This window comes from Saccopteryx bilineata, chromosome 5, assembly GCF_036850765.1.
Source record: "Saccopteryx bilineata isolate mSacBil1 chromosome 5, mSacBil1_pri_phased_curated, whole genome shotgun sequence".
Classification (NCBI taxonomy): domain Eukaryota; kingdom Metazoa; phylum Chordata; class Mammalia; order Chiroptera; family Emballonuridae; genus Saccopteryx; species Saccopteryx bilineata.
Window position 1 is genome coordinate 49139445 of NC_089494.1, and position 72089 is coordinate 49211533.

General features: G+C 38.8%; 2 pseudogenes; both read left to right on the forward strand.

The window, feature by feature from the left end:
• Nucleotides 1–22348: 22348 nt before the first annotated feature.
• Nucleotides 22349–47916, forward strand: LOC136306467 (E3 ubiquitin-protein ligase ZSWIM2-like; annotated as a pseudogene).
• A 171-nt stretch (nucleotides 47917–48087) lies between these two features.
• Nucleotides 48088–53253, forward strand: LOC136306468 (E3 ubiquitin-protein ligase ZSWIM2-like; annotated as a pseudogene).
• Nucleotides 53254–72089: the final 18836 nt, after the last annotated feature.

Sequence of the window (72089 nt, forward strand, 5' to 3'; positions counted from 1 at the left end):
TAGAAAAGGTGAAAAAAAAAAAAAAGGTGAAAGGATTGAGAAGTACAAATTGGTAGTTACGAAACAGTTACGGGGATGTAGAATACGTCAGAGGGAATGCAGTCAATAACATTGCAATAACTATGTATGGTGGAGGTGGGTACTGGAAATACTGGGGTCAGGGTCATTTTGTAAATTATATGAAGGTCTGACCACTATGCTATACACCTGAAACTAGTATAAAATAATATTATATGTCAACTTTAATTCAAAAATTAAATAATAAAATTTTAAAAATCTTGGTACTTTGAAAAAAAAAAAAAAGAAATAGTGAACCAAATAAAATTTTTATTTTGAGTAAATTTTGAGAAATAGGTGACAGGCATTTGAATGAATATTTGTGCTTTTTGCACAAATGGACAATCTACAATATCCAGTTTAAAATTTGAATAGTGATTTGCAACTTTACTCTTAATGTGATTAATCTTGAAGGACATTTAGCAATCAAGTGGATTCTGTTAGTTTAGCTTTAAATGTGCAGCAACTCCCACCAAGTTTCGCAAGATTGACTTCAATGGGATATGTATTTCCTAGTTCAAGATTCAAACATAACACCCGTAAAAACACAGCATTTCTGCTGAGTAACCAAACTTAACCTCTCAAATAAAGCATTTCTTTTCAAATAACTTGTTTGGCACATCATTGGGGTTGTACTATTATTAGTTCCAGGCAAACAGATGTCTTCCTGAATGAAATCCAAACCAGGCATCCTTTTTTCTTTTTTTGACATGTGGGTGATGTGCTAAATTATACTTATTTCAGTTTAGTGAGTTTTTAGCATTAAAAATAGAAAAAAATAGATGTCATCTTGCAATTCCATTTGATGAGTTTTTAATCTACTCTTCTACAGTAAATATTACAACAATTTAATTCTCTATAAAACAAAGAAAAAATTCCATGTTCTCTAAAAATGTGAATATACTAGCCAATGACATAAAAAGTTCAAAATAAAAATATTTGTAATACTTTCTGAGAACATCAATATCCACTCTTTTAAAAATAAAATGTGTTAATATTTTTAAAACGTGCATGGTAATGTCAAAAATTAAAGCTTCCTTCAACAGCACCATTTGTGAAGGACTTTAAAATGGACTAAACACAGATACTGCAATTTTTTCTTTTATTATAGCAGCAGAAATCCTCTTACCCCATATTGCCATAAAAATAAAGACACATTTCACAATGTTTTTATAGTAGAAATATTTTTTGTAATTTATTTGTTAGTACATCTAAAAGTTAAAAGTGTTGCAGTGACCACGATTGTCCCATTATAGATCTTACCTTCTTCCTTATAAATAATATAATCTTCCTGAATTTTAGCACTACACATGGTTGCCCAGCTGGATGCCATATTTCCCAGCCTCCCTTGCCACCAGCAATGGTCATATGACTATGTTCTGGCTAATGGGATATGAACAGGAGTAATGTATGACAATTCTAGATTATCTCCTAAAACAGAAATTGCTTCCCCTTTTTTGTTTGTTTGTTTGTTTGTTTTTGTTTATTTGTTTGTTTGTTTTAAGAGATAGAGAGAGCCAGAGAGAGGGATAGATAGGGATAGACAGACAGGAACGAAAAGAGATGAGAAGCATCAATCATCAGTTTTTCATTGTGGCACTTTAGTCGTTCATTGATTGCTTTCTCATATGTGCCTTGACCGTGGGGCTACAGAAGACCAAATAACCCCTTGCTCAAGCCAGCGACCTTGGATCCAAGCTGATGAGCTTTGCTTAAAACAGATGAGCCTGTGCTCAAACTGGCAACCGCGGGTCTCAAACCTGGGTCTTCCGTATCCCAGTCCAACGCTCTACCCACTGCACCACCACCTGGTCAGGTGCTTTCTCTTTTTTTCCTTCTTCCTCTATATCCTCTTTCTTCTAACCTGTGGACTCTTTCCAAGGAACTAGCTTCAGCACTAGGAAAGAAGACACAACAAAACAGAAGTAACTTCAATTTCTGATTGAATTCAAAAAGATGAGACACCTACATTGCCTGAACTGCTTACCTACCTCTGAAATGTTTTGAGAGTTTTGTCTGAGCCATCATATATATATATATATATATTCTGTTTACCTTATTTGATGCATTAATTTTTATAATGTAGTTAATCAGTACAAATATAACATGTGAAAATGTTTTAAAGGTCATATTATTTTGTCTGCTATAGGGGAATTTGCAATCCATGCAGTTCAGGTAAGGGTGGCTTTTCTACAAGGGTACAAAAACCACAGATCTGGTCACTTGGAGTATTGTATTGGGTTGACCATCATGAATGGGCTGGATTCACGACCCATGTCAAAATCATAAAGCACCCCCAACAGTTTTGTTAAAACTATCAACAAAAGACCCATCTTCTACTTCAGAGCTTAAAAGCACTAAGTACCAAACCAAGCTTGAATTCTTGAAGCTCCTTTGGCTATTAAGTGGGAAAAATCTGCCTAGAAATATACTATTTGTAACACAGAAGAAAACAAACCCAAAAGAAGAGGAAGGAGAAGGGTCTTGATGATATTAAGAAAGTTCCTGCATCCAGATGTGCTAAAGCTGCATGTTGTACCTGGGGTTTCCACTTTTGTGGGCCAATCAATTCCCACTTTGGGGTAAAACTAATTAAAGTTAGATTTTTATAATTTTATAATAATAAAAATTATACAACTATTGACTACAACAACTGTTAATAATAGTCATTTTAATTGACAAATAGCATCAAAACTTTTTATCTAAAACTACTTCTTAACTTTAAAGTCATCCTTATGTTCCCAAGACAGTCAGTTGGAGATTATTACTAGTCTTATTTTACATGATCTTACTGATTTATAATAAGCTAAATCTATGACATTTTTAAATCCATGACTCCAAGTCTGATTAACAGTGTTAGCCTATTACTTCTCTGCAGTAACCCAAACACACAACTGCTCTTTAATGTCAAATATATTGCCATAAACAAATAATTATTGTATGCAGAATGTAATTTAATAACATTATTTGAATTACACTTTTTGGTAATATGGAACTCCTCTATCCATTCTTTTAGCTAATAAAAGAGATGTGAGATTTGTTTAGAAGAGAATTTTAAATTTAAAAAAATTATATATATTTATATATATATAATTGGAACCTATTTCTGTTCCATTCTATATAGAGTGAACAAATAATATATAAATTTAAATAGGCTTTCTTAAAATTTGCAACTTAAATTAGTTCTACTAATTGAGGACTCAAGAGTCTTGGTTACCTTTAATCACTGTTACTTTATTAAAGGGAAAATATTTGAGTACCCTATGCCAGGCAGGGTTCTATGCATTGAAAATACTGCATTGAAGAAAATGTTCAAGCTCTTATTTCATAACAGATGAGTTTTCTTAGATGTGCTCAATGTGTTCTCTATCTGATGGGAGGGGTCTCTTCAGAAGTTACTGTTTCAAATGCCTTTTTCAAAGTCATGAATACTGAGGAAAAACTAGAGTCACAGAAGTTGGCCTCTGTCTGCATCTACTTAGAATCTTCAAACCTGGAGACAGTAATCCTGTTCTGTTGCTGTTTATCCAGTTCAGCAAAAAGTTCAAGGCCCTTAGTGATCTTTCCTTTCCCAGTTTCTCATTCCCATACCACTCATCACTTCTTCACCTCTAACTGCCAATGCTCTTCTCTTTCCCAACCCTTTTCCTTTGTACCACCTGGCATTCTTTTTCATTGTTTTGTTTTGAAATTAGTTTAAATTGATCAATAAATATTACTTATGGTAGAAGACAGTATTAAGCATGGATTTAATTCTGTCTTTGTTGTCCTTTTTATATATACTGAGGAAAATTATTCACATAACAATGAGGGATGAGACAGAAGAACATGAAAGTTTTAAAATTTGCAATGTAACAACTATTTGAACTCCTTTCAAGTTATATGCCAAAAATCACATATTGATCTATTATCAAAAAGTATATCTTAATGATTATCTGCTCCTTCAATTAATTATTGTAGAAATCAAAGAATTTCTAATTCTTAAGTGCTTTATTTTTCAAACGCCTTTAAAAGGATTTGTTTCTGAACCATGAGACATTCACTTTCTTATCATCAATACAAAATTTCCTTTTGTTTGCTGTTACAGTGATTTTCACACTCTGCTGTGATGAACATCCAGAAACCATGATTTTATTTTCTAAACTGGGACAACAATGGTTGCAAAAAGAAAGTGGGAAAAGAAGACAAGCATGGTGTTTTAACCAAAGTTCTCAAGTGAATATTGGAATTGAGGATCTGTACAATGACTCTTTTAAAATTATTCCAATCCCATGTATTTAGGAAAGTCTTTGTGAACTTCAAGAAGTACACATATCTCATTTAAGACTGTTGATCAACTGCCCCATAAAATCCCACCATTAAGTCAACTGACTTTAACAAACACTAAGTGCTGTGTTCTCTTGCTCCCTTTCTTTGAATACCATATTCCATCAAAATATAGTCTAAATTCACTCTTCACTCTCTCACCTTCTACTTACTCTTCAATTGTGCTGTGAATAGTAATTTATTCTCAAAATTCTGCTGAACCAGCTCATGTAAGAATCACTCACTTCCATACATAGGTGGGACATAAAAATGAGACTCAGAGACATGGACAAGAAGGTGGTGGTTACGGGGGAGAGGGAGGGGGGGTGAGGGGAGGGGCACAAAGAAATCCAGATAGAAGGTGACAGAAGACAATTTGACTTTGGGTTATGGGTATGCAACATAATCAAATGTCAAAATAACCTGGAGATGTTTTCTCTGAATATAGGTACCCTTATTTATCAGTCACCCCATTAAAATTAATAATAATAAATTTATTTTTATTGAATTAAAAAAGAATCACCACAACTTCCTAATGTATAAATTCATGAACTTCTTTTATTGCTCAAATGGCTAGCCTTTATACAGCATGTCACCCTTGAGATCATTTCAGTTTTTTTAATTTTATTTTTTAATCATTTTTTTGTTTTCCAATTACAGTTGACATACAATATTATGTTAGTTTCACATATACAACCCAGTGATTAGATATTATATAATTTATTAAGTGATCATCCTGAAAAGTCTTAGACCCATCTGACATCAGTTATTAGAATATCATTGGCTATTTTCTCTATACTGTACTTTACATTTATCCCCATGACTATTCTGTAACAACCAACTTGTACTTCTTAATCCCTTCACCTTTTTTACCCACCTCCAACCCCCTTCCATCCAGCAACTGTCAAAATTTTTTCTGTATCTATGAGTCTCTATCTGTTCTACTTATTCATTTATTTTGTTTTATAGATTCAATTGTTGATAGATATGGATTCATTGCCATTTGATTGTTCATACTTTTATCTTTACTTTTTTTCTTCTACTTAAAGAAGACCCTTTAACATTTCATATAATTCTGATTTGGTGATGACAAACTCCTTTAGTTTTTTCTTGTCTGGGAAGCTCTTTATATGTCCTTCAATTCTAAAGGATAGCTTTGGTGGTAGAACAATCTTGGTTGTAGGTCTTTGCTTTTCATCACTTTAAATATTTCTTGCCACTCCTTTCTGGACTGCAAAGGTTCTACTGAGAAATCAATTGACAATTTTACAGGATCCCCCTGTAGATAACTAACTGCTTTTCTCCTGTTGCTTTTAAGATTCTTTCATTGTCTTTAACCTTTTCCATTTTTATTATGATGTGTCTTAATGTGGGTATCTTTGAGTTCATCTTGTCTGGGACTCTCTTTGCTTCCTGGACTTGTATGTCTATTTCCTTCAGAAGGTTAAGGAATTTTTCTGTCATTATTTTTTCAAATACATTTTCAATTGCTTGCTATCTCTCTTCCTCCAGCACTCCTACGAGGTGAATGTTCGCATGCCTGAAGTGAGCCCAAAGGCTCCTCAGACTATCTTCATTTTTTTGGATTTTTTTTTTCAGAGAGAGAGAGTCAGAGAGAGGGATAGACAGGGACAGACAGACAGGAACAGAGAGATGAGAAGCATCAATCATTAGGTTTTTGTTGCACATTGAGACACTTTAGTAGTTCATTGATTGCTTTCTCATATGTGCCTTGACTGTGGTGCTACAGCAGACCGAGTAACCCCTTGCTCGAGCCAGCGACCTTGGGTCCAAGCTGGTGAGCTTTGCTCAAACCAGATGAGCCTGTGCTCAAGCTGGTGAGCTCGGGGTCTCAAACCTGGGTCCTCGGCATCCCAGTCCAATGTTCTATCCACTGCACCACCGCCTGGTCAGGCTGAATTCTTTTTCTTTTTTGCTATTCTGATGTAGTGTTTCTTTGCTTCCTTATAGTCCATCTCACTGCTTTGATTCTCAGTTTGATGAACTCTACTACTGATTTTCTGTAAGTTATTCTTTATTTCAGTTAATGTGTCCTTCATTTCTAACTGGTTCTTTTTTTGGTTTTTATATCCTTTTTTATGCTTACTACTTCTTTGTTAATGTTCTCACTAATTGAGCATCCTTATAACCATTGTTTTGAACTCTGTATCTAGTAGTTTGCTTGCCTCCATTTTGTTTAGTTCTTTTTCTGGAGATTTCTTCCGTTTTTTTTTATTTGGAACATGTTTGTCTCCACTTTTGAGCTGCTTCCCTGTGTTTGTTTCTATGTATTAGGCAGAGCTGCTACATCTCCCAAACTTGGTAGAGTGGCCTTGTGTGGTAGGTGTATGTAGGGCCAAGTGGCACAGCTTCCCCAGTCACCCGAACAAGGCACTCCAGGTGCGCACCTGTGTGGACTGTGTCCATTGTCCTGTTGTAGTTGAGCTTTGTTTGCTGTTGGTATCACTGAAGGGATTGACCCCACACACATACACCCAGGCTGATCAGATTTGAGGTCTGGCTGCAACTACAGCAGAGAACCTGTGAAGCAGTACCTCCTTCAGTGGGGCTTTGGTGCTCACTGAGTTCACCCCTTGAGTGTGTGGCACTCTTGGAGGTGGTAGGGTTGTACTTTGGCTGATCTGAAGCTGTCCATCAGGTGCACTGGCTCTGGGACCTCCCAGGAAGGACAAGGTCAGCCACTGTCTGTGCCCGGCCTGGTGCCACCTGTCATGAGCTACAGAGAAATATGCAATTACTGCTATTTGTGCTGGACCTGAAGGTGTTGAGGAGAGGGCACGCTGTGAACCAAACCAGGTGCTGCCACTAGTGCCAGGCCTGGAACCACTTAGCAAGAGGTATGGGATATGCAGAGGTCAGATGCTGCTTGTTTGTGAGATTTAAGGAAAGTCTAAATTATGAGTCAAGACTGGCCACTGATATGAAAAAGCCATTGAAAACAGTTTGAGTGAGCCCACAAGTTGGATAGGTGGAATTTCAGGGAATCACCGGGGAAGGGTAAACAATGCGAGCCAGGCTGATGGAAACTCAGTTTTGGCACCTGCCTGGCAGCTTAGTGGGGAGCCAGAGGGCTGTCTCAGAAAAGGAACAATGGCCTCTACCAGCACTTTGCTCTGGCAGAGAGCTTCCCTTCCCCCAGCTCTTGCTCTGATGTCTGACAATCCAGTTCCTCCCCAGATGTCCCTGGTTCTTTTCAAGCATTTTTTATTCACTACTTTCTACGCCTACCAACTTAGTTCTTCCTTTCGAGCCTGCTTTCCTTTCGAGACACTCTTTTACTGTCAATCCTAAAATGTTGGTTTTCTGCCATTGGCCCTTTTCTGTTTTTATTGAACAGCTCTGTTTGGCAATGCCTTCTATATCATGATAACTTTTGTATCTCCAGCTCAAACATTTTCACTTAATGCATGTGCTTTATAACCAACTCCTGGCAGACAGCTTCACTTTGCTGTCTACTTACACTACCTCAAAATGGCAAAATCTGAACCCATCTTTCATGCCAAACCTGTGCCTCTTCCTAAAGTATCAAATGTTAATGAATGCCACCACCAAGCTTTCTAAATTAGAAAATCCCAAGAGTCTTTCTCAATTCTTCAACCTGCTGCATTCGTGAATGACCAAGTCTTATTGATTAATCTCTTATGTACATATCATCTCTATCCTTTTAACAAATATTTATTGCACACCTAATATGTTCCAGATACAATTCTAATAATAATGAAGAGAAGATAAAGCTATACATGTCTCATATTTTTAAATGTGTGTACAGATATAGACACATAAGTACTGTACATATATACATATATATGTATATGTATATGTATATGTATATATATCCTCATCTTAGAGTTATACCTTAAAAACTTCTTCAATCTAAATATTTAAAAGATTGTTTTACAAAAAAAGAAAAAGAAAACAGCCTTTAGAAATATCAGCTTACCTAACATTTTCTATATTCTTTCCCTACAGCATGAATAATTTAATATCCAAATTTTTCTTTAGTTTATATTGTTTGATGTTGTCTTTTTATTACATAATTGATTGATATTGTGAATAAATCAATATGAAGATGTCTTTTACTATGAAAAATAGCATAAAGGAGTGGAATTTCCTGTGAGTTCTGAGAAAAAATTTTAAAGAAAAATTGCAAAATTATAACCATAAATTAACTAATGAGAGATTTATAATACTTAAATAAAATGAGACTACACTGTCACTGAGCATCGCCCTACCCCTATGGCTGAAAACTTATTAAAATGTTAAGCACATTTTTTTAAATACCTAAAATGGCACACTTTAATGAATTTTTATGTATTGTTATATGAAGAACATTCATGTCATTTTTTTCTTCAAAATGTAGTAATGATCATATTAAACAAACTGACTAAACTTTTCTGTACTAAGAAAAACAGAACTCAATATGAAATAACTTGCAAATATTTAGCTATTTCAGGCCTATGAAGATATGACATAAGGCACATTTTCACTATTTAATTTAAGATGAAGCTGATATTTAGATGAACTGGGGCCAAACACAAAGGCAAGGCCAGTGATGCTGTAGTAGGAAGTATGAGGGCAAAAAAATAAGTTAAATATCTAACTTATGAATTACCCAACATGTTCTCTTAACAAGAAAGACTTGTTACTTAGTATGACACTAAGCTTGTCAATTATTGCTCATATCCTAAAGCATATTTATAAATTAGATAACAGAAAGAGGAAATATTATGCTTTTGATCTTCTCTAATGGCCAAATTTCTCTCAAATCTATTGAAAAAAGTCACTGACTGAAAACCCAAAATACAGATGCAGGAAACATTCTCATTACTGTCATTCCTGTGTGACTATTTTTTCTTTCTTTCCCTTGATGTAGATTAGCTTTCCTAATTTAAGCAGCTGACATTAATTTGAATAGGTAAAATAAAAAGAAACATTTGAGTAGACAGTGATTACTATAACACATGAGCTGATTACATTATTAAATCTAAATTTCCCATCATCATCCTTGGAAAGATAAAAACATGTTTATGAACAAGCAGTGACTTAACAATTGTTCACCCAATTATTTATGGTACTATGCTGACCCCTAGTGGAATAAAATAGGTTCCAGTGCTGCCAAGAAATTTACATTTTAAAGCTTTTCACACTTTTTTTCCATTTTTAAATTAAATTTATTGTGGTGACACTGGTTAACAAAATTATACAGGTTTCAGGTACACAGTTCTACAACACATCTTTGGTAGACCGTATTGTGTGTTCACCACCTCAAGTCAAGTTTCCTTACATCACCATTTATTCTCCTGGACCCAGTTCCTTCTGTCCCCCTTTCCAGTAATCAAGGCTTTTCACACTTGACTACATAATACAGGCACACAGACACACAATACATATATCATAAATTATGCCAAAAGACAATACGGCATTAGGGCCAATTTAGTAAGAAATTACTCAAAAACGATTGGAAGCAAGTGCTATTGGATCTCAAATAAAAATACCTCACAAATTCTACAAAAAATAGATTATTTCAAACTAACTGTGGAATTTATTTTTATTTAATCAGTTTTTAAAGAATTTCTAAGTAAACTTAATTTAAAGAATTAATGTTTATTAAGACAGGAAATGGTCTCTGCTCTCTTTACACCCATTTCTCCTCCGCAGAGGCTAATATTCTAGATTATTCTAGTTGATTTTTTCATCTTTGTGTCTATATCTTCAAACAATATCATATTTTTTTATTTACTTCCCACTATGGTAGTTAAGGGTTTAACTTTTTCTAGTCCCCCATCATACACATTCACCTTTCCCATCAGCTCATTCTCACGAAAGAGCCCAATCAAACTTTTAGATAGGTCACTATTCAGTATGTTAAAATATCACAGATATATAAATGTTAATCAGAGGAAAGTCACGTAGTAAAGTAGGATTATGTTTTGTATTTCTGTACAATATTTTTACCCCCAGAACTAATCATTGTAAAGGAAATGTATGTTTGTTTGCCACTAAGCCTGAGTTCCCTAGAAAACAGAAACTAAGGTAAAACTTGTATGTCAATATTTTACTTGAGGTGAAAACCCAAGGATACATGAATAAAGGAAAAGAGGGAGGGGCAGGAAGATACAGTATGTCCGTAAAGTCATGGTGCACTTTTGACCGGTCACAGGAAAGCAACAAAAGACGATAGAAATGTGAAATCTGCACCAAATAAAAGGAAAACCCTCCCAGTTTCTGTAGGATGATGTGGCAGCATGTGTGCATGCGCAGACGATGACATAACACCGTGTATACAGCGGAGCAGCCCACGGCCATGCCAATCGAGATGTGGACGGTACAGAGGAAAGTTCAGTGTGTTCTGTGGCTTGCTAAATTTGAATCCGTGACCAAAGTGCAACGTGAATATCGGCGCGTTTATAATGAAGCACCACCACATAGTAATAACATTACTCGGTGGGATAAGCATTGAAGGAAAACGGCAGTTTGGTGGAGAAACCCCGTTCTGGTAGGCCATCAGTGACAAGTCTGTAGAGGTTAGTCGGGATAGGTACCTAAGAAGCCCTAAAAAATCTGCCCATGAGCCCACATCGAACTGCACTGAATAGGTATGAAACTGGGAGAGTTTTCCTTTTATTTGGTGCAGATTTCACATTTCTATCGTCTTTTCTTGCTTTCCTATGACCAGTCAAAAGTGCACCATGACTTTACAGACATACCGTAATGTTATCAGATATAAAAGAGGAAATTATTGAATTTATCTTCAGTTAGTATCAAGCACAGCTGATTGTTCCATCTTGAAGGACCATCTTCAGAATCTGTTTCAGGACAGTCTGGAGTGGGGGCAGGGAAACTACTTATCCACGAGTACTCATCTCCCACTAACCTCTCCAGGGATGTTTCATTCCCAGCATTTTTGAGCCCATACATATGGATTGCCTATAATTTTACAGGGTTTAGGATTGAAAGTCTCACTTCCTGGGCACCCCTCCCCCAGGCCCTGGAAAACTAAGACAATTGGTCACCAGAAGGATATCTCACACGTAATAGCAACAGGTCAGCATGAGGAATGAGAGGCCAAGACTGAGGCACTGTCAGGTTGGACCCACCTGAGGAAACAAAGACCTAAAATCCACCCAAAGAGTTATGAACAACGTAACCTCAAGTGGCATACGAGGTCTGATACAGTTCTCAATTTTCTGTTTCTATCACTTATTCAACTAAAAACTCTTGAACTCATACCAAAAAATCCTCTCAAAAATTATAGACACATCACATATTCTATCAATTTCACCTTGAAAAAACAAATTTGGAGTTTTCTGAACTGCTCCAGTTAGGGGCATGTTTCTTGTACTCCTTGTGCACAGTTACTATCCAGGGATTCCTTCCATCTGTATCTTCTGTTAGATTTCCTGTGGCTTGTGGCTTGAGTCTTTCTCTTTAATGGTTTATTTCTGTGTTTTGGTGAAGTATATTCTCCAGTAGCTTCCTGAGGGCATTTTACTGTCATGGGCCTTGGTACTATGTACTCAGGGCTACCACATATAGTGAACAGATATGCACTGCACAGCTCCTCTTCTGCAGGGTGTCCCTTGGAGTTGGCCAGTGCCCAGCATATACACATACCTTGTCAGATATGTTACACCTGATGAGGCCTTTTCAAGCAGTCAACTCATGCCTTTCAGTTCCAGCAAATACTTTAAATTATTTCTTTAATATTTTCATTTTTCTTTTCTTTGATCTTTTTCTAGAATTTCATAAATTAGGTATTAGACCTCTTGTACTATCTTACAATATTATTTTCTCACTGAAATTCTCTTTGTTTTTTGTGGGTGGTAAAGTTGGGTTTCATTGTTTTGTTAGGTTTGCTTTATTTGGAGGGAAGATTTCCTCAGCCCTACAAATCCTCTTGAATTTTCTTGTATTATACTTTATGTTACAAAAAACTCTGTGTCCTCTTAATATTTCTTAGACATACCATTCTGATCTTTTTTTTTTATGATTTCAGTAGACTTATCCCTCTGAAAAGATTATGCAAAATTTTTTATGTTTTCTTCTCCCTGCTGAGTCTCTGTTACTTCCTCAAAGTTTTTTGGTTTTAGCTCTTTGATCTCTATCACTTATGTTTAAGGTCTTTTTTAGGTTTCTTATTTTTGTTACTGGATCATATTAAAGAGTAGGTGATAGAAAACCCCAGTTTGAAGAAAAGACTGAGAAATAATGATGACAGAATAAATAATAGATAAGAATGACCAAAAACAAGCTAATAAAATCAGATACAAAATACAAATAATTTATGTTCCTTAAAAGAATCTGAAGCAATGGAACAGAAGCAATAAACATTAACATTATAGACTAAGACACTAGATTGACCCAGTGCCAGAAAACTTTAATGAAAAACAATTTATAAATCGATCCTCATTAAAGTGTTATATGCTAAGAATTTGTAAGCTTTGGGAATAAAAATATTATCATTATGTAAAAGATAAAAAATTAGGCTAACCTCGAACTTATACCTTCTATATCATGGATCACTTGCAGAATATATAGCATTATCTTTAGAATTGGAGGTGAAAGATTTTAATCCAAGTATTTTATAACCATCCAAATTGTCATTTACCTGTAAAAACAATTTTAAGACCAGTTAGGTTATTCGAGACTACAGAAAATAAAGAACTCACGTTCTCTCTCTGCAAGAAGGTATTCAAATCAATCAAGAAATTAATCATCTAAATGAAAAAAATAGGAAAGAAGACAAGTGTTAATCAATAGAAACTATTTAAACATAAACAGCAAAATATAATAATACAAAAACACAAAACAACGCTGGGTTTTCTGGTATATATCCTCTACTGCCTTACTGCATAGGAGATAAGGTTTCTGAATCCTGCATGTCCTTACATTTGCTTGATAACTTATCTACAAAGAAGATTCTAGTGTCCTTGTCATTTTCCCTCAGAAATTCTCCAAGTCTTTTAGCACACTCTAGTACAAAAAAAAATTTGATCTTTATCTAATTTTTGCTCCTATATATCTATTTTTCTATTCTAAAACAGGTTTTTCTCATTCTCTTCAATATTCTGAAATTTATTAACCACACATCTAGCTATGGTACCAATCATCATTCATTCATCTTATTCAATGCCTGATAAAATTTTTCCACTTGAAGGTAAGTTTTCCTTTTGTTGTAGGAATTTTTTTCTATTATATCTTTGATAATTTTCTCACCTTCCATCTGCCCTTTGGTAATATTAATAGTCCGAATTGTCCATTTTAAGTTAATCCTCTTTCTTTTAATATTTTGAATCCTGCTTATTTTTTGCTCTATATTCTGGATCATTGATTTCATCTTTCAAAACTTCTACTGCATATTTTAGTTTGACAATCATTTTTAAAACCAAAAATTTCGTCATTTTTTTATTGTTGCTTTCGACTGGCCAAACTATTTTGATCTTTCCCTTCTTATCCATTTGGTAGTTCTCCAGTGTAATAACACCTTTCTCTCTTTTACAGATTATTTTTTACCTCTATATTGTAAACACATGATTAGCTTTTGCCAAGATTTGAAAGGCAGAAATGAAGCCTTTGAGACTATATGGCCCAACTAGCAATCACAGTTATAAAATCCTTTGATTTTTCACAGCAACAATAATGGAGATAATGATTCTAATCCTTAACTTCTTGACTCCAAGGGCTTTCCACTGGAAAAATCTCATGGTATGAATGAACAGTTTTCCTGAGTACCTCACTGAATGGGATCAAAGCTTGATTCTGTGGCCTTTTAGACATTCTGCAAGCTAATTTATATTTGTAAAGCCAGTAGCCGCGGCCACCATCACAGCCGCCTGGCCCATGCAGGTTTGCATTTGATTCGGACAGACAGTAATGAAACAATGGAGCCAAGAACTGGTGGGCCATTAGCTTTAATCCTAGCTTGCACCCGGCGGGCAAGGAATACACACAGTGGGAAAACACTTCCCTTTCCATTCAAGGCTCCCAAAGCTACTGACTTATCCGAGTTTCCTAGAATCAAAGGTTTGGACCTCACCAGCCTTATTTACCTCTGTTCCCCATCTCCTTCTCTCTGCACAAACTCTGCACAAACTGGCGTCTCCTTCAGCACTCCGCCATCTTGGCTGCTTCTCCTCTCCTCCATGTGGCCTTTCTCTGCTCTCCCCACTAATGCTAATCTCAGGAACCGAGAGAAAGCAAGCTTCCAGTCTGCCCCATTTTACAGTGTAGAAATCAAAATCTTCAATCCAGCCCTGGCTAGTTGGCTTAGTGGTAGAGCATCGGCCTGGTGTGCAGAGGTCCCGGGTTCGATTCCCGGCCAGGGCACACAGGAGAGGCGCCCATCTGCCTCTCCACTCCTCTCCTTCCTCTCTGTCTCTCTCTTCCCCTCCCGCAGTGGAGGCTCTAGAGTGGCTCTGGTCGCAACAGAGCCACGCCCCGGATGGGCAGAGCATCGCCCCCTGGTGGACGTGCCAGGTGGATCCCGGTAGGGCGCATGTGGGAGTCTTTCTGACTGCCTCCCCGTTTCCAGCTTCAGAAAAATACCAAAAAAAAAAAAAAAACCTTCAATCCAATATACAAACAAGGAAGTCTCTTATACAAAGTCACTTAGGGTGGGAAAGGCTTAGTCTTAAAACTAAGCCTTAGGGTATAATGACCCTGCCTGCTTACAGCCTGTCCCCCACACCCAATGCAAGCTATAAGTGAGCAAATATATATATCATATTTACAAACTTATTTGACCAACAACATCCTAGAACAAATTCCTTTATACCTAGAACCAGCCAGAGTGATTCTATTGTCCAACCCAATGCTGACAGATAACAAGGAGTCAACTATTCCATATTCATACCTTTACTTATTTTCCCTTTCATCTGTCAGAATTTTCCATCCATATTTGTTTTGCTAGCAGTTTTTTAAAATTTTCAATGGCCCCATATTTATTTTCTATTATTGTGTAAAATTTCCACAAACAGGCCCTATAGCCAGCTGGCACATATATAAAGCATTGGCCAGGCATGAGGATGTACAGGTTCAATCCCCAGTCAGGGCACACATCTGCTTCTCTTCCCCTCCCTTCCTCTCTTCTCTCTCTCTTCCTCTCCAGCAGGCAGTGGCTAGGATGGTGTGAGTATCAGCGTCAGGTGCTGAGAATAGCCCAGTTGATTAAAGCATTGGCGCCAGACAGGGATGGCCAGGTGGATCCCAGCAGAGGAACATGCGGGAGTCTGTCTCTCTATCTCCCCTCCTCTCAAAAATAATTTTTTTGGGCCTGGCCAGTTGGCTCAGCAGTACAGCGTTGGCCAAGCATGTAAAAGTCCTGGGTTTGATTCCAGGCCAGGGTACACAGAAGAAGCACCCATCTGCTTCTCTACCCTCCCCCCTCTCCTTTTCCTCTGTCTCTCTCTTCCCCTCCTGCAGCCAAGGCTCCATTGGAGCAAAGTTGTCATGGGCGCTGAGGATGGCTCCATGGCCTCCGCCTCAGGTGCTGGAATATTCCTGGTTGCAATGGAGCAACAGCCCAGACAGGTAGAGCATCACCCCCTAGTGGGCATGCCAGGTGGATTCCATTGGGAACATGCGAAAGTCTGTCTGTCTGTCTGCCCCACTTCTCACCAGGAAAATACAAAAAAAAAATTGCTTTCCTGTGACCGGTCAAAAGTGCATCATGATTTTATGGACACACCGTATTATTTTGATAAACTCTTCAAGGGAAAGCAGCACTGACATTATCTACTCAGTCAGGTATCTTAAACTAAAGGTTCTAGTCACATTCATAGTGGCTTGACAGATCACAAGAGAGAAAAAAAACAGTAAATTATAAGTTTAGTCTGATTTAATAATTAAAATATTTTTAGATCTATGGCCAAAGAAATATTTCACTGGACAGTTGTACAGGAAAAACAAACTTGACTCAAGATCGAGATGACTACAATCAGAAAGAGAGCTTCACCTCAGCTTACCAGGACAAAAGGTGGGAGTGTTGAAGCCGGCAGAGCGCTAGTGGCGAAATACTGGAGGACAGTGTGTTTAGACCATCTGTGTTTGCTAACTGGTGATTATCAAAGTTAGACTTCACATAGGATCCACACTGCCGCAAAGACTGGGAGACAGGAGAAATATCTTATTTGATTATTCCATTTCAATGAGATGACTCCCAGGTTCCAGAAAAAGACATTACTAGGTTGCAAAACTGGCAAGAGACTGAGAGAAAATTTACATCTCAGAGAGGCAGAGAAATAATTTACAACTGAAAGGTTTCTAAAGTAAATGCTCTAAGAAAAAGGAGAGCAGGAACATAAAGTCTGGAAGAAACTTGTCTAAGGTATAGTCAAGCTGAAAAGAATGTTAAGGCTTCCTTGGTCACCATTAAGGATTTGCTTCTAGTTGCTTCCAGTTGTAACATCAACTGAGTTCAGCATCCTCTAGCATCATGCCTTTCTTTTGTGCCCATTCTTTAGAGGTAAACACAAACTCCTATATTCATTTGGATGTCATGAATCCTAGGAAGAAGAGCATTACACCCAGTTCATTTACCTGTTTGTCTTCCAATGGCACCTCTGCATATTGCTTACCATGCTACGCAGGGTTGAGGCACTAAGCCAGAAGCTGAAGTTTCCTAATAACATATGCCTCCCTAACACTACTCCAGAAGTAAGCATACTTTCCTCACACACTCGCCCCAGGTGTTCTCAGACTTCTCAAACCTGTTTCAATCCTTCCCTCCATATGCTCCTACCCTCACCCCAACACCCACCCACACCCATTTGAGATTGGCAGCTGATTTGTTCCACTAACTTCTGTTACTCTTCTTTCTACCTCCTCAGGGCAACCTCCTCCACACAATTCCAAGGTCTAATACTCGAGGCCTAGCTTTTTATATCTTAACATGGGCAATGGTAACTCATTAATTCCTGTCTTTTATAACCAAATTGTATTGCTAAATGGGCTAAAACATAATTCATGAAATTCAAAGTTTATCAATGACTTGTTTCTAGCACTAACCACTTTTCCTCTTCCCTAGGGTAATATGCTCCAAGATGTAACTTGGAGGGAAACACTGCAAATTTAAGGGAGAATTAAATTCCCTAACTTAACATTTGCAAAATATTATCCTTGTCACACATTCTTAAGAAATAAAACAAACATATGGGATAGTCACCTGTCTTTAAAAGCATTTCTCAAGTCTTAACCGACATATACAAAAACAAGTATCTTACAGCTAGACTGAAGTTCTGTCTAGCAATCTGTGCTTTCTCTTTTTAATTTTCATGAAAACATGAATATTGCTACTTTTATCATTCCCCAAAAGGGAATATTTTTTTGTCTTTGGATTTTATTATTATTATTATTATTATTATTAATTTTAATGGGGTAACATTGATAAATCAGGGTACATATGTTCAAAGAAAACATCTCTAGGTTATTTTGACATTTGATTATGTTGCATACCCATCACCCAAAGTCAAATTGTCTTCTATCACCTTCTGTCTAGTTTTCTTTGTGCCCCTCCCCCCATAACCACCACCCTCTTGTCCATGTCTCTGAGTCTCATTTTTATGTCCTAACTATGTATGGAATCCTATAGTTCTTTGTTTTTTCTGATTTACTTATTTCATTCAGTATAATGTTATCAAGGTCCATCCATGTTGTTGTTGTAATTGATCCGATGTCATCATTTCTTATGGCTGAGTAGTATTCCATAGTATATACAGTGTGTCCGTAAAGTCATGAGGCACTTTTGACCAGTCACAGGAAAGCAACAAAAGATGATAGAAATGTGAAATCTGCACCAAATAAAAGGAAAACCCTCCCAGTTTCTGTAGGATGATGTGGCAGCATGTGTGCATGCGCAGAACATGATGTAACACCATGTATACAGCGGAGCAGCCCACAGCCATGCCAGTCGAGATGTGGACGGTACAGAGGAAAGTTCAGTGTGTTCTGTGGCTTACTAAATTCGAATCTGTGACCAAAGTGCAATGTGAATATTGGCATGTTTATAACGAAGCGCCACCACATAGGAATAACATTACTTGATGGGATAAGCAGTTGAAGGAAACCAGCAGTTTGGTGGAGAAACCCCATTCTGGTAGGCTATCAGTCAGTGACGAGTCTGTAGAGGCTATACAGGATAGCTACCTAAGGAGCCCTAAAGAATCTGTGTGTGAGCCCACATTGAACTGCACTGAATAGGTATGAAACTAGGAGAGTTTTCCTTTTATTTGGTGAAGATTTCACATTTCTATCATCTTTTGTTGCTTTACTGTGACTGGTCAAAAGTGCATCATGACTTTACGGACACACTGTATGTACCAAAGCTTTTTAATCCACTTGTCCACTGACGGACACTTGGGCCATTTCCAGATCTTCGCTATTGTGAACAATGCTGCCCTAAACAAGAGGGTGCATTTCTCTTTTTGAAACAGTGCTATGGTGTTCTTGGGCCAAAATATAATTTATAAACCTGTATTCAGTTTACAAATGACTATTGCATCTTAAACATGTAACCTTTCTGAAATGGTGTTAATCACACATGGAGTATCATTACCTAATTATAAGTAAAGCAACAGTTTTACCAATTATTTACTAGTTTTTGTTTTTTAAAGCTGTTCTCAAGGTAATTTTAAAATAACTATATATTACATATAATATCTATGGAGATAAAGAATATATATGGAGATATATATGAGACTAGAAAGCCCAGCGGTCATTCAAAATGACCGCTGTTCTAGATATTATAAATTGTAATTAAAATGATTTGTGCAAAGGTGTCTGCTAATTCAAACTGAATTACCCAGGGCAGGCGGCAAGGACACCCCTTTGCTTACTGCCCCACGGGGTTTCCCCCTTCTACTTGCTTAATTGCTTAAAATTGAGTGCAATGAAGGAAACCACTGGCAGTACATTTCTTAAGAGCCACCGCTAGCTCAATAAATAAAGGTGATTTAAATAATAAAATGTTAATTCACATGTTAAAGATCTCTTTGTACACAAGATTTCTTGTGTAGATCTTTACAATGTTTCCGTACTTGCAACATTGAGAAAATCCTTTCTTGCCACGATCAAATTGATTCGTTTCTAACTTGAAGTTTAAGGACTGACAGTGTTCACATTTAATATTCATGTCACCAGAGGAATGCTCAAAAATTAAAGTTTCTTCGTTTGAAACTGTTTTAATCCTTTTTGCGTTTCAGTCAGCATTACTCTGTCGTTTTTTTGCATTTCTCTGCTGCCTTTGTTCAAGGGACTCATTTTGTCGAGACAGACTTTTTTGTCTTGCATCTGAGGCAAGCCTTGTTTCTCTATGCTCATCAGTCTCATTTTGCCGAGAAGGACGCATTTGCTCTGCATCTGAAGCAAGCCTTGTCTTTCTCTGCTCAGTGGTTTCTTTTTGTCGAGAAAGCCGTTTTTGTGCAGCTTTAGCTCCTTTTCTCTCCTCTTCAGTGCTGTATTTTCTAGGAGGCATTCTTAAAGAAATTACGTTAAGACGTAGTTTTTATGTAAAACAGATGATTGCCAATGCAAACAAATGTTCACCTTCCCCCTGACCCACTTAATTTGCGTTCAGCCGTGGCAACTTCACCCCATTGGCTAGTACAGTTACGCAAGCAGCCAATAAGCTATCGGCGACAAACAGACACTTAAGCCACATATAATAAAGATGTATATTCTCCATACATATATATGGAGAGAGAACGGGAGAGGGAGGGAATGGTGGTTGAATAGTGTCTTCGTTCTGAAACCTTACTCTCCCTGTTATATAGAAAGTGTAGATCAGGGGCCCCCAAACTTTTTACACAAGGGAGCCAGTTCATTGTCCCTCAGACTGTTGGAGGGCCGGACTATAAAAAAAAACTATGAACAAATCCCTATGCACATTGCACATATCTTATTTTAAAGTAAAAAAACAAAACAGGAACAAATACAATATTTAAAATAAAGAACAAGTAAATTTATATCAACAAACTGACCAGTATTTCAATGGGAACTATGCTCCTCTCACTGCCCACCAATGAAAGAGGTTCCCCTTCCAGAAGTGCGGCGGGGGCCTGATAAATGGCCTCAGGGGGCCGCATGGAGCCCTCAGGCCGTAGTGTGGGGACCCCTAGTGTAGACTCTCAGTAATTTATTTTGAATTTTTTATAAGTATTAATAAACTAAGTGAATTTAATTTATAATTTCTTTTGGTTTCACCTGACCAGGCGGTGGCGCAGTAGTGCGTCAGACTGGGATGTGGAGGACCCAGATTCGAGACTCCGAGGTCGCCAGTTTGAGCGCAGGTTCATCTGGTTTGAGCAAAGCTCACCAGCTTGGACCCAAGGTCGCTGGCTCAAGCAAGGGGTTACTGGGTCTGCTGTAGCCCCACAGTCAAGGCACATATGAGAAAGCAATCAATGAACAACTAAGGTGTGGCAATGAAAAACTAATGATTGATGCTTCTCATCTCTCTCCGTTCCTGTCTGTCTGTCCCTATCTATCCTTCTCTCTTACTCTCTCTCTGTCTCTGAAAAAAAAAAAAAAAAAAAAAAACCTTAGAACTAGGATTGGGTGGTGTTTATTTGTATATCTCATGTGCAAGCTGTCATTTTCACCATCTTCTTTCATTTCATGGCCTTTGGCCATTTTCTCTTCTCCTAGTCTTGACATAATCTACTATAGTTGTGGCTTTCTCCCATGACAAAATGGGACAAATATCCCCCATCTTTATGTTACCAGCTAGCTATTTCCAGATAATTTCTTAGCAAGATTCCAATAACATAGATTCTTCACTTGACTCATCCTTTATTACCGCTCTCCCCTAGAAAACAGTAACAAAGCTCAAAGAAATTTTGAAGTACTGGGACAAAGTTGTATACCTTGAAAATCTTATTCTTTAAATAGGAATTTGTAAATTCAGACAGCATACAGTCAATGGATTCCGACCTCCCTCCCCAAAACCCATCCTTACCCAAACATTGGCAATTTAGAGACCATCACCACCACCACTCCCTTCGAACACACACGCGCATGCGTGCGCACACACCCCCTGATTTTAAGGATCTTGCTTCCTTGGTTAGTTTCCTATCCTCATCTTCGATCTTCCCCAGGGACTCGCTCAGATTATGCACATAGTGAGCAATCAGGAGATGTTTGTAGAATATTGTTGGATGTCAGCAGTCAGGGCGTGCTGATAAATATAATTTTTTAAAAAAACAGGATAATTTTAGCATCCAGAGCCCAGACTGTAACCCGGTTGAGCTACAGTCCCAACACAATTCAAGAGCCCTGCCTGCGAGGCACCAGCAGAAGGAATGCGAAGGACTTGACAGCTCTGTTCGCAGCCGGCCGTCAGCTTTTAAATCAGCGAGTTTGTTTGCTGGAAACCCGCCTCAGTCAAGAGCGGAGCTTCAGGAAAGGGCGCGGGCGGCTGCGAACTGCCTCGTCCACAGCCACCGGCCCCAGCTCGGCGCAAGGCACGCCGGGACACCGCGCATCTCAGCCACCCTCACGGAGAGGACCGCCCACAGCCCCCGGGCTCGCGGTTGTCAAGGACAGAAGCGGACAGCTGCGAGGGCCTCGCCCCGCCGCCACCCCTCGCACCAGCGGGGACGCTTGGCTCAGTCTCTAAAGCCCTGGAAAGTTGCAGGAGCTTGAGCGACCGTCTCTGCAGACAAGAGCACCTGGCGCTGACCAGCAGCATCCACCTCGTCGGAGAGACTGGCCCCACGGATTCCTGCTGAGGGAGGAGGAGCCAGAAAACAGGGATTTCCTAGTAACTACCGGGGCCCGCCGCCCCCGCAGCCAGGTCCCCCAGGCCCACCCAGCCCACCCCGTGTCCAGCCGCTGTGCAAGCCCTGCGGCTGCTCCCAGCGGCTGGTCCCAGACTCAAAGCATGTGCATACTGCAGAGGGAAGTAGTGTTTGTTAGAAAAGTTTCCTTATTGGAAGTGGGACTACAAATTGTATACAGGTCTTGTAAAATGATGGCCCTTAGCTCTCTCGGTTTGAAAAAGTGCGACATTTCATATACCTACATCGTTGCGTTACATACACTCTGGGATCCAGGAACCACCATGGTGGCCATGCACATGCAGGTTTGCATTGGATTCGGACAGTTCGTAAAGAAACAAGGGAGCCAAAAGCTGATGGGCCATTACCTTTAATCCTAGCTTGCACCTGGCCAGCAAGTAAAAACACACACTGGGCTCCAAAACCCACTCATTCAGTGCTCACAAAGCTACTGACTTATCCAAGTTTCCTAGAATCAAAGGTTTCTAGCTCACCAGCCTTATTCACCTCTGTTCCTGTAAAGCCAGTACCCAGGGCCACCATCACAGCCGCCTGGCCCATGCAGGTTCGCATTGGATTCAGACAGTCCATAAAGAAACAAGGGAGCCAAAAGCTGATGGGCCATTACCTTTAATCCTAGCTTGCACCTGGCCGGCAAGTAAAAACACACACTGGGCTCCAAAACCCACTCACATTCAGTGCTCACAAAGCTACTGACTTATCCGAGTTTCCTAGAATCAAAGGTTTCTAGCTCACCAGCCTTATTCACCTCTGTTCCCCATCTCCTTCCTTCTCCCTGCACAAACTGCACAAACTGGCTTCTCACTCAACACTTGCCATCTTGGCTGCTTCTCCTGGCCTCCTCCACGTGGCCTCTCTCTGCTCTCCTCTCTGCTCTCTCCTCTCTAATGCTAATAATCCCAGGAACCAGGAGAGCAAGCTCCCGTTCTGGCCCCATTTTATAGTGTAGAAATAAAAACCTTTAATCCTATATACAAAATAGGGAAGTCTCTAATACAAAGTCACTTATCTGAGGCATGATGGGATTGCACCACCCCATATCAAAAAGGGTGGGAAAGGCTTAGTACTAAAACCAAGCCCCAGGCTACAAGGATCCTGCCTTCCCACAGCCCACCCCCAACACACATTAATATCACCTGGGCGACAGGCTTCCATTGTGGGCAGCACCATCTTTAACAAAGTGAGCATAATATATTTTATCTGCCCAACAGTTCCCCATCTCCTTCCTTCTTTCTGCACAAACTCTGCACAAACTGGCTTCTCACTTAGCACTCCACCATCTTGGCTGCTGCTCTTGGCTTCCTCTACTTGGCCTTTCTCAGCTCCCTTTTCTAATGCTAATCTCAGGAACCAGAGCAAGCTCCCAGTCTGCCCCACTTCATAGTGCAGAAATCAAAACCTTTAATCCAATATACAAAATAGGGAAGTCTCTAATACAAAGTCACTTATCTGAGGCATGATGGGATTGTACCACCCCACATCAAAAAGGGTGTAAAAGGTTTAGTCCAGGGGTCTCAAACTCGCGGCCCGCAGACTAATCCATGAAGTTCAAAATATTTTGGATAAAATTAAGTAAGCCTAGGGGCCTACTTGTATTTTTCATTTCTCTAGCATCCTAGCTAGATATTAGCTTAGTTAACAGCAGTTGTGATGCGAACTACAGTTTCTGGTCGTTTTGTGACACTGAGTAAACTGCATGTACGATTGTGCTTGTTGTACTGATTTTTTTTTTTGTTTTCAACTGCAGTGAGAAAAGTGTTGCGTAACAGTTGCCTTTTGTAGACCTAGTGCGGCCCGCCAAATGGCTGTGATCTTGCTCTGCAGCCCACATGCTGAGTTGAGTTTGAGACCCCTGGCTTAGTCCTAAAACCAAGCCCCAGGCTACAAGGATCCTGCCTGCCCACAGCCTGCCCCCAACACACATTAATATCACCTGAGTGATGGGCTTCCACGTGGGTAGCGCCATCTTTAACAAAGTGAGCATAATATATTTTATCTGCCCAACACCTGGTCAAGTCACATATGGGAGTTGATGCTTCCTGCTCCTCCCCTCCCCCCTTCTCTCTCTCTCTCTCTCTCTTTCCTCTCTAAAATGAATGAATTTTTTTTAAAAAATAGAAAAGATAATCAGTTTTTCTTTGGTCTCTCTGAAGTTCTATAACTTATTTATTTATTTATTTTAGATTTTTAAAATTTATTTATTTAGAGAGGGGAAAGAGAAAGAAACAGAAGGGGGAGGAACAGGAAGAATCAACTCCCATATGTGTCTTGACCAGACAAGCCCAGGGTTTTGAACCGGTGACCTCAGTATTCCAGGTTGACACTTCATGCACTGTGCCACCACAGGTCAGGCTGATAAGCCCCCCTCTCTTTTTTTTAAAGTGTTTAAATGGTGGTACCTTGGAAGAATCTTTAAAAATAAGTTCTTTTTAATTTTGCTGGAAGACCCAGATTTTTAAAAATATTTGCATATTCTACTCTTACAACTCAAAAATTAGCCACCTCACTGTCTCCTTGTAGTTGACTTGGAAAATTCTAATTCAGTGTTAAGAATTTTAAGTACTGAATACAGAATACTAACCTGTGCTTATTTAAGACATCTTTTTATCACTTTGCTGCTTACAACACTGCATTAAATAAATATTATGAGCCAATATAGACTTGGTGAATAAAATTAGTCTCTTTGAATAAAATTAAATAAGGTAAACTCACCAATTTAAGTACACAAAACAAAAATCCATAATCTAAAAAAGGTCTTTAATTTCACTGGAAGGTAGAAAGAATTCCCTTTATTTATTTATTTTTGATTTCTGCACTATAAAGTGGGGCAGACGGGGAGAGACAGTCAGACAGACTCCCGCATGCGCCCGGCCAGGATCCACCCGGCACGCCCACCAGGGGCGACGCTCTGCCGCGACCAGAGCCACTCTAGCGCCTGGGGCAGAGGCCAAGGAGCCATCCCCAGCGCCCGGGCCATCTTTTGCTCCAATGGAGCCTTGGCTGCGGGAGGGGAAGAGAGAGACAGAGAGGAAGGGGTGGGATGGAGAAGCTAATGGGCGCTTCTCCTATGTGCCCTGGCCGGGAACCGAACCCGGGTCCCCCGCACGCCAGGCCGACGCTCTACCACTAAGCAAACCGGCCAGGGCCAGTATTTAATATACTAAAGCAGGCGTCCCCAAACTGCGGCCCCCTGAGGCCATTTATCCAGCCCCCACTGCACTTCTGGAAGGGGCACCTCTTTCATTGGTGGTCAGTGAGAGAACCACTGTATTTGGCAGCCCTCCAATGGTCTGAGGGACAGTGAACTGGCCCCTGTGTAAAAAGTTTGGAGACCCCTGTTTAAAGAATACTAATGTATTCAATAATAACAATATACATTGCCCACTTTTAAAAGTAGCCATATTGCATTTTAATTGGTGATGCTTGAAAAGATTTTTTCTGTCATACATTATAATAGTATATGTAGGAAAACAGTCATTTAATAATCTATCCAGAAAATTATTTCATTTCTAAGAGTAGGAAATGTCTGGGAAAGTAAAAAGAAGTACAATTAATACCTAAATTCCCTCACTAACCTCTCTCTGTAAAGGACTTTATGTCATGGAAAAGCACTCTGGCAAATCTTTGTACTGTAAATACCTTTTGTTTCCATTTATCATATTTTGTTTTCACATGTTTATTTTAAAACATGGATTTAACTACTATTATAATAGAAAACTGATGAGAGTTTTAAGTTTATTCCTATACAATTAGCAATATAAATTCTATAGTACCATTCATATTCTAAAATTAAAATGAAATAATATTTTTTGACATTATGGCAGAAATAAATGTTTTGTTTTTCTACTTGTGAATATTAGGGTCTTGTTGAAAAAATTCAGGCTTCCGCAGTATCATGAATGTAAGTTGTATGTGTCTTTATTTTACTAATTTTAAGTTAACAAATTTGTTTATTTGTATTTAGACATATTCTAAATGTAAAGTTATTTTTATAGACATTCTGACGACTAACTATACCCCAGTTTGTTACATTTAAAACAGTTGGAACATTTTCCTTCCTATTTAATAAAAATTAAAAATGTAACTTTAAATGTCACTTTTCAAATTCAAAGTCACTTAATGAAAAGAAAATGATAAAATAATGGCCAGTCATTCAGTAGAAAATATTCCTCTCAGGTGTTCTAAGAAAGATTCATAGTACAAGGGGTCATCGGTTTACAACACAGTTCTGTTCCTATGACAGTGACATCACCCAAAATTTTGTCGCAAGTTGAAATATACCCTAACTTAAGTCACTTACCTATCCTAACACCGTTGTAAAATCATCTAGGACATAAAAACACAACTAAGCCACAGAAAAAGGAAAAGGACATAAATATACTGTACTGAACACCGTACTGCATATTTTCTACCACATGCAACCAAACTAGTTCACCCATATAGTCCATAAGTACGACACTAATGGCATAAGCCAAAACACATCTCAATTTTGTAAAGTTTTCATGGGATAGAGTGTCATAAACTCAAACGTTGTATGTTGAGACCATCGTAACCCGAGGACCCCCTGTACTTTATTTATTTAAATTATGAGGGAAATATCATTTAAATTTTTTTTTTTAATTTAGTGAGAGGAAGGGAGGCAGAGACAGACTCCCACATGTACCCTGACTGAGGTCCACCCGGCAAGCTTTCTAGGGGGTGATACTCTGCTCATCTGGGGCATTGCTCTATTGCTCGGCAACTGAGCCTTTCTTAGAGCCTGAGGCAGAGGCCATGGAGCCATCCTCAGCGCCAGGGGACAACTCACTCCAATCAAGCCATGGCAGCAGGAGGAGGAGAGAGAGAGAGAGAGAGAGAAGCAAGAGGAGGAGGGGTACAGAAGCAGATGGTGCTTCTCCTGTGTGCCCTGACTGGAATTGAACCAGGGACATCCACACACTGGGCCAACGCTCTACCACTGAGCCAACCAGCCAGGGGCCATATAATTTTTAAATCCCTGAAGTTGACATTTGATATGACACATAATTTTATTCAGAAATGTTTACTGATAGAAGTTTTTAAACAAAATATATATGTATTTTTAGAGATAAATATAGTTTTTTGGAAAGCTATAACAAACACTTTATTCATTTACTTTTAGCAAATTTCATAAATACCAGAAGAGAAATTGATCAGTTTGTGATGAAATTTAGAAAAAAGTTTTTTTCCATAAAACAACCTTATCAATTTTTCCCTTTGGCTCATTACTCTAAACTTCCTTCACTGTTCTGAAAAGATACTGAGTTCTTCCAGATTTTTGGTTAGATGGGCAGTTTCCAAACTAACTGGATTCTCCAAGTTGGTAGTTTTTGCACAGGGTTTTCTGGTCACTGGATCTATGATTTGTCCAACTTTAGAAATGATACCCGCCAGCTTATGTTTCACATGTTTCGTTTGTGGCGCCTCCAGACTGAAAGTCCTAATGCGTAACCCCTACAATCATGTTTATGTCAGTACTTAAATTGAATCTGCAGTCAGGCATACAGTTGTGAGATTTTAAATTCTAGAGTCCTCAAATTAAAAAAAAATATTTTTAATACAGATCATTTAAATTTATATATTTTATAGTAAAGATGCTGTCATTATAAAAGTGTTCCCTGCAATCAATGAGTTATTTGACCTATACTAAGATCCATCTAAGAATTGTAAAAGCACTTTAAAATTTATTAATATATGTTCATAATATTCAGAAAGCATTAAGTGATAATTAGTTGTTTTTGGGGTTTTTTTTAGTTCAGAGAGTAGCAGTTTTATTTAGGTAAGTTTATCATTGTAGCTATTTAAAAGTTATACTGGATAACAGTATTAGTGTTTTGCAGGGGTTTTATTTTTTTAATTTTTTAATTTTTTTAACTTGAATTTGTATTGAATTTATGGGGGTGATGTGGGTTAGTGAAATATAGGTTTAAGGTGTACCATTCAATAACACCTGTGTGTTGTACTGTGTGTTCACCACCTCAAGGCAAGTCTCCTTTCATCACCACTTACCCTTCTTTTTCCCTCTCCTACCTCCCCCACTTTCTTTTCTTCTTGCACTCACCACACTGTTGTCTGTGTCTATGACTTTGTATTTTTTGCTTAATCCTTTTACCTTTTTCACCCAGTCTATTTCATGTATCCATGCCTCTGTTTTTATTTTGTTAGTTTATTTTGTTCATTATTAGATTATGGAATCTAATGAAATATAAGTGAAATCACATGGTATTTATCTTTCTCTGACTGGTTTATTTAACTTCGCATAACACTCTCCAGGTCCATTTATGCTGTCGCAAATGGTAAGATTTCCTTCTTTTTATGGCTGAGTAATATTTCAAATGTACCACAGCTTTTTTAACCCACTCATCTACTGATGGGCACTTGGGCTGCTTCCAATTCTTGTCTATTGTAAATAATGCTGCAGTGAACATAGGGGTGCATATATGTTTTCAAATTAGTATTTTGGGTTTCTTTTGATATATTACCATATGTGAAATTGCTGGATCATGAAGCAGTTTCATTTTTAATTTTTTGAGGTAACTCCATACTTCTTTTCACAATGGCTATATCAATCTTCACTCCTACCAACAGTATACAAGAGTTCCCTTTTCTCCACATCCTCACTTGTTAATTTACTATCTTTGTTAATTTATTGATGATAGTCATTCTGATAGATGTGAGATGATATCTCATTGGGGTTTTAATTTGCATTTCTCTGATGATTAGTAACATTGAACATCTTTTCTTATATCATTGGCCATATATATATGTCCTTTTTGGAAAAATGTCTATTCACATCCTTTGTCCATTTTTTAAATTGGATTCTTTGTCTTCCTGGTATTGAGATATACCAGTTCTTTATTAATTTTTTATGTTAATTCCTTATCAGATGTATCATTGGTGAATATGTTCTATTCAGTGGATTGTCTTTTCATTTTGTTGATGGTTTCCTTTGCTCTATGAAAACTTTTTAGTTTGATGTAGTCCTATCTGATTATATATATATATATATAGTTTGTTTGTTTGTTTGTTTGTTTCTCTTGCTCAAGGGAATACATCATAAAAAATACTGATGCAAAAGAGGTCCAAGATTTTACTGCCTATGTTTTCTTCTAGGATTTTTATGGTTTCAAGTCTAACATTTAAGTCTTTAATCTATTTTGAATTTATTCTTCTGTACTTTGTAAGAAGGTGGTCTCGTTTCATTATTTGCATGTTTCTGTCTAACTTATTGAACAGAGTATATTTACCCCATTGTATATTCTTGCCTCCTTTGTCAAATATTAATTGACCTTAAAGGCATGAGTTTATTTCTGGGCTGTCCATTCTGATTTATTGATTGATATGTCTGTTTTTATGCAAGTACCATGCTATTTTAATTACTATGGCCTTGTAGTATAGTTAGATATCAGGTTGCATAATTCTTCCAACTTTGTTCTTCTTAAGTTTGCTATGGCTATTTGGAGCACTATGGTTTCATATCAGTTTTTGGATTATTCTAGTTCTGTGAAATATGCTATTCGTATCTTGATATGAACTGCATTGCATGTATAGATTTTTTGGCTGATATGAACATTTTAATGATGTTATTCTTCCTATTCATGCAAATGTACTGTGTTCCTTCCACTTATTTGTATTTTCTACAATTTCTTTTGTACTCTTCTTTCACTCTACATATTTTCTTAGAAATGTCTCCTATTTTTTATGTCTCCAGCTGCTATCCTTTATAACCAGTGATTTCCATATCTTATCAACAGTCTTTTCTGGGCAGCTCGATGTAGAGGTCCCAAAGACATTTTAAATGCCAGAGTTCCCTCAGATGTGCTTCCCTTTTTAATTCCGTATCTTACATATTGGCTTTCAATTTCCTTTAGTCTGCAAAGCTAGAAACCTTGGGGTCCTCCTTAATTTTTCACCTTACATCTTCTTCTCTAATATATTTAGTGCTTCTCTCATGAATAAATCCTGTTTATGTTGACATCCTAGCTACTTCTCAGTAGTGTTTTTATCTCTCCATTCAAAACCTCACCATAGTTCAGCCTTTATCAGCCCTAAGTACTATTCACTGTGGCCTCTTTGTTTCAGCACCTTCACTTTGCTGCTTCCTCCTTCATATTGTAGACAAATGTTCTTTCTGAAATTTCACTTACTCTTTACTTCATCCTCTCTCCCTCATATTTAATGATTAGGTTGTATGATGTCATACATATTTTTTTCTCTGTTTCTCCATTTTATCCACTTGAAGTTGAAGGTTGGTATTTATTTTGAATTAATTAAATTTTATCCAAATTGCTACTCAGTTATCTCAATAAGAGTTATTGAATAGGCTTCTTTTCATAATGCTTGTTTCATATTGGCTATTTAATGAGTTCTGTTATTTATTGTTTTTGTAACATGTGATATCTGATAAGCTAGCTGCCTTGCTCTTCTCCATGAAAGAATATTCTTTCATAGTCTCATACATTAACTTTTTAAAATTAATTTCAGAAGAGCTTGCTTCTCCCTTTTATTCTTCAATTCATGCTACGCCATGAGGAACAGTTTATGTCCAGCTTCTCTTATGAACTTTTCTGTTTCAGTATTTATTCTGACTTAACAGAATCTTTGTTCTCAAAAGCACAAGCTTTTGTTCTTCCCTTTTCTCCCCATATTCATGGAGCAGATATTGCTATGTCTTTGTGACAAATAGCCCTCAATCCCCAAAGTAATAGTTAATTAAAGTATGATATTCTTCTACATTCCACCTGCCACCCCACCTCAGACAAGGAACAGAAATTTCTGTTTGAAATGTGCCTGACCTGTGGTGGTGCAGTGGATCAGCATTGACCTGGAATGCTGAGGTCACCGGTTCGAAACCCTGCACTTGTCTGTTCAAGGCACAGATGGGAGTTGATGCTTCCTGTCCCTCCTCTGTTGTTTCTCTCTCTCTCTCCTCTCTAAAATGAATTTTTAAAATGTATAGAAAAAAGAAATGTAACTGGTATTTTCAGTAGTTTCAGCATTTAATTGAGAGTTTTTAGGAAATGGTGATTTTTCATTATCTTGAAAATAATTTTAATCTATTTATATATTTAGAAAATGTATAATATGAAGATCATAACTCAAGGGGCCCAAAAACAGCTAGCATTTAAATTATGGCATGTTTATTTAGGAGAGGAAAAAGGGAAGAAGCACAGGGATGCGCCAGGGAATAAAGGAACCTATCATATCCCAATCAAAACCATATGCACTTTGAATACAATTTCTTATAACTACAGCAGGATGGAGAAAATTCAGAATTCAAAGAATGCACATCCAAGGGGTATAGGCAATACAGTTTCTATTAGATTGTCCTGAAGAATATTTAACAAACTGTGAAGGTTTGGCTACCAACACATTCTTTTAGGAACATAAAACTGAGACAGGAAAGCAGGCACAATTAATTGTCCTGTTCTCCTATTATTTGGTTATCTAACAAGTGCTAATTACATTAGTATGGCCCAAATATTTCTACTTCTCCTTTGTGTATTCATGCTCCATTTCTTTTACTATTCCTAAATGTTGATAAAATACTTGTTTATAAAGAAGTGATCATAATGTAAGACATAATTATAACAAGGATGAGCACTATCATAAAATTAATCTAAAACCCTTATAATACAATAGTTGCCCTGACTTTTTTTGGTAAGAAGAAACAAGATAATCTATATTCTTTTTATAAATGACTATTTTATGACCATTTGGCTCTGAAAGGAATACAAAAAAGTGGTAAAGGTGAGTGTAATAATTCAACCAAAATTGTCGTTCTGACATTTGAAAGAAAATGCTAACTTTCAGTACAAGTTTTTACATTTTTGTATCTCTAATTTATTTTACTATGGGATTTTTCATTAGATGCTTTGTAGTTAGGTCTCAGAGAAACAGAAATCAGTGAGTTGCTTCAGGGAACACATCAAGTTCAAACTCTCCAAAGAGCAACAAATGACGAAAATATGCCTACTGAAGATGATGGCTACATTAATCAGAAGAAAGTTGATTCAGATTATATCTGCTCTATTTGTCAAGAAGTACGGTTAGGGAAAAGACTTCCTCTCACCTTTTGCAGATGATTTTTTTAATCTAAAAACATGATAAATTCTAATTTAATATGTTTGTAATTGACTCCATTATGAGACACACTGCTAGAGAAACAAGACATATTTAAACAAGTATGTTTAATAGGTTTTCTTTTGTTTCCTAACATATGTGTGACAGGTCCTGTTCTTACTCTAAATATTTCTGGGTTACATTTTAAAGGCTGAAAATTAAAACAGCTCTATTTCTCTTTTCATTTTAAGTTTATTAAAGTAGAATAATTTTTACATTTTTGTTTTAACACATGAATAAATGTCATGGTTTGGCATAGTTAAAAAGAGTTTTCTGAAAGTAAAGATTATTTTACATTAAATAATAAAGAATGCAATAAATGTAATATATATATGTAATCAAGCTATATCTGGAAAATCAGAACCTATTTTTATAAAAAATAAGCATGGTAACAGAGGGGATTCCAAGATGGTGATGGAATAGGCAGATGTTCCAACAGCCACCTGCCAGGACCAAATTGGATTACAACTTAATTTAAGAACCATCATCTTAAAAAACCAACTTTGAACTAAAGTAAAAAATGTCTGTAACCAAGGGTCACAGAAGCAGCCACACTAGAGACTGGTAGGAAGGGCAGAGATGCAGAAAGGGCTGTCCTGCTCTAACGAGGGGTGGCTGGGGTCCAAAGGGACTCTCACTGTGGGAAGGGTCACTGTGAGAAGTGTGGGTGCTCAGCCCCAAGACTAGAAGAGGCACCCAGACAGCATTTGGCAGTGAAAAGAGCAGGGTTTCTGTCCACAAGAAAGAGACTGAGCTTTCAGAGATGCAGACTCTGTCTTAAAAGGCCCGCACAAAAAAATCTCATTTACAGCCACTTACCAAGGGTTTTGGTGGAGGGAGAGCTGAAAGGAATAGAGTAGTGTTAGGAAAGAATAAAGTTGGTGGCCCAGGGAGAGACACTGTGGGGGACAGCCACCAGAACCCCTGTGCTGAGCCTTTCTCCAATACTGTAGTCACCATCTTACTTGGGCGGAGCATCCTCTTTGTGAGGCATCAGCCTAGGGAAAAGCAGCTGTTCCAGTCTCAGGAGTCTACAGTACCCCATTCATGATGATGGGTCATTCTGAGAGGCCAGGAAGTGGGGGGCGTGTCAGTGTCTCAGTTTTCTGATTTTGAAACCAAAGCGTTCCCCTACATGCTCTGGACGCTAAGACTGGTGCTTCCACCTCAGGGCAGCCTCAGTAGAAACTGTCCAGAGTGCAGGCAGACCACACCTCTGGGTCTCAAATGTCACACTCACCAGACTTCTGGGGCCACACCCTACTGAGGTCTGTGAGAAAAGTCTGGAGAGACTGACACCTGGGGCAGAGGGGTGGATCCACACCCAATACCCTTCCTAATCCTTGAACTGCTGCAGGCAGTATACATTAGCGGAGGTTTTCTTTTCAGCGACTGAGCCCAACAAGCAGCCAGCAGACAGAGGCTGCAGGAGGTGGGACGCATGGAAACTTGGCCTTTTAAGCAGAACTTCTCCCAGGCCCAGTGTGGGTAAAAACCAGCCTAGGAGTGCAGCTTGGTATTTCTATATGCACCTGGACCCAGCAGAAGCAGCCACAAACACTGGATTGCTTGTAGCCCCAAGAAGGTTGCTGAGGGCCAGTCACAAACAGTGTCTCCTACTGGCCTTCACCAGGTTCCTGCCAGGAAGGCCCAGGGGCATATCCAGGGGCCAGATGTGAAAACCATCAGTTCAGAACCTAACAACCCATGCTAGAGTGGTATCTTAAGGAAGGGCTCTGCACACCTGGCACAGAATAGGTGAGTTCCAATATCTGTGAACAGCACCTGCACAGTGGCTCATGTGCATTGGATAGGGTGGAGCTTCACAGTCATCTGGCCTGGGCACTGGATATCCTGCCCTGTGGGGCTAGATTCCACAGGGGAAGGGAGAGAGTCTTGGAGCATGGACATTTAATGTGTGGGACACTGTGAGTCTATTGTTGGGTCTAATTGAGGGGCTTAGCCATCTTTGATGGGGCTACAGTCAGCCCCAGGAGAGGTCTCTCTCAGTCTCCCTCCCTGAGACCAGGGTCTCACCAGCTGAAAGAACTTCTGCAGAGGGAACTGTCAGCCTCACTTGGTCTGATCCTGATGCTCACCTTGTTGGAGAGAAACAAAATTTGAGTATCTAGCAGTGGCTGAGAGATTAGGCTATGGTGTAGAGTCCACATTACACATACTAAGCTCCTGACCAAGAGACTTATGACATAGGAGGTAGCACTAATGTCATATTCACAACCTCAGCAGCCCTAACCCACTAAGCATGCAACCTGTAGAGGGGTTGGTTGGGTGAGGCCAGTCTGAGCCCACACTACACTCTTACTACAGAAGACTCTGTGGGAAGATGAGGCAGCTGCAACAGGAGAAGGAACAGCTGAAAGGTAGAAACAAATCTTTTATGGAGCTGCTGTCATCTCTAAGCAGGAGGAAGCTGATCCTTATACAAGAATTGGGCCCTCCCACAGTACCCAGGCACAGAAAACACAAAAACAAACAGAAAAAAGTGCAGTAGCTACAAACATGTATCCCACAGCAGGTTACAAACAACAACTGATGCCAACCCAAGAAAATCTAGAGCCAACACTACTTTTAGTGGGTGGCAGACAGCAACAACACTAGACACAGCTACCTCCACAAGCAGCACACCCAAAGGTGGAGTCTAGCACGCACCAGGTACTGTGGAGAATAAATACACCCAAAAAGACAGACATTGCACAGTGTATAATACACACAGTCAAGGTTGACCATAGGAACCAGCCAGCCTAAAGGGGTAACTGTATTCACAAAAGAACCAACTGCATTTAATACTGACATACAATAAGAGGGAAAATCCTACCATCAAGAAGCATTCCTAAAACAAGGAAAACAGGTGACTTGGAGTTTAGTACCACTAAGCCCATCATCTTCATAAAGACACCAAAAACATTTCAGTCAAATAGGCCTACCTAATACATGTACAAATTTGGCAGACAGAGAAATGTGACATAAATAAATCAACAAGAGAATTCCCAAAAAAAAGAACTGAATGAGATGGAAGTAACCAAACTACCCAATGCAGAGTTTAAAATAATGATTTTTAGGATGCTCAAAAATCTTAGAGCAACAATGCATGGATATAATGAGCACTGAAAAAGATAGCAAGTGTCAAAAAGGACATTTAATTCATAAAAAAGAACCAGTCAGAAATGACAAATACAATATCAGAAATGAAGACTGCACTAGAAGAAATTAACAGCAGGCTGGATGAGGCAGAGGAACAAACTAGTGATTTAGAGGACAAAATAAACAAAAGCTTTGAAGCAGAGCAGTAAAAAGAAAAGAGGCTCAAAAAGACTGAGGAAACTCTAAGACAGCTCTGTGAAAACATGAAGAGAAACAACATCCGCATCATAAGGGATCCTAAAGGAGAAGAGAAAGAACAAGAGATAGAGAACCTGTTTGAAGAAATCTTAGCTGAAAACTTCTCTAAATCAATGCAGGAAAAAGTCACATAAGTTCAAGAAGCACAGAGAACTCCATTAACCCAAGGAGGCCTACCTCAATACACATCATAATTAAAGTGTCAAAGTTGAAACAAAAAAAATACTAAAAGCTTCAAGTGAAACGCAGTTAATTACCTACAGAGGAGATCTTATAAAGATGACATTCGACATCTCAACAGAAACACTTGAGGACAGAAGGGATTGGCAAGAAATATTCAAAGTGATGCAAAACAAGAACCTACAACCAAAACTTCTTTATTCAGCAAGGCTATCATTTAAATTTGAAGGAGAAATAAAAAGACAAAAAAACTCAAGGAATTCATTACAACCAAACAAGTATTGCAAAAAAATGTTAAGAGGCCTGCTGTAAAAAGAGGAAAGGGAAAAAAATTAGAAAATAAGTATTGTTGGCCTTGGCCGGTTGGCTCAGTGGTAGAGCGTCGGCCTGGTGTGCAGAGGTCCCATGTTCGATTCCCGGCCAGAGCACACAGGAGAAGTGCCCATCTGCTTCTCCACCCCTCCCCGTCTCCTTCCTCTCTGTCTCTCTCTTCCCCTCCCACAGCCAAAACTCCATTGGAGCAAAGATGGCCTGGGCACTGGGGATGGCTCCTTGGCCTCTGCCCCAGGTGCTAGAGTGGCTCTGGTCATAGCAGAACGACGCCCCAGAGGGGCAGAGCATTGCCCCCTGGTGGGCAGAGCGTCGCCCCCTGGTGGGCGTGCCGGGTGGATCTCGGTCAGGCACATGCGGGAGTCTGTCTGACTGTCTGTATTTCTCCCCCAGAAAAATACAAAAAAAGAAAAAGAAAATAAGTATTGTTGATTTAAAGAATAAAGTGGCAATAAATAAATATATCTCAATAATAACTGTAAATGTAAATGGATTAAATGCTCCAATCAAAGGACATAGGGTAACTGCATGGATAAGAAAACAGGGCCTATACATACATTGTCTACAAGAGACTCACCTCAGAACAAAAGATACATATAAACTGAAAGTGAATGAACAGAGAAAAGTATTTAATGCAAATAGAAATGTAAAAAACAAACTGGGGTAGCAATACTTATATCTGATAAAATATACTTTAAAATAAAGGCTATAGTAAGAGACAAAGAAGGTCACTACATAATGATAAAGGGAGCAATTCAATAGGAGGATATAATCACTATAAATATTTATGTGCATAATATAGGAGCACATAATGTATAAAGCAGATTTTGATGGACATAAAGGGTGAAATCACAGCAACAATATAATAGTAGATTTTAATATCCCACTAACATCAATGGGTAGATCCTCAAGAAAGAAAATTAACAAAGAAACAGCTCCCTTAAATGACACACTAGATCAACTGTGTTTAATAGATATCTTCAGAACCTTTCACCCTAAAGCAGCAGAATATACATTCTTTTTAAGTGTTCATGGGACATTCTCTAGGATAGACCACATGTTAGGACACAAAGCAAGTCTCAATAAATTTAAGAAGATTGAAATCGTATCAAGCATCTTCTCTGATCACAATGGCATGAAACTGGAAATCAACTACAATAGAAAAATTAAAAATAATTCAAACACTTGGAAACCAAAAAGCATATTATTAAATAACGAGCGAGTTAACAACTCCTTGATATCTCAAGGAAGGTATCAAATATTTCCTTTAACCAAATGAAAATGAACATAAAACAACTCAAAATTTAGGAGACACATTAAAACTAGTGCTGAGAGGGAAGTTCATAGCATTACATGCATACCTTACAAAGAAAGAAAAATCTCAAATAAACAACTTAAACCTGCATCTAAAACAACTAGAAAAAAATTAATAAAGCCCAGAGAAAATAGAATGAAGGAATAATAAAGATCAGAGAGGAAATAAATGATATAAAGGCTGAAAAAAATACAAAAGATCAATAAAACCAAGAGCTGGTTCTTTGAAAAGGTAAACAAGATTGAAAAACCTTTCACCAGTCTTATCAAAAAAAAAGAGAGAGAGAGAGAGAAGACTCAAATAAATAAAATTAGAAATGAAAAAAGAGAAGTAACAACTGCCACTGCAGAAATACCAAGGATTGTAAGAAAATACTATGAAGATCAGTATGCCCAAAAATTGGAAACCTAGGTGAAATGAATAAATTCCTAGAAATATACAACCTTCCAAGACTCAATCTGGAAGAATCAGAAAACCTAAACTGACTGATTACAACAAATGAATGTGAAACAGTTATCAAAAATCTCCCAACAAACAAAAGTCCTGGATCAGATGGCTTCGCAGATGACTTTTACCAAATACTCAAAGAAAAACTAACACCTATCCTTCTCAAGTTATTTCAAACATTCAAGAAGAGGGAAGACTTCTAAGCTCCTTTTATGAGGCAAGCATTATTCTTATTCCAAAACCAGGTAAAGTCACTACAAAGAAAAAAAGCTATAGTCCAATATCCCTGATGAACATAGATGCTAAAATTTTCAACAAAATATTAGCAAACCATATCCAGCAATACATTTTAAAAAGTAATACATCATAATCAAGTGGGATTTATTCTGGGGAGGCAAGGCTGGTACAATATTCACAAATCAGTCAATGTAATTCATCACACAAACAAAAAGAAGGATGAAAATCACATGATATCAATATATGCAGAAAAAGCATTTGATAAAAACAGGCACCCATTTATTATAAAAACTCTCAGCAAAGTGGGAATACAGAGAACATACTTCAACCTAATAAAGGCCATCTATAAAAAACCGACAGCCAATAACATATTCAATGGGTAAAAATTAAAAGCAATCCCCTTGAGATCAGGAATAAGGCAGGAATGCCCCCTTTCACCACTCTTATTCAACATACTTCTGAAAGTTCTACCCCCAGCAATCAGACAAGAAGAAGAAATAAAAGGCATCCAAATTGTAAAAGAAGTAAAACTATCATTATTTGCTGATGACAGGATACTGTACTTAGAAAACCCTAAAGTCCCAACCAAAAAACTACTAGACCTGATAAATGAATTTGGCAAGGTGGCAGGATATAAAAATAATATTCATAAATCAGTGGCATTTTTATACACCAACAATAAACTGTCTGGAAAAAAATTAAGAAAACAATCTCCTTTACTATTGCAACAAAAAAATAAATAAAGTACTTAGGAGTAAATTTAACCAAGAAGGTAAAAGACTTGTACTCAGAAAATTATAAAACATTGAAAAAAGAAATCAAGAAAGATACAAACAAGTGGAAGCATATACCGTGTTCATGGATAGAAAGAATAAACATCATTAAAATGTCTATATTAACTAAAGAAATCTATACTACCAATGGCATACTTCAAAGATACAGAATATTCAAAAATTTATATGGAACCAAAAAAGAACACAAATAGCCTCAGCGATCTTGAAAATAAGAAAGTGGGAGGTATCACACTTCCTGTTATCAAGTTAGACTACAAGGCCATAGTAATCAAAACAGGTTGGTACTGGCATAAGAACAGGCATACAGATCAATGGAACAGACCAGAGAACCCAGAAATAAACCCACGCCTTTATGGTCAATTGATATTTGACAAAGGAGGTAAGAGGATACAGTGGAGTAAAGACAGTCTCTTTAATAAATGGTGTTGGGGAAATTGTACAGGTACATGCAAAAAAAAATGAAACTCAACCATGAGCTTTCACCATTCAAAAAAATAAACTCAAAATGGTAAAAGTCTTAAATGTAAGTCATAAAACTATAAACATCTTGGAAGAAAACATAGGCAGTCAACTCTCCAATATCTCACGTAGCAATATTTTTGCTGATTTATCTACACAAGCAAGTGAAAGAAAGGACAGAACACACAAATAGAACTATATCAAACTGAAAAGCTTTTGCACAGCAAAAGACTCCATGAACAAAATTAAAAGACAACCCACACAATGGAGAACATATTCGCCAATAAGTCTGATAAGGGGTTAATAACCAAAGTTTATAAAGAACTTCTAAAACTCAACACCAGGAAGGTAAACAATCCAATTAAAAAATGGGCAAAAGAACTGAATAGAAACTTCTCCAAGAAGGACACACAGATGGCCAATAGTCATATGAAAAAATGTTCGATGTCATTAATCATCAGAGAAATGCAAATTAAAACCACAATGAGATACCACCTCACATCTGTCAGAATGGCACTCATTAACAAATCAATACACAATAAGTGCTGGTGAGGATGTGAAGAAAAGGGAACCCTCCTGCACTGCTGATGAGAATGCAGGCTTGTGCAGCCACTGTAGAGAACAGTATGGCATTTCCTCAAAAAATTAAAAATGGAACTGCTTTTTGATCCAGCTATCCCACTTTTAGGATTATATCCTAAGAGTACCAAATCACTGATTCAAAAGAAGATATGCATTCCCATTTTTATTGCAACATTGTTTACAATAGCCAGGTTCTGGAAACAGCCCAAGTGTCCATCAGTGGATGAGTGGATTAAAAAGGGTGATCTATATACACAATGGAATACTATGCAGCCATGAAAAAGAAAGAAATTTTGCATTTTGTGATGGCATGGACGGACTTGGAGATTATTATGCTAAGTGAAATAAGCCTGGCAGAGAAGGACAGATATTATATGATCTCATTTATATGTGGAATCTAATGAACAAAGTGAACTGAGGAACAGAATAGAGGCAGGGTTACAAGAAGCAGAAGGACAGCTGTCAGAGGGAAGTGGAATCAGAAGAAGGTGAAGAGATTAGTGAAATTATATATACATAACACATAGATACAGATAACAGGACAGCAAATCCCAAAGGGAAGGAGGGAGGGAGTTAGGGGAGGGGGCAAAGGGGAAGTTATGGTGGACAAGGAGGTGGGGGTGAAGGAGTTATATGGAGTGGGATGCTTGAATTCATATTAACATAATAAATTTAAATTTTTTAAAAAAAAAACTAAAAAAAAAGATGGTAACAGAGAAAATTTTATTTATATAAAGATATATCATTTTGTGTATACAAATAGTAACCTAATTTTATTTCTAACAGATTTGGCTGTGGCAATAATGTTCATATAAAATGCATGAAGATCTTAGCTAATTATCACAATATAATATCAAATACTTCTATGTTGAAGTGTACTCTGTGAAGAAAAGAGTTTGCACCATTAAAATTTATTTTGGAGGAATTCAAAAACTCTAGCAAACTTGTGACTGTAGCTGAGAGAAAACTACTGGATAAACAACTTGGAATTCCCTGTAATAACTGAACAATTTCTAGTTGAGGGAAGTGTTATAAGTAAGTGTCATCAGTAAAATTATGAACAAGTGTTTTTGTTTGTCTTTGTTTTGTTTTGTTTTGTTCAGGAAACTTTGAGCTTTAGAGTACCATTCACCAGCCTGCCTTCTTTTATACACTGTATTTTCCTTAATTAATGGGCGTTTATTTAGGATTTCCAGACTGATGATATGTCAGCCCAGTACCTCAGAATTTCAATTGTTTTATTTTCTTCACATCTACAAGGGTGTTGGCTTTGCACTCCAATATAGCTACAGAGTCAGAAGTAGTATTCTGTCTCAGGTGTCTTGGAAACGAGCTTTGTTGATTTATCCAAGCTCAGTGGCACAGTGGATACAGCATCAGCCTGGGATGCTGAGAACCCCGGCTCAAAAGCCCAAGGTCGCCAGCTTGAGCACGGGCTCATCTGGCTTGAGCACGGGTTCTCTAGCTTGAGAGTGGTATCATAGATATGACCCCATCGTTGCTGGTTTGAGCCCAAAGGTCACTGGCTTAAGCAAGGGGTCACTGACTCAGTTGGAGCCCCCCCACCCCTGGTCAAGGCACATATGAGAAAACAATCAATGAACAACTAAGGTGCTGCAACTATAGATTGATGCTTCTCCTCTCTCTCCCTTCCTGTTTGTCCTACCCTCTTCTCTCTTTCTCTTGCAAAAAGAAGAAAATATTTCAAGCTTAAATTTTTTGCTAAATGTATGAGTTTATTTTTTAGTCATACTGGAATTACAAGTACAATTAATATATATTTACTGCTCACAAAAATTAGAGTATCAGGAAACATGCAGATACTTCAGTACTTAAAAACCTTTTGTATATAGTGCATTTTCACCAATAAAATAAAAGTTGGTTTTGCATATAATTTGCATAATTGAACAACTTTCTTTGACTTGCCATTTGCTTTTCTGATGTTCTTGTTTAATAAAGAACATCATATTTTTATCGCTTCATATTTCTTAAAATATCCCCTAATTTTTGTGAGCAGTATATTTTAAAACTCGCATAAAACCATAAAACTGTTTTATTCCCCCAGCCTTTCTCCTTTGAATGCTTTTAGTCCTTTGTTTTCTCTATGTGACACATAGAAGAAAATCAACTAGAGCACCATTAGAAAGTATTCATATTGGAATACAGCTGGCCTGAGAAAACCCAAAGGAGCGTTTTTCACTTGAGAAAGAAGGGATGTTATAAAAGTTTAGCAGGTGGTGTTCAGCTAGTTTTAGGGATGCTGGTTAAAAGGGGTTCTAGAAAAGGGAAAGATTGATATTTGGTATCAGCAGCAGTTGTTTGGGTGATTTAAAGTTTTTTGAGAAGAATGGATAAGAACAATAGGGAGCTAAGGTTACAGGTGAGACAGGGGGGTTAGGAGTAATAGCTGCAGGGGGCAAGGACATATAAAAGCCACCGTGTAAACTTCTCAGTCCTTGTAGTCACATGTTTCTCAAATTGTTAATGTGTGGTTTCAGTAGATTTTAAATCTTGCTTTTGAGTATTTTGTTTATGACAGTGAACTCCTCTGTCACTCTGAGCCTTCTGACTGTTCCTTCTGTTCTCAGAGGTGATTTTTCCTAATACTCCTCAATACAGGCATTCTCCACTGTCTGCTCATTGTCTGCGGTTCTGCACTCCCCTTTGAGAAGAACTTCTCTATGAGTCTGGCTCACAGTTATTCACCTCTATCTCAGTCCTCTTTTACAAATTAAAGTGTGAATTTCTAACATTTTTTACTTCGCCGCTTTCCATTCCCTCACACACTAACATTTCAGTCATTTACCTAAAAACTATTTCCAGTAGTTTTTGGAATAGACTGAGTAGGAGACAAAATTATCTGAAAAGCTTTTCAGTTTCTTCTTAGAGTTTTAAAGTATAGCTACTTATCTGTTAAGAAGTTAATTCCAAAAATATCATAGAAATGTGAAAATATAGAAATGCTTAACTTTTGCTAGCCCAGCATAATTTTATGTATTGAATTAACTGCACCATTGCTCTGATTGATTAATATTAATTATTTAGAATTTCCTCTTCATGTAAAAATAGTAATAATGAATAAATTAGCACTTGCTACTTCTAAGATGTCTGAAGGACATATTTTTCCAAGATTTTGTTACCAGAAAAAGCAGGGTTTGGGACAGCTTGTCACATTCAGCCTATCAAAATAGACAAACCAGACTGAGTATATATGAGTGTCTTTAATTCAAAAGTATCAGTACCCTGGAAGGCAGGGGAGTCCTGCTCACAAAGCTGCCTTCACACTCCTCTGGTGCTGGCAGTTTTTAATAGAGTTCAGTGAAAAAGAAAAAAAGTAAAAAGGCCATGCAGTTAGTCACATAAGAAAAGCTGTGGTACATATATACAATGGAATACTATGGGGCTATGAAAAAGAAGGAAATATTACCTTTTGCAAAACTATGGAGGGACCTGGAAACTATTATGTTGAGTGAAATAAGCCAGGCAGAGAAAGAAAAATATCATATGACCTCATTCATTTGAGGAATCCAATGAACAATATGAACTGAGGAACAGAATAGAGACAGAAGTGGGATCAAAGGGACCAGAGGAAAAGAGGACAGAGGGAAAGGGAATGATAGGATGGGATAAACCTGAAGGGTAGGGGGGAGGGTGTTGTAGGGAGGGGCACAGGGAGATGTTGAGGGGAATAGGGGGGAGGGGGAGGCATTCGGGGTGACCCTAGAATCTATGTAAACACAATTAATTAAATTAAAAATAAATTTAAAAAATAAAAATAAAAAAGAGAATGTGCAAGAGGTGGGAGTCCAGCTGTAGAAAGATCTCCTCTGCAAGTTCCTTTGATGTAACACAGACCTAATCAGCATGGTCCTATCTTTCCTCCTTGGTAAATCTTCAAGACAGCTGAGGTCAGGTGTCTTGCAGAAATAGCCAGAACCTGGCACCTCTCGTACCACCTGCCTCTGGAAATTATCTGTGAAAAGGACTCCCTTCTCTCTCTCTTTCTCTCTCTCTCTCTCTCTCTCTCTCTCTCTTTCTCTCTTTCTCCCTCTCTCCCTCTCTCCCCTCCCACCCCTCCCACAGCCATTGCTCCAACTGTTCAAGTTAGATGGCTCCATGACCTTCCCTCAGGCATTGAAATAGCTTGGTTGCTGAGCAACAGAGCAACAACCCCAGCTGGGCAGAGTATCACCCTATAAGGGGCTTGCTGGGTGGATCCTGGTCCAAGAACATGCGGAAATCTGTCTGTCTCCCTGACTCCCCACCTCTCACTTAATAAAACTTTTAAAAGAAAAAATAAAATAAAAAATAAATGTAAAATTAAAACTAATGAATTATATAAAAAAATACAGGGGGATTTGGGATTTGCTTTGAAGTAATTGGCATTTTTAGAGAAGCAGTCTCTTTTGCCTTAGTCCCCCTCTTCAATCCCTTGGAGCAGGCATCCCAAACTATGGCCCGCGGGCCGCATGCAGCCCCCTGAGGCCATTTATCCAGCCCCCGCCGCACTTCCGGAAGGGGCACCTCTTTCATTGGTGGTCAGTGAGAGGAGCACTGTATGTGGCGGCCCTACAACGGTCTGAGGGACAGTGAACTGGCCCCTTGTGTAAAAAGTTTGGGGACCCCTGAAGTGCTGAGCAGATTGATTGTATTGCAGAACACAGACTGGGCTATGTACTAGTGGATAGGCCTTCAGACCTTTTGTCATACTCCTTGTCAATTAAAAAATTTTAAAGTTGCTGGGTTTTATTAACATACTAAGTACATTAGGTAAAATATATACAAAAGATAATTTTAAAAGAATGGGATGAAACTGAAATAATTTTTTAAAAATAATTTCAGTGAATTAACCAGAAAAATTGTGCTTGTTCAGATATATACAGTTTGTCCGTAAAGTCATGGTGCACTTTTGACAGGTCACAGGAAAGCAACAAAAGACGATAGAAATGTGAAATCTGCACCAAATAAAAGAAAAACCCTCCCAATTTCATACCTATTCAGTGCAGTTCGATGTGGGCTCACGCACAGATTTTTTAGGGCTTCTTAGGTAGCTATCCCGTATAGCCTCTACAGACTCATCACTGACTGATGGCCTACCAGAACGGGGTTTCTCCACCAAACTGCCAGTTTCCTTCAACTGCTTATCCCACCGAGTAATGTTATTCCTATGTGGTGGCGCTTCGTTATAAACGCGCCAATATTCATGTTGCACTTTGGTCAGGGATTCGAATTTAGCGAGCTACAGAACACACTGAACTTTCCTCTGTACTGTCCACATCTCGACTGGCATGGCCGTGGGCTGCTCCGCTGTAGACAGGGTGTTATGTCATCATCTGCACATGCGCACATGCTGCCACATCATCCTACAGAAACTGGGAGGTTTTCCTTTTATTTGGTGCAGATTTCACATTTCTATCGTCTTTTGTTGCTTTCCTGTGACTGGTCAAAAGTGCACCATGACTTTACGAACACACTGTGTATATCTCCAATCCAGTGGATATTTAGCCCATGCCCTGTAGGCACTGCACATACTTTGGATACCACAACTCGTAAGCATTTTATGACTGTAGGTATTAAATGATCCTATACCAAGATTCTCTCTCTCCTTTCCCCTTGGCCCTGGCTACATATTACACTTTAACCTATTAGAATGATAAATTGTGTAACTAAGGATTTAGGAGATTTGGGGGAGAGAGGCAGAAAACATTAGAGGTAGAAGGATAATCTAGACAGAGAAAGTGTAATAAAAAGAGAGAGTTTCACTAAAGAGTAGTTAACCTAAAATAATTGAAATATACAGGTTTCTTTTAGTTGACAATTAGGTGACTTTAGTAAAAACAGTTTCTGTACAAGAATTAAAATTAATCTGCAGAATAATGAGAAGTATAAGCTTTTCTGAAGAATATTCTTGAGGCTTGTTCTACATGGCTTTTGGATAATAGAAATGTTTCTAACTTCTTAACCAAGTTTTTATTTTTTGATATTTGTTTTATCTGTTTTATCAGTTGTTCAAAGCATCAAATGGCAGTTAATTTACACTGTATGATCTCAGTTATGTTGGTAATGACTTTGGATATGAAAATGGGCGTGGCATTTTAGAATCACATAAACATGATCTAACAATACTGAAGTAGTAAGCAGATACCCCAAAGGAAAATGAGTTTCCTCATAGATTATGATGTACCAATTTATCATAGTGGACTAGAATATTTCATGAGATTTGTTGTGCACTGTAAAGCCAGTAGCCACGGCCACCATCACAGCCGCCTGGCCAATACAGGTTCGCATTAGATTCAGACAGATGGTAATTGAAACAACGGAGCCAAAACAACGGGCCATTCATTACCTTTAATCCTAGCTTGCAGCCAGCAGGCAAGTAAAAACACACACTGGGCTCCAAAACCCACTCATTCAGCGCTCACAAAGCTACTGACTTATCCGAGTTTACTAGAATCAAAGGTTTCTAGCTCACTAGCCTTATTCACTTCTGTTCCCCATCTCCTTCTCTCTACACAAACTCTGCACAAACTGGCTTCTTCAGCATTCCTCCATCTTGGCTGCCTCTCCTCTCCTCTCCTCCACGTGGCCTTTCTCTGCTCTCCTCCCTGCTCTCTGCCCTCCCCCTAGAACGCAATCACTCTTTTGGAACAACATGATCTCTCTTCCTTTTAAAACCTTTTGGTGCGAAAGCCCTCCCCCAACACATATTAACATAATCACGCCCATTTCAAGCAATCACCTGGGTGATGGGCTTCCACATGGGCAGCGCCATCTTTAACAAAGTGAGCATAATATATTTTATCTGCCCAACATGCACCTTACTACCAGGTGGCAGAGTAAATTGGGTGGTATTTTTCTAAAAACATAAAATTAAAATTAAAAAAGCTTAAGTGTTGGTTCAGACTAAATAATTTGAGTATATATTTCTCATCAAAATTGTTTTGGTTTCATTCACATTAAAAATCACAAATCAAAAAATTTCAGATTAGTATTTTTATTTGAAACTAGTTGTAGCTGGCCACGCATTGCTGTGGCTCAGTCTGGTTAAATGGAAAAAAAAGAAAAGAGAAAGCGCACATTTCTAATATGTTTAATTTCACAATGCTTGTGGGTATACAATATTTTTTGTTGTTCCATTGTCTGTGCAGATATAGAGATTGTCTGGTTTGCCGACTCAAGAACACGCAACATATAATTGTCCATGTGAGAAGCAATCCGTGTGTAGATCAAGTGCACAATTCTAAAGATTGGCCCTGAGCTTTGTTGATTGTGATTGCAAATGCCAATCAAATTGGGAACTGCAATCTCTTAAATTGAAATGGCATATCCGTTGGAATCATAGGAATGTGAGGAATGAGGACATCTTCACCTTTGAAAGGTCCTGTCAAGATTGTTGCTTCTATGACATTGCTCATTAATTTTTTTACTGCAAGCCACGTGCCGTTGCAAAGCTTTGGCTGTTTGATATTTTGCAACATGATAATTGGCACGCTGATTTTCAATTGCAGTACATGCAGTGGCATCCCTGGCAGACTGAGTTAATTCAAAAATTCTGTTGGATAAATAACTGCTTCATCTGCTTCCACAACAGTGTCTACGAACTTGTATGTGACTGCCTCGCTTTGAATGTTAGACTGAATAATATTGTTAAGTTCATAGACCACAAGAATAGGTCATTCACTCAGCCAATCGTGATTCTTATAATTGGTTAGAATATTGGAAAATACTTTTTCAACCAATTCTTCTTTTGACGTCACTAAATTGCAGAAGTTATAAGGCAATGAAATTTGTCCTGAAGTCAGATCAACTGGCACCTTTTTGTTCCCAATTTCCAGCAATTGATGTGAGAATATCTCAGCTGATCGATCGTTTTGCAGCTGGACATGCATATTTATAGTTAATTTTAACGTCTTTACGTGTCACCACAAAGTAGAGTAGTTCAGGCAAGCACTTATTTCATCCACTGGTGTTGATCGAGGAAATACAGGTAATGTTTGCCTGAAATCTCCTGCAAGCAATATTAATGCATTCCCAAATGGTCTAATGTTTCCATGCAAATCTTGCAATGATGGATCAAGAGCCTCGAGTGATTGTTTGTGCACCATTGTGCATTCATCCTAAACAATAAGTTTGCATTTCTGCAATACTTTTCCCATGCCAGATGCTTTGGAAATGTTGCACATGGGAGTTTCAATGAATTGCATGTTCAATGGCAATTTCAAAGCAGAATGAGTAGTTCTTCCACCTGGTAGCAATGTCGCAGCTATTCCGGACAACGCAAGAGCTAAGGCTATGTCATTTTGGGATCGAATTGCTGCCAGAATCAATCTAATTAGGAACGTTTTACCAGTTCCTCCTGGCGCATCTAAGAAGATTTCTCCAACCCCATTATTGACAGTTTGCATTATTTAATCGTAAATGCCTTTTTGCTCAAGAGTTAGCTTAGGAATATTTGATTGGTGTTGGGCAGATAAAATATATTATGCTAACTTTGTTAAAGATGGCACTGCCCACGTGGAAGTCCATCGCCCAGGTGATATTAGTTGCCCTTCCTGCTTGGGATGGACGTGATTATGTTAATATGTGTTGAGGGAGGGCTTTTGTGCCAAAAGGTTTAAAAAGGAAGAGAGATCACATCATTCCAGGAGGAATAGTGATTACATTCTAGGAGACTCCCATGCTGGAGGAGAGCAGAGAAAGGCCACGTGGAGGATAGGGGAAGCAGTCAAAATGGCAGATTGCTGAAGGAGAAGCCAGTTTGTGCAGAGTTTGTGCAGAGAGAAGGAGATGGGGAACAGAGGTGAATAAGGCTGGTGAGGTAGAAACTTTGATTCTAGGAAACTCAGATAAGTCAGTGGCTTTGGGATCCCTGATTGGAAAAGGAAGTGTTTTCCCACTGCGTGTATTTCTTGCCCACTGGGTGCAAGCTAGGATTAAAGCTAATGGCCCACCAATTCTTGGCTCCATTATTTCATTACCATCTGTCCGAATCAAATGCAAACCTGCATTGACCAGGTGGTTGTGATGGTGGCCGCGGCTACTGGCTTTACAATTGCACATATGACAAAAGATCACCCGTGTTGTAATTTTGTTCACCATGCAATTCTACATCAAACAAAGCAGCAGCAGATCAATTCAGTGATGGCATTCCCAATTGATTGAGAACTTTGTTCACAATTTCTAAGCACAAATCTTCAATCATTATCAATGCTTCATTGTAGATTTCTGCTGTGAAATCCATGTTCATATTTGAATTTTCCTTGCATAGTCAATGAAAAATATCTTCAGCCATGTGCCATTTATATTTCTCCCATAACATTGAAATGGAATCGTAAAATATTTAGTATAGCATGTTGCTTTTACATCCAACAGATGGTGCTGTTTTTCAAAAACATGTTTTTACCTGTCACAGGTGTGACATCTATATAATAGTAGGTATATGAAAACATAAAACCATGTGCATATTTGAATGCAATGATGTGTCCAAATTTCAAAGCAATTGGTGGAGAACTTTCAGAGATTTAAGATTTTGAACAAACGAACATTTACATTTTTATTTATATAAATAAGTAAATTTTGTTCTTTGTGAAATTGATGTTAAAGTTGGATCCATCTTGTTTAGGATCAATACAATAGATTTTTTAAGCTTTATAATGTACATGATTTATTATCTTCAGTTCAAATAAACATTGGGTATATGTGCATTATGTACATGGAGGTTATTAGGTTGCTATTGATTAGTTTCTGATGTGTAATCACAGTTGAATATTCATGTTTCTGCTTATTCTCATGCAGCCAGGTTTATACACCAAAACACATGGTAAAGTCACTGCCTCGCTTAGTGATCATAAAGTATAGTGAGCTGCTGGCTCCAGGCTACGAGTATTGTCTTTGTTTGAAGGCATTCTGTCTCGGTCAATATATTTATATAAGACTGCTCCCATGTTCTCACAAAGTAGAAGTCACATCATTTTACTTTGGCTTTCCCTGTAGGGCCAGTTTTCCCAAATAAAGTGACAAAGTCTGTTCTTTCACTTTTTGTTGTTCAAATTGAATAGTATGTGTAAAAGAGCTGCAGGTAGTGACTATTGAAAAGGGGGCTTTGCTCCTTCAGAATGGATTCCTGTTGATTAGAACTCATTTCTGTATATACTATCTAGGAAAGATAAAATGGCTGTTTAAGTTATATTCTTTTTATCTATATTAGTTAACTCTAAAAAGGAAAAGCTTATAGAATGCTAACTTTTTAATTTTGTGTGTGTGTATGATTCTCTGGGTAAAACAGATATACTTAATTTGCCATAGTTTGTTGTGGACCGGTAATGGCAAAAAGCCATTATAGATTCGAGGCTTGGCAGGGGGCTAAGTTCTCCCCCTTCCATCTCCATATTTGGCTTTGATGCTGAGTGTTTGCACCCACTCCACTTCCTCCCTTGGGTTGCAGGAAGCAATATACATGCCCTTCCTCTGACTCTTTGTTTTCAGATGTTTGTAAAATTCACTAATGTATACTGTTTTTGCCTTGGGAGAGTTCCTGTCTTAGCCTTTGATGTACAACTTTGTATCAGGGTCCTTGATTTGCATAGGTCCATATAATAAAGCGAACTGGGGCTGTGAGGCACTCAGATACTGCCAGGCAGTTTGAAGAGTCCTCCCGGTCCCATCGGTTTTGTTCTGACAAAGTGTGTTTCCTTAATTCCGCACCGTTATTTGGAGCTGCGCTGGTCCGCGGCAATAGTTAATTATTTTAAATGAACTCACTGGAATCAAAGCCAGTGATCATTGTTGCTTGATCGTTGTGTAGCTGGTAACCAGGTTTTTTCTGAAAAAAAAAAAAGTTTCCTTTTTTTATTTTTATTTTTCAGTTACAGTTTACATTCAGTCTTACTTTGTATTAGTTGCAGGTGTACAGCACAGTGGTTAGATAATCATATATTTTACAAAATGTCTTCCCCCTCAATATTTCCAGTACCCACCTAACACCATACATAGTTATTACAATACAATTGACTATATTCCCCATGCTCTACTTTACATTTCTGTGACAATATTGTAACTACCAATATAGAAATATACTCATAGATTCAGAGAACAGACTGATGGTTGCCAGAAGGTTGGAGTTTGGGGGACTAGGTGAAAAGATGAAGGGAGTAAGAAGTACAAATTGGTGAAATGAAATTGTTTCAATAAACATATATAGCTATGGAGTTATCCTTACATGAAATGTCTGATAGTTTTTCTTCCCAAGAGTGTGATTTATTTTATATGTTATTATCAGATCAATTTTCAACTCAAGTTATGACTTTTTAAAATTATTTAATAATTTCCATTAATTAGAAACAGTAAAATCAATGGCTTGAATAAGTAGTTTTAAACAAAATTACATACATAATATCCATAGAAAGCTTTCCACTTTAATGTTGAAAATGGAAATCCTAATATAGGCATATATTTATGAAAATAAAATATACCTAAATACTATAAGTTATGCCACATTTATAATAGTTTTACCATTTTATTTTCAAGAAACTTATAACCCATAACCAATTACATATTTAAGAGAACCACTTTAAAGTATTTTCATAAAACTTGATAAATTATAATTACCTTTCATTTTTAATAGTACCACAATAATAAACAAGAAATTTTACATAAATAATATACATTATAAACAAGATACTTATACTCCTGATTAACATACAACCTTTTTTTTAAGTTTCATAGGAAATGTATCGACAGTTGGTTATTCCACAAATCCAACTCATGCCCTATTGATGGACAAATTATATATAATCCTTTAATCTGGAATGAGAAAGCAGTGAATAGACATGAACATCACTTTTTTTATAACACAGACATCACTCATCTGTCAAAACAGGAAGAATCAAGACTGTTTATTCCTGGTACTGTATTAGTCTTTAAACAAAAAAGACTTGGAATATTACCTAGCACCTAGCATCCCTCAACTTAATTCTGCAAAATTGAACACACTTCAAAGTTCCACAGATACCTATCAGAAACAATAATAGATGATCTAAACTCTATCAAATTAGATGATCCAGAATCAAGAAAATTAATCTATGAATATAAGATTAGCCAACATTTCCCTAGGTATCTTCAAGATTTACCCACTGGAGCCTGACCAGACGGTGGCACAGTGGATAGAGTATCAGACTGGGACGCGGAAGACCCAGGTTCGAGACCCTGAGGTCACTAGCTTGAGCACAGGCTCATCTGGTTTGAGCAAGGCTCACCAGCTTGAGCAAGGAGTCACTCAGTCTGCTGTAGCCCCCCGATCAAGGCACATATGAGAAAAACAATCAATGAACAATTAAGAAACCGCAACAAAGAATTGATGCTTCTCATCTCTCTCCCTTCCTGGCTGTCTGTCCCTATCTGTCCCTCTGTCTAACTCTGTCACAAAAAAACAAAAATTAAAAAAAAAAAAAAGATTTGCCTGACCAGGCAGTAGCACAGTGGATAGAGCATTGGACTGGGATGCAGAGGACCCAGGTTCAAGACCCCGAGGTTGCCAGCTTGAGCGCAGGCTCATCTGGTTTGAACAACAACAACAACAAAAAGCCCGCCAGCTTGAGCCCAAGGTCGCTGGCTCCAGCAAGGAGTTACTTGGTCTGCTGAAGGCCCATGGTCAAGGCACATATGAGAGAGCAATCAATGAGCAACTAAGGTGTTGCAACGCGCAATGAAAAACTAATGATTGATGCTTCTCATCTCTTTCCATTCCTGTCTGTCTGTCCCTGTCTGTCCCTCTCTCTGACTCACTCTCTGTCTCTGTAAAAAAAAAAAAAAAAAGAAAGAAAGAAAAAAAAAGATTTACCCACTGGATCCTTTGGGAAAATATTATCTCAAACATGCTTTCCTTCTATTGCTCAGCAGATTATATATCCCACTGCAATGGAAAGCCCATGTACCACTGAAAAATACCACACTGGTCAAAGCCACATGGCCAAAGATTATCAACATATTAACCACAATCTTAAGAAGATTCTTGGTACTAAAATAAGAGAGGAAAACAGGAAAGCAATTACTTCCAGAAGGTTTAATTCTTATTGTCAATTGGGGTACAACTAACCTTAGTTTGTCTAAGAGATATGATAATGGCATGGGGAAAATAAGACAAAAATGTCATCATCTATCAAGAAGACCTATAGCTCACCCTTTAAATACAAAAAGTCCTGAGCCATCTTTAATACTGGAAGGAGTTAAGTTATGAAAATGTTTTTGACTAACATCAGAATTTTTTAATATTTGGATATTGAGCATAAATGTTTTATTTAAAGAATGTAAAAAACACTACATACCATCAACAAATATATATTATATATATATATATATATATATATATATATATATAATTCTGTTGTCATTTTGCCTACTTGTTTATGAATAACTATACTTAAGGGAAATTATACTACTCCTTATAAGACTTAAAGCATTAGTAACCTTGATGAGTATCTTCAGGATATTATGAATTATGAATGATTTTTAGAATTTTATATCTGATTTTACTGATTAAAATAATTGTTATTACTTAAATTAAGGAAATAGAATTTAAAATGTAGTTCAGAAATAGTAACAGAGTTAATTAGAACTGCATTTTAACAATGAATGGAAAGTTGGTCTGGTTTCTGATATATAAATGGAGAGCCAGTATATTTCTCAGCAATCAGGATTTTATCAGCCTTTTTTTGTGTGCAATACGTAAAGCTAAGGAAACTGCAAAATAATTTTCCAATTAATCAAATATTATTTACCTTCTAATAGATATTGTGCTCTTCTTTTTAAAAGAATTATTCAAAAAAGGATAGAAAATGCTTTGGAAAGCAAAATGTAAGAAAGAGCTATAAAAGAACAATCAATTGGGATGCTGGTAGGGAAAAATAATGCTGTAAAATTTATTTTTCAGTTAAAAGAAAGATACAGACACTATTTTTTTACTGGTCAAACTTGATAATTCTCCAATTATTATTTGAGTTTTATTATTGCAATAGTATATACTATACACAAAATATTTCACCCATGATTATAAAAGGAGAGTAAATATCAACCACTAGACAATTTCTGAACAAGCTTTGCCCAGAAAGAGTTGAAAATATGAATTGGTGACTCAGTGTGGGAGAAGTTAAATAGTTATTTGGTTTGTTATTTATTAAACAAAATAAGTTTTACAAAAAGTGCCTGATTTCTAAAAGTAAAGACCATCCTTTTTATGAGGAAGAAGAAATGGCCTGAGATTAACATGATAGACTCAAGGGCTGTGGTAAATGAACCAACCGGCAGGCTGGTCAGAGGCCTAGAAAAAGATGAACTGAAAAATTGCAGATAAGTAAGTTAGGTGTGGAAGGACATATGAGTGAAGGCACAGACAATAGCTCCACCCATTCAAAGAATTTTCTCTCACCACTGTCTTTTAAGGCCACTCCTAGTGAGGTTGCAGGGTAATTGGCCATCCATTTTTTATTTGCACCCACATACTCAGCTGACCCACCCAGAAACAAACTTAGGTTTTTTTTTCCCTGTCAGCTAGTCATAGGTATTAGCCAAAGGAGGGGCAATAATTCAACATTATCCAACTTTCGTAGATAACAAGGCGATCTATGCTCTCTGCACATGCATCTTGCTTTCTGATACTGCTCATGCTGTCTGAATATACCATTTCCATATCATGATGAATTGCTTTTGGGAGCAACCAACTTTATGGTGTGATGGACCTGACAGACACCAGCTCTTAGTGGCTATTTGTCTCTGTCACACATACAAAACAAATACACCTCAGTTCCCAATTTTACTATAGACTGTAACACTGTAGGGGTTGTACACATACAAAAAAAAGAGTAAGATACTGGGCTCAACCATGGGATCATATCTATGATCCCATGCTCAAGCCAGTGACCCCACACTCAAGCTGGATAAGCCAGCACTCTTTAGTGCAGGGGGCTGATGCTTGAACCAGATGAGCCACTGGATGCGGGAGGAGAAAAGGTATTGAAGGGGAAGAAGAGGGGAGAAGCAGATGGTCGCTTCTCCAGTGTGCCCTGACTGGGAATCAAACCTGGAATGTTCATATACCAGGTCAACACTCTATCCGGTGAGGCACTGGCCATGACCTGCATGCAAGTAGTTTTTAAATTGTGCTTTCTCCGGCCCTGGCCAGTTTGCTCAGCGGTAGAGCGTTGGCCTGGCGTGCGGGGGACCTGGGTTCGATTCCTGGCCAGGGCACATAGGAGAAGCGCCCATTTGCTTCTCCACCCCCCCCTTCCTCTCTGTCTCTCTCTTCCCCTCCCGCAGCCAAGGCTCCATTGGAGCAAAGATGGCCCGGGTGCTGGGGATGGCTCCTTGGCCTCTTCCCCAGGCGCTAGAGTGGCTCTGGTCTCGGCAGAGCGACGCCCCGGAGGGGCAGAGCATCGCCCCCTGGTGGGCAGAGCGTCGCCCCTGGTGGGCGTGCCGGGTGGATCCCCGTAGGGCGCATGCGGGAGTCTGTGTGACTGTCTCTCCCCGTTTCCAGCTTCAGAAAAATACAAAAAAAAAAAATTGTGCTTTCTCCAATTGTCCCTTTGTTCAGTAAGGTTTTGTAAAATGATAGGGGACTAGGACAGAATCAGCAGGCTGAAGGAATAGTATTCAGATATACTAATGTTAACAAAGAGCACTTTTTTTTATTGAGTAATGTTTTATTTTCTTCTTTCTGTCCTGTCCCTATGCCAAAAGTCACTACAGTTCCTTGAAGTGTAGCATCTGTTGGTGAATGGATGTTGCCCAAATAATGTTCTCTGGGCAGGGGCTAGGGAGACAGCCATGGAACTTTACAACATTTCTAGAGAGAATGAGTTGATGTCCATTAGCCTTCATTTGGTAAAACTTCAAGGACTGCTTGAAGGAAGTTCTGAGAAAAGGTGGAGGATCTGGGAAATCATTTCCTTAACACTATCAAGATCTAAGAATCCTGGAAAATCTTCAAATCCTAACATGAAAACCTAAATTGTTCTAATCTGTATTTCCATGAATTTTTAAAAATTTACTGAACTATAATTGACATGTAACCTTGTATTTCAGGTGTATAACGTAATGACTTGGAATATATATATATATTGCAAAATGATCACCACAATAAATCTACTTAACATCCATCACCACACAGTTACTAGTTTTTCCTTGTTCTGAGAACTTTAGAGATCTACTTTCTTAGTAACTTTCAAATATATACAATATTATTAACTATAGTCACCATGTAGTACATTACATCCCCATATTTTACAACTGAAAGTTTGTACTTTTCTTAAACTCTTTTTAATTTCTTCATTTTAGAGAGGAAAGTGAGTGAGAGTGAGAGAGAGAGAGAAAGGAGGGAGGAGCAGGAAGCATCAACGTCCATATGTGCCTTGACCAGACAAGTATAGGGTTTTGAACCGGCGACCTCAGCATTCCAGGTCGACGCTTTATCCACTGCGCCACCAAAGGTCAGGCCTGAAAGTCTGTAGTACTTTTTGACTATTACCCATTTTGATCATCCCCAACCCTACCTTTGGCAATCACCAATCTGTTCTCTGTCCCTATGAGCTGCCTTTTTATTACTTTTTCTTTTTAGATTCTGCATATAGGCCCTGGCCGGTTGGCTCAGTGGTAGAGCGTCAGCCTGGCGTGTGGAAATCTGGGTTTGATTCCTGGCCACGGCACACAGGAGAAGCGCCCATCTGCTTCTCCACCCCTTCCCCTCTCCTTCCTCTCTGTCTCTCTCTTCCCCTCCCGCAGCCAAGGCTCCATTGGAGCAAAGATGGCCCGGGTGCTGAGGATGGCTCCATGGCCTCTGCCTCAGGCACTAGAGTGGTTCTGGTTGCAACAGAGTGACGCCCCGGATGGGCAGAGCATCACTCCCTGGTGGGTGTGCCGGGTGGATCCTGGTCGGGCGCATGGGGGAGTCTGTCTGACTGCCTCCCCGTTTCCAGCTTCAGAAAAATACAAAAAAAAAAAATAGATTCTGCATATAAGTGAGATCATATAGTATTTCTTTTTCTGTCTTATTTCTTTTTTTCATTCTTTATACCAGTATATATTTATATATGTATATATGTGTGTATATATACTATATGTACTTATGTTGTATATGTATATATGTGTATAAATATGTATATATATTTTTTCAAATCATATATCTGAATGAGACTAATACCCAAAATGTATAAATAACTCACACAATCAACAGAAAAAAAAAAAAATTAAAAAATTTCTTTATCCACTCACCCATTGTTGGACACTTAGTTTGTTTTCATATCTCGTCTATTGTAAATAATACTACAGTAAACATGGGGTGCAGTAGTGTTTTCATTTCTTTCTGGTAACACCAAGAAATAGACTTGCTGAATCATATGTAGTTCTTGTTTTTTTGAGGCACATTTATATTTTCTGCACTGGATGTACCAATTTATCATCCCACCAATAGTGCAGAGGGATTCCCTTTTCTCTACATCCTCACCAAAACTTCTTATTTCTTGTCTTTTTGATAACAGCCATTCTAACAGGTGTGTGGGATCTCTCGTTGTGGTTTTGATTTGCATTTTCCTGATGATTAGTGAGATTGAGGACCTTTTCATGTACCTGTTGATCATCTGTATGTCTGCTTTGGAAAAATATTTATATGCTCTGCTCATTTTGTAATTGTTTTTTATTTCTTGTATTGTGTGAGTTCTTTATATATTTTTGGGTATTAATCTCATTCAGTTATATGACTTGCAAATATTTTCTCAAATCTCATAGGTTACCTTTTCACTTTGTTGATGGCTTCCCTTACTGTGCAGAAACTTTCAGTATAATGTAGTCCCACTTGTTTATTTTTGCTTTTGTTGCCTTTGCTTTTGGTGTCAAATCTAAAAAATTATGACCAAGACTGATATTAAGGGGCTTACCACTATGTTTTCTTCTAGGAGTTATATGGTTTCAGGTCTTACATTTAAGTCTTTAATCCATTTTAGGGCTGATTTTTGTATAGGGTATAATATAGTGGTCCAGTTCCATTCTTTTTTATGTTGCTGTTCAGTTTTCCAACACCACTGACTGAAGAAACTCTTCTTTCCCTAAGATATATCCTTGGCTACTTTCTTTAAATTAATTGACTATACATGCTTGGATTTATTTCTGGGCTGAGATGGGTCTCAGGAAGGCAGCATTTAGTTGTGTCTTTTTTTTTTTTAACCCATCCAGCTACTCTGTGCCTTCTGACTGGTGAATTCATTTCATTTATATTTAGTGTGATTATTGATATATGATGACTTAATACTGCCAGTTTATTTTTTCCTTTGTGATTTCTGTGTTTTCTTTTCTTTTTTTTTCCCTTTCCCCTGCTGCCCGGGGCCCACCCAGCCGCCTCTGCCCGTGCCCCCCTTCACCCCAAGGGCCCCCTTCACCCCAAGGTCGGCGCAGCGCTTACCTGGAAATGTAGCCTCTGACGCTGCTCCCCCCTCCCAGGAATGGAGGAATTCAGAAGGAAATTCCCCTTCTCACCACGGCCTCCAACCACCCCACAAATAACCCCTCCAGGGCATGAGAGGCAGTTATAACCCCCGCAAGCAGAGGCCGTGGTGGATGGGCGCAAGGTGGGCCAGGGCTCGGAGCACCAAGCGGGTCCCTAGGTGGTGAAAAGAGGTGCTCCCGAGGCATTGGGGGGGGAGGGCGGACACGCAGGGGGTTGGGAGGGGTGGCAGGGCAAGCTGGGAGAGAAATTGAGGCAGAAGAGCTAAAGGTTCAGACACTCAACACTGGAGAAAGAGGAATGGGGACCAGCAGGCACAAATGAGCTCGCGAGGCTGGCATCTGCAGTGGCAGCGCCTTGCCTGATTTCTGTGTATTACAATAGATTCTTTACCCCAGGGGGTCCCCAAACTTTTTCCACAAGGGGCCAGTTCACTGTCCCTCAGACCATCGGAGGGCCGGACTATAAAAAAAAACTATGCACAAATCCCTATGCACACTGCGCATATCTTATTTTAAAGTAAAAAAACAAAACGGGAACAAATACAATATTTAAAATAAAGAACAAGTCAATTTAAATCAACAAACTGACCAGTATTTCAATGGGAACTATGCTCCTCTCACTTGTCACCAGTGAAAGAGGTGCCCCTTCCAGAAGTGCGGGGGGGGGGGGGGGCAGATAAATGGCCTCAGGGGGCCGCATGCAGCTGGCAGGCCCTGCTTTACTCTGTCTCTCTGTCTGCTATTCAATTGGTTAGGTGGTATTCTATTATGTTCTTCTGCCTCTCCTCTTTTTTTTTTTTTGTTTCTCAGCTCTAAATTTTTGTTTGTGGTTATAACATTAGGTTTGTATAAAATGTCTTAGACAAAAATAGCCCTCTTTCTTTTGATATCATTATATCCTCATTTGCCTATATATATTCCATGCTTTACCGCTCCACTTTGTTTTTTGTCACAAACGATTTCTTTTTATGTTGTGCATTTGTTACTACATTGTAGGAGCTATAGTTATTTTTAATGCTTTCCCCCCTGAACCTTTACGTTATTAGTATTTAGCACTCTATTCTTGAGGTTTTTTGTTTCTATCTATAACTTTACTAAAAGTGTATGCTTTTGTTTTTTTGTTTCAGATAGCATGGCTCCTTTTAACATTTCTTGCAATGCAGGTCTTGTGGTGTCATATTTCCTTAGTTTTTTCTCTATGAAAGCCTTTATTTCTCCTTCGGATATAAAGAATAACTTTTCTGGAAATATTCTTGGTTAGTGGTTTCTATTGTTGGATATTTTAAACATATCATTCCACTCTCTCCTGGCCTGTGGTGTTTCTGTTGATAAATCTGATGATAACTTTATGGGGTTTTTTTTGAGGTTACTGTCTTTTTTCCCTGGCTACCTTGAGAATTCTTTCCTTTTTAACTTTTGGCAATTTTAACATGTCTTGGAGAAGGCCTTTCTGCATTGAGATAATTAGGTGTTCTATTAGCTTATCGTACTTGAATTGTCCAGTACATTCCCTAGGTTTGGGAAGTTCTCATTATTTTTTGAATAGGTTCTCTGTTCCCTTTTCCTCTCTTCTTTAAGGAGAAGGGATGCCTGTTATACTTACATTGTTCTTTCTAATGGACTCAGGTAATTCTTGTGTAGTTCTTTCGCTTTCTAAAAATCTTAGTTTCCGCTCCTCTTCCACCTAAATAATTTCTAGATTTCTATCTTCACACTTACTAATTCTCTCTTTTATATGGTCTTCTCTATTTCCAATGCTTTCTCATTCAGTCTTTATCTCATTTATTGAGTTCTTTAGAATTTGACTCTTTTTTATACTTCAATTTTTTGGCAAAATACTCTTGTCATTAATTTTATTCCAGAGCTCATTAAGTTGCCTTTCTGTGTTGTCTTGAAGCTTGATGATTTCTTTATGATTGCTATTTCGAATCCTCTGTCATTCAGATCACAGTCTTTCATGACTTTGAGTTTAGTGTCTGGAGAATTGTCACTTTCTTTCTGTGTGACCGTGTAACATTGGTTGTTCATGGTGCTTGCTGGTTTCTACCACCACTCGCACATTTGAAATAGTGAACACCTTTCTTTTAGGTAATATTTTGATTTTAACAATTCAGAAAGTTGACAATTAGAGGTATTTCTTTTGCTTCCAGTAGATAGTGTTACAGACCAAGATTTTGTTTTATCTTACCTGCACTACAGGTGATTTTGATGATGAGCTAGATTTGGAACTGTAATAACTAATATCTTTCTAATGTGCGTGGTCCTACCACTGTTCCCCACACTGGAACAGTGTGTTCTAGGCACACTTTCTTTTTTTAATTCCTTCAGACTTCCAAGATATTGCCAACCTTGGAATGTTGCACCTGCCTTTCCCTCTTTGGAATATTCCTTCGTGTTTCTTATCATTGTTATTCAAGTTGGTGCCAATTCCTGACACTTTTTCTCACCCTATCTAAGTTGGTGTCAGATCTCCAGATCCCTTGGTACTTCCTACTCAGAATTTCTACAAAAAAGTCCCCAAGCACGTTAAAAAATAGATCCCTTACATGGCACAGCTACCAAGTTTGAAAAGGACTGATAAAACACTAACGGCTGGGAAAATTGAATATAAACCTTAAAATAAAAAGACAAAGTGAGGCAACAAGCATTTATTTGAGATCAAAGAATAACTGTTTGGAAAATACTGATTTAGACATAAAGCCAAATAATGTTCTGATTATGGGATGAAAGCAAGGGGTTTTTATATGAAAGGGAAGGAAAATAATTACATAAATAGAAGAAAAGAATTTCTGTAGGTGCTAATAAACCAAGGGAGGCATTTCTATAGATACAAATAAGTTATTTTTTAGCTATACATAGTGGAGCTAATTCTAGAAAACCAGTCCTATAGTCAGAATATCTGCATTCCTGTTAGTTTTTAAATGGTCATTTGGAAGACAATGCAGCTCTGGCCAAATCCAAAGGGTATTTTGGCCAGTTCAAACATTCCAAAGATTCAAGGAATAAGGCGTGCAATGCCATTTCTCTGCAGTGGCTTCCCTGACTTCATATTAAAATAACTTCACTCTTGCCAACTTTTTACAGATGATAAGTGTGAAGGTATTATATATAAACATAAATCTGTAACTATATTGGCTCCACTCCCTTGTTTAGAACAGTGTTTTACTGCTGCAGACTACACAAAATATTCTCCATCTGTAATCAAGCTTACTTTAGAAGGAGTAACATCTCTGGATTAAAAGAATGAGAGAGAAAGAGTTTAAATTACTGAGAGAGAGAAAGAATAAAGTGGACTGAAGCCAAGAAAATTTGATTCCCATCAGATTTTGGCTTTTTATTGGTTTTATGGCCTGGGATGAGCCACTAATACTCTCTAACCTGCATTTCCTCATAAATAAGAGGATCTCTAAATTTTCTTTCAGTCCTTAAACTCAAAGCCTTTCTGCCAAAGGATTCTTATTCCCACCTCACTTGGTGGCATCACTACACCATGTCCCCCAATGCTTTTCCCTCATGCACTAGAACAGAGCAGCAGCATGATCATGGAAAGAGATGTCTGTGTCCCTTTAGATAATTTTTTTTTTTTTGTATTTTTCTGAAGCTGGAAACGGGGAGGCAGTCAGACAGACTCCCGCATGCGCCCGACTGGGATCCACCCAGCACGCCCACCAGGGGGCGATGCTCTGCCCATCCTGAGCGTCGCTCTGTCGCGACCAGAGCCACTCTAGCGTCTGGGGCAGAGGCCAAGGAGCCATCCCCAGCGCCCGGGCCATCTTTTGCTCCAATGGAGCCTCAGCTGCAGGAGGGGAAGAGAGAGACAGAGAGGAAGGAGAGGGGGAGGGGTGGAGAAGCAGATAGGCGCTTCTCCTGCGTGCCCTGGCCGGGAATCGAACCCGGGACTTCTGCACACCAGGCCGACGCTCTACCACTGAGCCAACCAGCCAGGGCCTGTGTCCCTTTATTGTAGATACCGTCAAACTTCACCAGTGACCCTCCTGTCCCCCAATTCAAGCTTCTGGGGAGGAGTAGAGTACCCCCTTTACCACCATCATAGGAAGTAAAGTGAAAAGATAGCTTCCTTCACAAACACCACTTTCATAGGTAGGGCACTTCTCTGCTTCCCAAACCCCCTCTAACATTAAGATGGAGGAGGGTTGAGTGGGAGATTAGCACCAAATCTTCTGAAAGGGCAGCTCTCAGCAAACCCTTCAAAGAGATGGTTGGTCTGATAACTGAGGGTTCTCTAGACTTAAAACATGTGCTTCTGTTTTTTGTTTGTTTGTTTCTATTTTTGTTTTTTATGGATGTGAGTCTTCAGGTTAACAGGAAAGCTCCCACTCAAACCTTGGTCCATTCTCTAACATGTTTTAGAATACATTCAAAATATCAGTGAAGAGGTCAAGAAGAAAATAAAAGATTTCTGGACCCCCCTTTTTTTTCCTGAAGGACAATGTATAATTAAATACTTCAAACTTGTATAACTTAGGTTAATAAAAATTCAAGAGAAAACTACTGGGGTGATTTTAAAAAATAACCTAGTTTTCTTTGATTCATGAACCACTGGATGATAGACTCAGAAAAAGCATCTTCTTCATGTTTGTTCAAAAATTATTGCTAAATCATTCTAGAGAGCTGAACAGCTATTTTATGTCATATGAGACTTAATACCAAGTAGGGGAGGCAGACTATGCGTGAAAACATGAGCACAGTACTACTCCAATCCTCAATCATTATAGTGATTCTCCTTTTGCTGACACCTAAAAGCACAATAGTGACTGTAATGAGAACTATGGCATTTGCAGGCTACACTTTAATAATAATTGACTATCCGTGACATCAGGTGTTTGTTTGCAGTAATGATAATCAGCTCTTAATTGGAGATCATCCCAATGGTTAACAAGGTAAAATCACAATGTTACCCCTTGTAATTTAAGTTCATCAAGTGTAGGGTCATAGAAAAAGAACTAATATTTGCCTAGCCTGTGCTTTTCCTCTATACCATTTAAGTTTTCTACTTGCCAAGTAAGGGAGGTATTATTATGACCACTGTCAGGCCCATTTAATATCAAAAAACTAGTTTACTAAAAATGCAAAGTGCTATGACTTAAACCCAGGTCCCCTGAAACTTTTGCTCCCGTATTTGTCAAATATTTACTCAAAATCCATGTTATGGCCTGACCAGACAGTGGCACAGTGGATAGAACATTGGACTAGGATGCAGAGGACCCAGGTTCAAAATCCTGAGGTTGCTGGCTTGAGTACGGGCTTACCAACTTGAGCACAGGGTCACTGGCTTGAGCATGGGATCATACGCATGACCCCACGGTCCCTGGCTTGAGATCAGAGGTCACTGGCTTGAAGCCCAGGGTCGCTGGCTTGAGCAAGGGGTCACTCGCTCTACTGTAGCCCCCCTGATCAAGGCATATATGAGAAAGCAATCAATGACCAACTGAGGAGCCACAAAAAAGAATTGATGCTTCTCATCTCTCTCCTTTCCTGTCTGTCTGTCTGTCTCTCTCTCTCTCTCTCTCACACACACACACACACACACACAAAGAAAATCTGTTTTATGAAAATGCAATATAGAAAAAAATTAGTAATGAGGGAGGAAATGAACATAATAATTATTTCCCACAAAGCCAGGTTGTGACCACCAGCACCTGGTCTCCTCCCAGGAGAGTTTGGAATCAACAGAAATGACACAGCCCCTGCAAGAGTCCTGCAGGATCCATACTCACATGGAACTAGTTGTAATAAAAGGCAGGTTTCATAAATCAAAATCAAAAACTTATAATTGCAAAACAGATGATTTTCATGAGCTGGTCATCACATCCTCATCTCAGAGAAAAATATGAGAATAAGAAAGCTAGTTGGATGGAGTTAGATATTTTCATGAACATCTGAAAAGTGATTTACCTATCAGTACTTGGTAATTATGACAACTAATCAGGGACCCTGCCTTTGAACCACCTGATGAAAAAAAAAAGGGGTAATTCCAAGATGGCAATGAAGTAGGTGGATGTTCCAACTGCCACCACACAGGCCAAATTGGATTACAATTTAATTTAACAACAATCATCTTGAAAAACCAACTTTGGACTAAACTAAGAAAAGTCTATAACCAAGGATCACAGAGAAGCTGCACCGAGACTAGTAGGAAGAACAAAGACACAAAAAGGGCCGCCTAGCTCCCCAAAACGAGCAGCAGCTGAGGGTCCGAAGGGACTCTCTCTTTGGAGAGGGTCGCCCTGAGAGGTGTGGGTGCTCAGCTCCAGGCCCGAAGCACAACCTAGAGCCCCAGAGCCTAGAGAGGCACTCACACAACATTTGGCTGTGAAAAGAGCAGAGTTTCTGTCTGCAAGAAAGAGACTAGGCTTTCGGAAACGCACACTTCGTTTTAAGGAGCCCGTGTAGAAAATCTCGTTCACAGCCACTTACCATGTGCTCTGGCAGAGGGAGAGCTGAGAGGACTAGAGTTGCATGAGGAGAGCATAAAGTTGGAGGCCCGGGGTGAGACACTGTGGGGGACGGCCACCAGAAACCCTGTGCAGAGTCATTCTCCAATATTGCAGTTGCCATCTTTCTTGGGCGGAGCATCCCCTCTGTGCGGCATCAGCCTAGGGAAAAGCAACTGCTCCACCCTTGGGATTCTCTTCTACCCCAATTATGGTGATGGTCGTTCTGAGAGACTGGGAAGCAGGGGCCACAAAACGGCTCAGTTTTCTGCTGTTGAGACCAGAGCTCCACCCCACACTCTCCCGAGTCTATGACTGGTGCTTCCTCCTCATGGAAGACCCAGTAGAAACTGTTCAGTGTGCCAGCAGACCACACTTCTGGGTCTCAGAGGCCACACCCATCAGACTCTGGGGGCCACACCCTACTGAGGACTGTGAAAAAAAAATGGACAGACTGACACCTCAGGCCAAGGGGCGGAGCCACACCCAATCCCCTTCCTAATCCCTGAATTCCTGCAGGCCCTAGACCAGGGGTTGGGAACCTTTTTGGCTGAGAGAGCCATGAACGCCACATATTTTAAAATGTAATTTTGTGAGAGCCATACAATGACCTGTGTATGTTACACATTATCCAATAAAAATTTAATGTTGTCCCGGAGGACAGTTGTGATTGGCTCCAGCCACCCACAACCATAAACATGAGTGGTAGGAAATGAATGGATTGTAATACATGAGAATGTTTTATATTTTTAACATTTTTTTTATTAAAGATTTGTCTGTGAGCCAGATGCAGCCATCAAAAGAGCCATATCTGGCTTGCGAGCTATAGATTCCCGACCCCTGCACTAGACATTAGAAGAGGTTTTTTTCAGTGGCTGAGTCCAAGAAGCAGCCAGCAGACAGAGGCTACAGGAGGTGGGACTCAGGGAAACTTGGTCTTTTAAGTGGAACTTTACCCAGGCCAGAGTGGGTAAAAGCCAGCCTAGGAGTGCAGCTTAGTATTTCCATGTATAGCTGGGCCCAGCAGAGGCAGCCAAAATCTCTTAACTTGCTTGTAGCCCTAAGAAGGTTGCTGAGGGCTAGTCATGGGCAGTGTCTCCCATGGGTCTGTGCCTGCTTCCTGCCAGGGAGACCTGGGGCTGGCACATCTAGGGGCTAGCTGTGGAAAGCATTGGTTCAGGACTTAAAAACCCTTCCTAGAGTGGTATTCTAAGAAAAGGCTCCTCACACCTGGCCCAACTGAGGCAAATGCTACTCTCTGTGATCAGCACCGGCACAGCAGCTCATGTGCTTGGATAGGGCTGAGCTTCACAGTCAGCCAGACTGGGGGCTGGATATTCTGTTCTGCTATGCTAGATTCCACAGGAGGAATGGAGAGAGGCTTCAAGCATGGACATTTCACATATGGGTCCCCATGAGTCTATTGTTGGATCTTGTCGAGGGGCTTAGCCACCTTTGAGAGGGGCAAAATCAGCCCCAGGAGAGGACTCTCTCAGTCTTCCTGAGACCAGGGTCTCACCAGCTGAAAGAACTTCTGCAGAGAGGACTTTTGGCCAAACTTGGTCTGAACCTGCTCCTCACCTTGTTGGGGAGAAATAAAATTTAAGTATCCAGCAGTGACTGAGGGATTAAGTGCTGGAGTAGAGGCCACATTCTGCATACTAAGCCCCTGATCAAGAGACCCCTGACATAGGGGGTCCCACTAACATTGTATTCAAAATCTCAGCTTCCCTAACCCACCAAGCATGCAACCTGTAGAGTGGTTGGTTGAGTGAGGCCAGTCTGAGCCCACACTACAGTCTTACTACAGAAGACTCTGCGGGAAGACCAGATAGTTGCAAGAGGAGGAAGAGCAGCTGAAAGGTAGAGACAAATCTTACAGAGCTTTGGGCTTTTAATGAGCTGCTGTCATCTCTAAACAGGAGGAAGCTGATCTTTATACAAAGGTTCTCCACCCCACACACACCCACTACCCAGGCACAGAAAACACAGACACAAACAGTGAAAAGTGCAGTAGCTACAGACTGGTAGTCCACAGTGTTACAAACAAGTGACACCAACCCAAGATCTACAGCCAACACAACTAGTAGTGGGTGGCATTCAGCACCAACCCTAGACTCAGTTACCTATGCAAGCAGTACACCCAAAGGTGGAGTCTAGCAGGCACCAGACACTGGGGAGAATAAATATGTCCAAAAGGACAGATATTGCATAGTGTGTAATACACATGATCAAGGTTGATCTTTAGAGCCAGCCAGCCTAAAGGGATAACCATACCCACAAAAGGACCAACTGTATTTAATGCTCACATACAATAAGAGGTAAAATTGTACTCTCAAGAAACATTCCTAGAACAAGGAAAACAACTGGCCTGGAGGACAGTACCACCAAACCCATCTTCTTCAAAGAGACCTCACAAAATTTTCAAAGTTAAACAGCGCTACCTATTATACAGACAAAATGGGCAGACAGTGAAATGCAACCTAAATGAATCAACAAGAGAAATCCCCAGAAAAAGAAGTGAATGAGATAGAAGTAACCAAACTATCAGATGCAGAGTTTAAAATAATAATTTTTAGGATGCTCAAGGGTCTTAGAGCAACAATGGATAGACATAATGAGCACCTAAATAAAAAGATAGCAAGCATGAAAAAAAACATAGAAATCATAAGAAAGAACCAGTCAGAAATGACAAATACAATATCAGAAATGAAGGTTGCACTAGAAGGAATTAACAGCAGGCTAGATAAAGCAGAGGATCAAATCAGCAATTTAGAGGACAAGATAAAAGAAAACACTGAAGAAGAACAGCAAAAAGAAAAGAGGCTCAAAATGTCTGAGGAAACTCTAAGAGAGCTCTGTGAAAACATGAAGAGAAACAACATCCACATCATAGGGGTTGCCGAAATAGAAGAGAATGGACAAGGGATAGAGAACCTGTTTGAAAAAAATCAGCTAAAAATTTCCCTAAACTGATGAAGGAAAAAGTCACACAAGTTCAAGAACCACAGAGTCCCATTAAAGAGGAACCCAAGGAGGCCTACACCAAGACATATAATTGAAGTGCCAAAGTTAAGAGACAAAGAAAGAATGCTAAAAGCTGCAAGAGAACAGCAGACAAAAAAATTAACAAAGAAACAGCTCCCTTAAATGACACACTAGATCAAGTGGATTTAATAGATATCTTCAGAACCTTTCACCCCAAAGTAGCAGAATATACATTACTTTATATAATATAATTACCTACAGAGGAGCCCCCATAAGGATGACAACAGACTTCTCAATAGAAACACTTGAGGCCAGAAGAAACTGGTAAGAAATATTCAAAGTGATGCAAAATAAGAACCTACAACCAAAATTTTTTTATCCAGCAAGGCTTTCATTTAATATTGAAAAAGAAATAAAAAGTTTCCCTGACCAAAAAAACCCCAAAATCAAACAATAAAAAAACTCAAGGTATTTATTACAACCAAACCAGTACTGCAAGAAATGTTAAGGGGCTTGCTGTAAAAAGAGTAAAGGGAAGAAAAAATCTAGAAAAAGAGGATTGTAGATTTAAAGAATAAAATGGCAATAAATAAGTACATGGCAATAATCTTAAATGTAAATGGATTAAATGCTCCAATTAAAAGACATAGGGTAGCTGCATGGATAAGAAAACAGGACCTGTACGTATGTGTCTAAAAGAGACCTACCTCAGAACATAAGATACACCTAGACTGAAAGTGAAGGGATGGAAAAACCTATTTCATGCAAATAAAAATTAAGAGAAAGCTGGGGTAGCAATACGTGTATCTGACATAATAGACTTTAAAACAAAGGCTATAGATAAGGGACAAAAAAGGTCACTACATAATGATAAAGGAAGCAATCCAACAGGAGGATAAAACCATTGTAAATATTTATGCGCCTAATATAGGAGCATCTAAATATATAAAGTAGATTATGATGGACATAAAAGGCGAGATCAACAGCAGTACTATAATAGTAGGAGATTTTAATACCCCACTAACTTCAATGGATAGATCCTCTAGACAAAAAATTAACAAAGAAACAGCTCCCTTAAATGACACACTAGATCAAGTGGATTTAATAGATATCTTCAGAACCTTTTACCCCAAAGTAGCAGAATATACATTACTTTAAAATGCTCGTGGGTCATTCTCTAGAACAGACCACATGTTAGAACACAAAGCGAGTCTCAACAAATTTAAGAAGAGGCCCTGGCCGGTTGGCTCAGTGGTAGAGCATGGCCTGGCATGCAGGAGTCCCAGGTTCGATTCCCAGCCAGGGCAAACAGGAGAGGCACCCATCTGCTTCTCCACCCCTCCCCCTCTCCTTCCTCTCTGTCTCTCTCTCTTCCCCTCCTGCAGCCAAGGATCCATTGGAGCAAAGTTGGCCCAGGCGCTGGGGATGGCTCCATGGCCTCTGCCTCAGGTGCTAGAATGGCTCTGGTTACAACAGAGCAATGCCCCAGATGGGCAGAGCATCACCCCCTGCTGGGCATGCCAGATGGATCCTGGTCGGGCGCATGTGGGAGTCTGTCTGACTGCCTCCCCATTTCCAACTTCAGAAAAATCAAAAAAATAATAATAAAAATAAATTTAAGAAGAATGAAATCATATAAAGCATCTTCTCTGATCACAATGGCATGAAAATAGAAATAAACTACAATAGAAAAAGTGAAAACTATTGAAACATTTGGAGGCTAAATAGCCTTTTATTAAATAATAAATGAGGCCCTGGCCGGTTGGCTCAGGGGTAGAGCGTCGGCCTGGTGTGCAGAAGTCCCGGGTTCAATTCCCGGCCAGGGCACACAGGAGAAGCGCCCATCTGCTTCTCCACCCCTCCCCCTCTCCTTCCTCTCTGTCTCTCTCTTCCCCTCCTGCAGCCAAGGCTCCATTGGAGCAAAGATGGCCCGGGCGCTGGGGATGGCTCCTTGGCCTCTGCCCCAGGCGCTAGAGTGTCTCTGGTCACAACAGAGTGATGCCCCCTGGTGGGCAGAGTGTTGCCCCCTGGTGGGCATGCCAGGTGGATCCCGGTCGGGCGCATGCGGGAGTCTGTCTGACTGTCTCTCCCCGTTTCCAGCTTCAGAAAAATACAAAAAAAAATAATAATAATGAATGAGTTAATGAGATCAAGGAAGAAATAAAAAATTCACATGAAAACGAACATACAACTCAAAATTTATGAAACACAGCAAAAGCAGTCCTGAGAGGGAAGTTCATAGCATTACAGGCATACCTTAAAAAGAACTAGAAAATGAACACCAAGTAAAGCCAAGAAGAATTAGAAGAAAGGAAATAATAAATATCAGCATGAAAATTAATGACATAGAGGCTAAAAAATATACACAAAATCAATGAAACCAAGAGCTGGTTCTTTAAAAAGGTAGAAAAGATTGATCAACCTTTAATCAGGCTCATCAAGAAAAAAAGAAAGAAGACTCAAATAAATAAAATTAAAAATAAAAGCAGTGAAGTAACAACTGACACCACAGAAATACCAAGGATTGTAAGAAAATACTATAAAAATCTGTATGCCAAAAAATTGGACAGTGTAGATGAAATAGATAAGTTCTTGGAAACATAATCTTCCAAAACTCAATCTGGAAGAATCAGAAATTTTATACAGACCAATTACAACAAATGAAATTGAAACAGTTATCAAATAACTCCCAACAAACAAATGTCCTGCACCAGATGGCTTCACAGGTGTATTTTACCAAATATTGAAAGAAGAACTAACTCCTATCCTTCTCAAGCAATTTCAAAAATTTCAAGAGGAGGAGAGACTTCTAAGCTCCTTTTATGAGACAAGCATAATACTGATTCCAAAACCAGGTAAAGACACTACAAAGAAAGAAAACTATAGGCAAATATCCCTGATGAACTTATATGCTAAAATTCTGAAGAAAATATTACAAACTAGATCCAGCAATATATGAAAAATATCATACATCATAATCAAGTAGGATTTATTCTGCAGAGAGAAGGCTGGTACAATATTCGTAAATCAATCAATGTGATTCATCACATAAACAAAAGGAAGGAGAAAAACCACATGATAATTTCAATAGATAAAGAAAAAGCATTTTATAACATCCAGCACCCATTTATAATCAAAACTCTCACCAAAGTGGGAATACAGGGAACATACCTCAACATGATAAAGACCATCTATGACAAACCCACAGCCAAATCATACTCAATGGGCAAAAATTAAAAACAATTCCCTTAAGATCAGGAACAAGGCAGGGGTGCCCCCTTTCACTACTCTTACTCAACATAGTCCTGGAAGTCCTAATCACAGCAATCAGACAAGAAGAAGAAATAAAAGGCATCCAAATTGGAAAAGAAGTAGTAAAACTATCATTATTTGCTGATGACATGATACTGTAAATAGAAAACCCTAAAGTCTCAGTCAAAAAACTACGAGACCTGATAAACAAATTTGGCAAGGTGGCTCCGTTGGAGCAGAGTGGGCCCGGGCACTAAGGACGGCTCCATGGCCTTTGCCTCAGGCACTAAAATGGCTCCAGCTACAGTGAGCAATGCCCCAGATGGGAAGAGCATCGCTCCCTGGTGGGTATGTCGGGTGGATCCTGGTCGGGTGCATGCGAGAGTCTGTCTGAGTGCCTTCCCACTTCTAAGTTCAAAAAAAAAAAAAAGCAGTGGTACATATGCACAATGGAATACTATGCGACCATGTAAAAGAGGGAAATCTTACCTGTTGCAATGGCATGGATGGACTTTGAGATTATTATGTTAAGTGAAATGAGCCTGGCAGAGGAGGAAAAATATCATATGATCTCAGTTTTATATGGAATCTAATGAACAAAGTGAACTGAGGAACAGAGTAGAGGTAGAGGAGGAGTCACAGGGAACAGGACAGTTGTCATAGGGAAGGTGAAGGGATTAGTGAAATTACATATACATAACACAGAGATACAGATAACAGGACAGCAAATCCCAAAGTGAAGGAGGGGAGGGAAGGAGTTAGGGGAAAGGGGGCTGTTGGTCAAATAAGTTTGTAAATATGATATATATGTTTGCTCGCTTATAGTTTGCATTGGGTGTGGGGGACAGGCTGTGAGCAGGCAGGGTTGTTATTACCCTAAAGCTTAGTT